Source organism: Eublepharis macularius, chromosome 11, assembly GCF_028583425.1.
Source record: "Eublepharis macularius isolate TG4126 chromosome 11, MPM_Emac_v1.0, whole genome shotgun sequence".
Classification (NCBI taxonomy): domain Eukaryota; kingdom Metazoa; phylum Chordata; class Lepidosauria; order Squamata; family Eublepharidae; genus Eublepharis; species Eublepharis macularius.
The window spans coordinates 78,613,291-78,685,379 of record NC_072800.1 but is presented as its reverse complement, the minus strand read 5'-3'; positions in this window follow the sequence as shown (position 1 = coordinate 78,685,379).

The following is a 72,089-nucleotide window of genomic DNA, read 5'->3' as shown; positions in this document are numbered from 1 at the left end:
CAATCTCTACCCATTTTAAAACAAAAAAATTAGTTTCTCTGTCTCTTGGATGAGTATTCCTCCTGGCCATTGGATAAAAGGAAGAGGTAAACTTTTCTTGAGCTTTTAACCATTCAGAGTGAACATGGAAATAACCTGAATTTCTGAACAAGCCTGAACATTTTTTTTGACTGCCACTGCATATGCTAGCAATAGAGTGAAAAACCACTGAGGCAATCACATTTACTTTAGCTCAAGGATAGCTTTGCGTTGCTGAGCTATATGCAGAATAGGGTTCCCAGGTGCCTGCCAGTGGTGAGCAAACTCCCAGGGGTTTGCATCCTTGCTCGCAGATCTGCCAGTCATTGGCAGGAAGTGGCAAGCCCCCGAGAGGTCGCCTGCCACCAGCAGGCACCCTAAGAGCACACACAGAGTGCTCCCAAAGGGTGCAACAACGTCACCCCAGGAAGTGATGTCATTGTGCTGTCCATGGGCGTGTTCCTGCACTTCATTTGGGGCTGATTTAGGCCCAAAATGGGCCAAATTGGCCCTGCACAGAATGTGGGAATGCTCCCGTGGCCAACATGATGACATCACTTTCAGGAGTGATGTAGGGTTGCCAGGTCCCTCTATCCTCATGGCGACTGAGTGAGCGACTAGAGTGATGTCATCATGCAGGTGCTGGAGGTGCATGAAGAGCTACACGCTGCTAGCACAAGGTAAGTGCCAGCCCCCGCCCCTGGCCAAGAAGGTATAGGGACCTGGCATCAAAAATGCAGAATGTTGTAAAAACCTTGTTTATTCTGTTAAATGAAAACAGTTTATTCTAGAATGAAAAGGTGTGTCATGATCGTAAGTAGGGTTCCCAGACTCCCAGAGATTTGCCCCCTCATCCGCCAATCACTGGGCGATCGGTGGGAGGGGGCAAGCTCTTGGAGCATGCCCACCACCAGCAAGCACCTCAGGAGTGCGTGACGCACACGCGTACTCCCACCTGGCATGGCGACGTCACTTCCGTAAGTGATGTTGTGGTGGCTGTGGGAGAGTTCCCGGGTCGATTTGGGCCCCAAACAGGCTGAATCATCCCCACGCGAAGCATGGGAGCACTCTTGCATCTGGCGCAACAACGTCACTCATGGAAGTGATGTTGCCACATGCCCACCGTGGCAACATCACTTCCAGAAATGACATAATCACACTGGCTCTGGAGCATGTGCACACTTCACGTGCACACGGGGAAAAACTGAGAGCCAGCAGAAGGTAAGAGCCAGGACCCAACCCTCCTGCTGGGAGGATAAAGGGACCTAGCAAACCTAATTGTAAGCCTAAAATTAGGCCTCAAGACAGCCTTTCCATCACACATAGGCCTCAAGCCTGGCAGCCAAACCAATATCCCTGCATGACTACATTTCCCAGGCACCTTTCCATGGGGAAAAATGGAGGGGAAACAGGCACCAATCGCTGTTAAGGAAGCAGAGCTGTAACAGAGAGCAGGTAAGGCCCTGCACAGACAGGGAGGGTGTTTTCTTCCTGAAGCTGAGCTGTCTGCCTTTTCAATAGCTTTGCTCCCAGGTCAACTGGCCACACTGCTTGCCTTTTATTGCCCTTAACTCCGTTCCGGTTGCGTCCGAGCATGCACATGCAATGCACACAAGGGGTGGTGGTAATTTTGACAGGATAATGTTAGTTCATTATAGATGTGTACAGAATTTTGGTTTAGGCCACTTTCAGTTGATTGTATTTGTCAGAATTTTGGATTTTTTCTTTATTAGAGTTATTATATGTTTGTTTCTCTATTTTTATTCATTTCCATTGACCTCAATGGATACAGCAAGAATAGGGGGGCCAATGCTGGGTAGGGAAATTCCTGGAGATTTGGGGGTGGAAACAGGGATCCCATTCCCCTGGTGGGTGCAGAGGATCCCCCATTTTCACCCTCCGCCCCCCGCCTCCACTTACCTGGCCAGAAGGGGAGGAAGGCATAGGGCCAGGCCTCCCAGGCACTCTCCCAGGGCAGAGCGACGACATCACTCCCAGGAGTGATGTCATTGTGCCACCCCAAGAGCGCTCCTGCGCTTCACAGTTGGCCGTTTGAGGCCAAAATTGGCCCCCTGTGAAGCGCAAGCATGCCCCCGCACTTGATGATGTCACTTCCAAGAAGTGATGTCATCACTCAAATGTGGGGGTGCACACGCAAAGCAGATATGCGAGGAGCGTCAGAGGCTCAGCAATAGGTAAGTGCCAGGTCCCCAGCTTCTCACTGGGAGGCTTAAGGGACCTGGTAACCCTAGGTAGAAGAGGGCAGAGTTTGGGAAGAGGAGGGACCCCAGTTGGGCATAATGTCACAGAGTCCACCCACCAAAGCAGCTATTTTCTCCAGGGGAATTGATCTCTGTTGTCTGGAGATCAGGTGTAATTCTGGGAGTTTTCAAGGCCCTTCCTGGAGTTGCAATCAGAACTAAATCCTCATGGGTTGTATCACCTAAGTCATACTTTCCACATAGAACAAATAGAACATTTCAAATTATATAGGGAATTTAAAGGGGGAAACCCCCACCTTGGAATGAAATTCTCAGGGGCTGAGAATCACTCAAGAGAGATCCTCCACACCATATTTCAGGAAGATAGGATGAAGGAGCCAAGATGTACACACAATTGATTTTTTTGCCTTCAGAGCAGGCAAAGGCAAATATCAGGCTGTTGCTCACTATGCAGTGGTTTGGATTTGGCACTCAAAGGGTGGCAGGCAAAAGTGTGTATGAGTGTCATCCCAAGAAAGGCAGACGGCATGGCAGAACTGGCACGAAGAATGGCGTTTTGAGAACCCCAATAATTTATGACACTGAGTATTTGACTCTCTGGGTATCCATGGTCTTCTCATTCAAGTGCTCTGTTTGTCCCTAAGGGCCAAGCTACAAGTGACAAATGACACTTGAACGGCAAGTGGATCGAGTGGAGAGCAAGTGGAGGGCAAGTGAACAGGGAGGAATACACTTGCCATTCAAGTGTCATTCGTCACTTGTATTTTGGCCCTAAGAAAGCAAAATTACCAAGGAGAGACTGCCATGGTGCAGAGGAAATGCTAGGCAGAGTGGCACAGTGGGCATAGAGAAAGATATCCCAGAGCAAAAAGAGTTATAGAATGAAATACATTTCCCTTGAAACCTGTGAGAAATAAAAATGAATAAATGCAAAACAAATCAGAATGCCCCAATGTAATGCCACTCAAATGCCACTTTTAGGCTGTGTGTACCATTTATTTATTAATTAATGAAACACAAGGATGAAAAATCTGTTAATTTTACTCGAGAGTTTAGTTCTTACAAAGGAGGAACAAAATCAAATGGGGGATATGTGAATCGAACCAGACCGGTTTCGAAATTCAGTCTCATCTCCAAAGAACTTGTAGGAATGAGCCTCTCGTCTGGGATGGCTATCTTTGTTACACAAACTTTATGATTTAACTTTCAGATTTCAGCCAGTTGGACTTGTAATTAATGCTTCTGAAGGGATGGAATTTTGAAGCTTTTGATAACATTTAGAAATAACATTCCAAATTGCGTGAAGTTTGGGGTGCTAACCCCTCCCCAACACATTTCTGTTCTATTGCAAGCCCTAACCAAAAAAAGAAAAAAAATAGCATTCATTAATGATACACTTTTTTTTGTACTGACGTGTCAAGATTTTGTAGTTATGCTCTCCTTTGCAAAAATATAATATTGCTTAAATTTCAGGAGGTTAATAGCCTTCTTTCATGATTAGGACTCTATTCACTGCTGTAGCAGGTATGGTAATTATAGGCTGCAAGCTGAGGGCATGCGATAATCGCTACCTGCAAATGTTTACAAGCTGAGAGAAATGGTGAAATATGGCACTCTCTCTTTCTTCTTCTCTCCAGAGATAGCAAAATGTCTTTCAAAATTTACTTTATACTCAAGAAGCTATCTTAAGCTATGTGGAACAATGCCAGGCCTGGCCAGATCGGTAACCCACTTAATGAACCAGGTATTGCCCACTTCCCCCACTGGGGGGGCGTCAGTTCCAGTTCTGGTTCCATGTCAACCGTGGCCAAAGGGGACGCACAAGTCACATGTGGCCCTAAGATCACCAACCCTCACATGATTTGGTACTATTTCGGTCTTGGATTAAGCATTAGGGGTTTTGTTGAGTAAACCATTTTGTGCTGGGAGGTTTAATGTTCTTCCTGTTGGTCCTGTATTGTGATCAATCATGTTGTGGAGCACCACCATCAGCCCTATTCCATCAAAGCATATTCCTGCCTTTGCCCCTTGTCCTAAAATCTCCAGTTGGAAACTCTGTATGGCTTCCAGGGTGTATCAGGCCTGCCAAAGTCTTTCTCTACAGCTCTGGCTGGTTTCGTGTAACACTTGGCTCCTGAATTAGCCAGTGCAAGGAAAAAGAGCGAAGTGCTTAATGGGTTAGATGTCAACCATAGACCATGGCATTGCCTAGCTCCTTGGAACACACACAAAACTGCCTTATACTATGTCGGACAATTGATCTATTCCGTATTGTTTACTCTGACTGGTGACAACTCTCATGGCTCTCATCCCCCCGATCTATTTAACTGGCAATGCTAGTAATTGAACCTGGAACCTCTTGCATGCAAAGCAGAGGCTCTTCCTAAATAATAATACTTAGCATTCATATCGCAATTTCCCAAATTTCTATTAAGTATTTCATGGTTTCGACAATCCTTACAACAGTCCTGGCATGTAGAGTCCACATTAGAAATTGAGAGCCAAAACAGACGAGACGCCTGACGCATGGAGGACAGACACATGTCAGTTTCCCGCAAGGTTCCATGGGAAGCATAGTGAGAAAGAACCTCTGCCAGGGAGAAGAGGGAGAGAATCATTCTTCTCTCTGGAGGAGGTTCTTTCTCTAGGCATCTTGTCTAGTCTGCTTGGTTCCTTCTCGCCGCCACCAGCTTCCCTTGCTCCCCTAAATGCACTCAGCAGCCAGAGGGAGCCAAGCATGTTGGCAGCAGCCAGAGGGACAAGGAGCCTATCACCACTGCCAGCTCCCTCTGACTGCTGCCGGCGCAACCAGCTCCCTCTTGCTGATGCCTGCATGCTCAGCTCCCTTTGGCTGCTGAGTGCTTTTAGGGGAGCTGGTGGCGGCGAGAGGGAGCCGAGTGGACTAGATGAGACCCTTAGAGAAAGAACCTCTGCCAGGGAGAAGAGGGATTCTCTTCCTCTTCTCCCTGACAGAGGTTCTTTCTCACTACATTTCCTGTGGAACCTTGCGAGAAACTGACGTGTGTCCTCCAGTAGGTAGTCTCATCTGTTTTGGCTCACAGTCTGAAGCAGAGAGATAGTGGCTTGCTTGAGGCTACCTACTGAGTTTATGTGAGGTATGGTTTGTAGCAGGAATGGTGTGGCTAGAGATAGGCAGTTATTGTTTTTAAAAAAATGACTTTGTACGTTGTGTTTGTCTTCAGTTTTGCGTCATCACATGTTTGCTGCTTGACCTGAAGATGCTTTTGGTTTTTTTCTGCCATTTGTACCTCATTGAGATACTCACACCACATTTGTCCCACTGATGGGTTATATGCCATTTATATGCAATTGACACATAAAATAACATTGGAAAAGGGGGTCAGTTTTCACAAGAACAAGCGTGACGTGAGGGGAAAAGAAACTGATATCATCATAAAGGCTCAAGGATTCCCTCATAAGGGACAAATAAAATCAAAATGAGGAGATTCAAATCATCCTAGACACCTTTCGAAACGTAACTTCATCCAGAGCTGCCAAGAACCAGCATGGGCACCTCTGGACAAAATACTCCCTCTGTCTCCTCCTCACATATTTAAAGAACACAAAGATAAGGGAGGGAGGGAACTCACCAATCTTTAGTGGAACAGAGGGGAAAACCTCACTAGCAACCAATCATTACTCAATTTAACCCTTTGCTTAACATAGCAAATATTCTCTTACCGCTCGAGAGCAATTGCTATGATTTTCAAACTGAGCAAACTGTTAAAATAAGTACTTATGGATTCCTAGAAAGATTTTTTAGCTGCTGTTGTTGAAGCCCTGTGATTATAGGCATCATGCTGGTTGAGAGCATGAAGCCAATGTTTTTCTGGCTCTCGCCCCCCCCCCCCGCCCTCCCTCCTGATGTGGACCTGATGAATTTTGTGCCCCCGGTCATCTTAGTGGTTCTAGTCTCGACCCTACTTGTGACTTTTGATTCCTTCTTATAAGAACAACACTGCATTAATTACCGGCTGCACTCAATCACTCCCGTTACAGCACAACTAGGCTTACCAACTGCCTGGAGAAAAAAAATGCCACATTCCTTTAAAAGACAACTTAGTGGGATGTTGAGCAAGATTTGGGTCCAGTAGCACGTTAAAGACCAACTAGATTCCCAGGATATGAGCTTTTGAGAGTGAGAGCTCCCTTTGTCTGGCTCTTCATTTTGATTCTGGCTGTCTCCATTGCCCTGCTATTCTTTGATGATGCTGACTATTCCCTGTAAATAGTATGGCAGCACTGTTGAAGCAAAAATCTCATGCACAAAGGGTTTCCAAAACTGCAAGAACAACCTTAAAGCACTTCCTAGATGAAGGCAACGGAAGTGGAACTGAGTTGGGTGGTAAGCAGAGACAGGGCTTTCTCAGTGATGGCACCCTTTCTGTGGAGTGCTCTCCATTTGCCAGCTTGCCTAGTTCCTGCCCTACTGTCTTTTAGGCTGCAGATAATGGCATTTTTATTTGCCCAGCTTTCCTGGCCATGCCACCTGTTTATACCACCTTGTGTTTTTATCTATGAAGTGCCACTGGACTTACTTTGATGCAAGGAGCTGTTTTATTTGGCTGGCCTTGTGTTACAGATGTTATATTGATTTGAGTTATCCTGAGGCATCTGTTATGGTGTTACTCGTTCTTCCTTTGCTGGCGGACAGGTTAGTTTATAATTTTAAGTTTTGGGTTATTTTTAATTATTGTTTTTATTGTTTTTTAATTGGGGGTGATGTTTTCAATGTATTGTAAGCCACCTTGATTAAGAAGCAACTAAACTACATAAAAGTACTGCCCCCTGAATTTTATGGGAAATTGTGGATTTTGGAAATTATAATAACATTAACAGTGGATTTATATACCGCCCTTCAGGACACCTTTATGCCCACTCAGAGCACCTTACAAAGTGTGTTATATAATTATCCTCATGACAATCACCCTGTGAGGTGAGTGGGGCTGAGAGAGCTCTGAGAGTGCTGTGACTGACCCAGGGTCACCTAGCTGGCTTCAAGCAGAGGAGTGGGGAATCAGATTATTCACTTCTAAAAGTAGCCTTCCTATGGCGACTGATTTCCTTTTCTGCTTCCCTTCCCCAGCACTGTGGCTCTGATTCTTATTGCCCATCATCACTTTTTTGTGGCCAAATTGTACATTGAGCAATTCAGTCTAGAGTTGGTGGGAGATTCAGTCTAGGGTTGGAAGGGTTGGAAGCAGAAAAATGGGGAATGGATGATTGGCATTGGCTATGTCGCAACATCATTGCTGAGGAAAAACTGGAAGTGATATAGGGTAGCTGTAGGAATCACCAAAAACTCTTTAGTTAGGTGGGTAGCCATGTTGGTCTGCAGTAGAACAGTAAGAGTGTCAGCTCCCTTTGTCTCTCAAAACCGTACACTGAAAATCTTGTTGGTCTCTAAGGTGCCACTGGACAAAAATCCGAAAACTCTATGGTACTATAGAATTCCTGGCAATTGCTAGAGCTACACTTTGTCTCTTCCAGGTTTTCCCTGGAAGTGACAGTGCAATGTAGCTGATGTTATTTTTTTTTAAAAAAAACCTCCCCGCTTGGAGGCAGGCAAGCAAGATTGCCTGTGGGATACCTAATTCAGTCCCTGATATCCATAGTCACATGTCTCTTAAAGCTCTGGGAAATACTTTAAATGTAGTGTCTCTGCTGGCAAATGACCTATCTGTTTCTTTTTCAAAACCTTCCTGATATAAATGGGTTCTTTCCAAATATAGCTATGGTTTATGTGTCAGAACCTGCTGTTCAACAAGCCCAGCTGTATGCATCTCATTATCCCAATGCTGATTACAAGATCCCATTGACCACAAGCTGCCTGTCTGCCTGTCAAGATGGCCTGATTAGTATATAATCAATCTCTAATCCAATCAGAAGACTCACTGCCTGCAACTGATAAAGGTCTCAGCAGGGGACTGATGAGGCCAAAATCTTGGTATCTCCAACGGGACACCTGCAGAATGCGAGGGGCTGTAACTAAGCAGGCAGATAGTGGGAGAAGGCAATTAAAGTGGTTTTTAAAGAATTCTGATAAATAGCATTTAAACAGAGCTCAGTAGGAGATTCAGACATGAAGGCGACAGCGCTGAAGATTTTTCCCCCATTCCCACTTAACCTTCACCCAAATGTAGAAGTCCTTTCCCCCCCTTGTTCTGAAGGATCAGCCATCATTTAACCTTTACCTGAGGGGGGAAAAGATAGTCAAGTAAAGTTTCACACTCTGTGGCATTTCAGACTCTAGCAGGAACCCCTCCTGCTCCCTTTAGATTTCGTATTCTGCAATTCTAGGACTTTTCCAGACAGAGAAACATAATATGATTATACATTTGCAAATTGCAGGGCTGTGTAATCAATGATCCCCCCCTTCTCTCACCCCTTTTTAACTTCTTGACCCAAATTAAATATCTCTTTTATCTTTTGCATTCTTGTCTAATTCTGAAGTTTGTAACAAAGAGCATACTTAAGCTGTTAGAGGAAAGAAAAGATAGGCAGAGACAATTTAATGTGAATTTAGTAGTTCAGATATTAACCATCCCCTGTTGCCTGCTCCAGGGGATAGCTTATGAGGATCTCTGTTCTTTAATGCTGGCTTTTTTAAAAAAAACTGATTTTGGAAATTAAAGAAAACACATCTGACAAATTGCTTTATGGTTAGAGTAATATGTGTTGCTGTTGACAGCTTGCCCATATATGTCACCCAAACAACTCTTGGTGTGAGTTCTGTTATGGCAGAGTAACTTGGACATCTTTATTGGCTTGCCAGGAGGGTAAGAACGAAAACTTACAGATGTGCAGTAAAATTATTGCCCCTGTAGGCAAAAATGTTGGATAGATGTGAGGATGTGATCTAGAATTAGTGCCTGTTCTTGGGGAACTAAGGTTGCCAGGTCTCGGGCTTTGGCCCCGAGACTCATTTGTGGGGCCTTGGGGCAGCAGGCTGAAATCTTTGGGCCATCAGCTAGCTAGTTAGTCATTTCATGGCTTCTTTTAAGATGCTGATGCATGCCTTTTCATGTATACTGGAGATAACAACAACTGCACTTATATACTGCTCTTCTAGACAAATTAGTGCCTCACTCAGAGTGGTGAACAAAGTCAGTGTTATTATTGTCCCCACGATACAGCTGGGGAGCTGTGGCTGAGAGGGGTGTCTCACCCAAGGCCACCTGATGAGCTCATCATGGCAGTAGTGAGATTCGAACCAACAGAGAGCTGATTTGCAATCGCAACCCAACTACTTAACCACTATGTTACAGCAACTGGGAGGTAATAATCCAGCACTAATAGTTAAACTCAGGGCTCATTTTGAGGGGGAACGCGCGGGAACACAGTTCTGGTAGTTCTCCAAAGAGGTCACATGTCAGGTGGCCCCACCCTCCTGATTTTTGGCCATTTTGGGCCCGTTTTGGCCTGGATTGGGCACAAAATGGCCAGGATCGGGCCTCTGACAGGTGGTGGATCACCCTCCCGCTCAGTAGTGGCCTAATTCTGACCATTTCGGGGCCCTTTTCAGCCATTTCCAGCCCCTTTTTGGCATTTTGGGCCCAATTTTGGCCCTGAATGGCCAGGATTGGGTCCAAAACAGCCAGGATAGGTGAGGTCAGGGGGTGTGGCATATGCAAATCAGTTATGCCAATGACATACTTCCAGTTATGTCAAGGGGTGTGGCATATGCTAATGAGTTATGCTAATGAGTTCCTGCAGCTCTTTTTCTACTAAATGACCCCTGGTTAAACTACCTTTTAAGGTTTAGAGCATGCTTAATTACTACATAATTTTTTTAAAATGTGTGGGGGATAGTCCCTTCTCTTCAAACCTTTGAAATTCCTCATGGTACGATGTCAAGTTGCAAATGACAGCACTACCATCAGTACAGCTGTTCAACATTTTATCACCAGCTTCTTCTCCCTGACCCACCAGGCCCTAAAAAGAAGAGAACCTACACCTTTTAACAACAACACAAATCAAAATCAAGGGAAACTATTTTTTAAAGAACCAAATAGAAAAAAGGCTCCCCCCTGCAACTACAGCACCCTCAGGGAAAAATGGAAAACACAGAAAGACTTGAAATGATAATTTAAAACAAAGTCAGAATTTAGAAGACCAGTCCAAAAGAGTCGAGCAAGCAGGAACAGAACAAGAAGATCTTTCCGGGCAGGCACCACTCAAAGGCAGAGACCAGACCAGAGCAGCAGTGGCAGCAAAGGCGGCGGCAGCAAAAGCAAAAGCAAAAGCAGCAGCAGTGCTCCAAGAGACCTAGTCATGCAATGGAGTTCAGCTGCTGGCCTTTTATCCTCTTTGATCCCCATGATCAGAGAGCCATTGAGAGAGAAGAGAATTACCAAGATTGAGCAGACAGTTCAAGTGGGACCCTAATGTCTGACCCTATTGCCTGGGAGAGCTGCCTGCCTTCCCCCTCCCTCCTATTGCCCTGGATTGCTGTTAAATTGAAGGAAAACCTAAGAAAAATATACCTGGTAGCCATAAAGTGGCACCCCGAATATTCCCAGATATTCCCAATATTTCTGCGATACCTTTTACTGGTATCTCCAAAATTCCTGATTATTATTCAGAATATAGGGATCTCAGGTCCTCTGGTGGGGAATCTCCTGCTCCCACCCACCACCTCTGCCACCACTCTCCTAACCAGTGGAAAGGAAGGATGGGGAACAGGCCTCCTGGGCACACTCCCAGAGTGGTGCGATGTCACTTCTGGGAGTGACATCATTGTGCTGCTCCAGGAACATTCCCACGCTTCACAGTGAGCCAATATGGGGCCCAAACAAGCTGAATCAAGCCTTTTTTGGGGCCCAAATTGGCCCTCTGCGAAGCACAGGAGCGTTCCCAGGCCTTTGTGATGATGTCATTTCATGGAAGTGATGTTATTGCACTGCCCCAGGAGCCCTCCTGCACTTCACATCAGGCCAATTTTGGCCTCAAACAAGCTACCTTGAGCCTGTTTGGGGCCCAAATTGGCCATCTGCAAAGGGTGGGAACACTCATGAGCTTTTACGATGACATCCTTTCCTGGAAGTGATGTCATCGTGCCACACTGGGAGCATGTGCACACAAAGCATGCACACAAACACACCAAGAAAGGTGGGTGCTGGGTCCCCCTCCTCCTGCCAGAGGTTAAGGGGACCTGGTAATCCTATCCAGATATAATAAAATAAAATCAGATAGATATTCAGACCAGAAATATCAAATCTCATATCCTGACTTGAAAGGTTATGTTGACATTCTACAGTCTCAAACTACAGCAATGACCAGGACATCCCAACTGGAAAATACCTTGCTGATGTTGAAAGGTCTTCAGTGGCTTCCAGTCTGTTTCTGGGCACAGTTCAAACACAGGTGCTGAACTTGTCTGATTTTATATGGATCTGCCTAATATCTCCAGTAACCTTCAGAGGTTCTGCCACACACATGGTACCAATTTTGTCTTCTTGTAGGCTTCAGGGTAAGTCCCTTATTTTTACTTTGCTGGTTTATTTTTTCTGTGATTTTGAAAAAATTGAGCTTATGTATTTATCAGCTGTCTTGAAAATTTTAAACTCAAAGTGGGATTTTTAAAAAATATATATATAAATAATCTGTTCAACAACACTGCAGATTATGGTTACCCACTGCCCGGAGAAAAAAAGTCCTGTCCCCTTAATCAAGTTTAATCAGATATTATTTACGAGATGGTACTATTTACACAATGGCATCGTTTATGGAAATGTTCCTGAAGCTGACTGTACTAATCTCATACTGTGTAATCCGCCTTGAGTTTCAGTGAGAAAGGGGGACCATAAATAACATACATACATACATACATACATACATATTTACCTCCCTGCCATGAAAAGCATCTGCTGCCCGTTTCCACATGTTAAGCCTCTAGTAAAGGGACAGGACATTTTTCTCCAGGTCTGTTGGCAACTCTACTGTAAATTAAGCCAGAATTATTATTCACTTTTTTAAAAAGGGAAAAGCTGAAGCATCCCAGCTAAGCCACAAACTGGGAAATGTGACTCATATTCCAAGCTAGTCTTTACCTTATGGACTTTCAATCACTGCATACTTGAACGGCTAAACGTGTCTATCCTGCTTCACAAGCAGCCTCCTGGGTTTGTCCAGAATGCAGACCAGCACCTCAAGGGTTAGCTTTTCTTATTGGGGTTTTTCCTGTGTATACCGGATTCCTGTATGTTGTTGACTAATGAGACTGGGGACCTATACTGAATCAGACCTTTGGTCCACCAAGGTCAGTATGGTCTACTCAGACCAGCAATGACTCTCCAGAGTTGAAGGTAGAGATCTTTCACATCACCTATTGCCTGTTCCTTTTAACTGGAGGTGCCGGGAATTGAACCTGGGACCTTCTGCACACCAAGCAGATGCTCTACTGTGTACTGAGCCTGGAGCTCCAAATGATTTCAGCTCAGAATGATTTCAGCTCAACAACGTGCTTTATTGCCAACCAGAACAGGCAGACTGACAGCAGAACAGAACACCTCAATACATACATACAAACCCCGCCCTTGGCTTAACCATCAACCAATAATAATGAACATTCTAGGATACCATCATTTACATGAACTATATACAGTATAACATATTTACAAGAATGTGATTGGCCTTTATTTAGAAGGGGCCATTGGCTGCTTGCAAACTGAAACCTCCAATGAGAATCGGAGTCAGGGAAGCCTTAACTTTTATTCAAGCTAGGGCCAATACATAACATGCTCTACCTCTGAGCCATGGCCTTTCTCCTAGCTCCTCTTTTCCCATTCTCATCTTGCTCCTGTTTTGGAATTTACTTCCTTTTATGTTCTTGTTTGCATAATCTGCGTGCCTGATTCCTCGGAAAGCTGCTGTCAGTCGGAGTACAAAGTATTGGCTAGATGGACTAATTGTCTTGCTCGGTCTAAGAAGGCGCTCGAAACAGCCATGCTTCATCAAGTGCTTGATAGCCATCTGAGACACCTAAAATTCAGCTTATATTTATCAATGTGTACAATGAGACTTGGAGATCATCATAAATAACATTAATCTTTCTTCTGAGGGTTATATCCCCCCCCCTCAAAAGCATCTGTTTTTTGATCTAATCATTTCTCTGGCTTCAAAGCTTCTAATCAGCAAACCACGGGCAGCATCACAGAGAAATAATCTAATTGTCACAGCTGTGGCATCATGGTAAAAGAAAGCTTTCAAAACAACTTTTTAAAAAACTTGGCGATATAAGGCGGGCTATTGTTGGGGGCTTAGGATGCTTAAAACTAAAAAAGAAAAAGAAGAAATGAATCAAGTACATAGAGGGGTTTTAAAAGCCTCCGCTTCAAAGTCTATATAGACTTCTGAAAATGATCTTTATCCCCCCAACCTGATACATAGGCTTTAAATTCACCATGAACTAAAGTCGTTTCTGTCAAGGAGAGCTGACAATACTTCTTTTTTTGGGGGGGGGGTAGAAATATGGAAAATATCTGTACTTCATAGACTATGACCTTCATAACTCAATTTATGGGTCATTTCCTCATCCATGGGAATATTCAATGTCATAATTGTAAAGAAGAGAAAGAGAAGGAGAAGGATGGGTGGAGGGGGATGTTCGTTTTGCAAGACCCCCATTTTTATTAAAAGCAGAACTAACATTAGATGAAAATCATTCTACTGATAATTTTAATGAAATATGAAGTGCTTTGAATATTTTTTATTGCAGGCAATGTAGGCAGGAAAGGCTCTTGCTTCTAACAGTCTGTTTAATGAATGAATTCTACAGTACTTGGCCATGCTAAATTTGAATATGCGGACCTTGCTATTATAGCAATTCTTTGCTTCAAGATGAGGTTTATTTCTATAAGGAGGAGAGGCCTATGCAGACAACCAAGGTACACCCGCGGGGAAAGCTCTCATTCTGGGGCATATTGGCTGTTAAATAGTAAAGGGGTGTGTTTTTAACCATATAACAATTGCAGATGTGTGGTAAAAATCTACAGTAGAATGTGTGATCAAAAGAACGGAAGTGAGGTAAGATTTGTTGTGGAATATGTGGCAACTGTATATCTACACATAGCCTGCCAACTTAACAAAAGGTTAATTTTACGGAATGGCAAGTTTCCACTTGGTAAATGGTTGTGGGGTGAATTTTTACCACACAGCCTATTCATGTGTGTGGTAACAATGGTTGTCTGTCAAACTTGAGTAGTTGGGGATATTCACTGGATTGGGCCCTGCTGAAAATCTTCCACCAGCAGAGTGAAGCTTTTTTGCCTCCCTTCCTGCTGTAGCCCCGAATACCTGCTAAAATTATGCTCCTGGAGGACAGGAGACACCCAGGAATATCAGGAGGGGAAAACTGGTGAAAATTGCCCTCCTCCTTGTATGTAAAGAAATGATCAGTGGGATCCAACCACTGATCATTAACATCTCACTAAAACCCAAAGCCCTGTTTTCAATTCTGAGTCCATTTTCACAATCACCATTTTCTCACGGTAAACTCTGCTTAGATTGACATCAAACCATGGCTATCACAAATCTAGGCAGCCAGTCATGAGGTGATGGCACGTGCAGAGCGTTAGGTGCCCAAAGTCAGTTGGTTGCAGAGGAGGGTGAAATTGACATTCTATGGGTGCTCCTCACCTGCCCTCTTCCATTCGTGGTGTTAGTGGCTGGCCTTCAGTGTGACAGCAGCTACTGTGCTGGGGTGGTGGTGAAAGCAGAATGGAGTACTAGGATTAAACTGAATTTAATTCCATGGATTTCCTGCACTCATTTTATACAGCCAAGGTTATCGGGGATTTACTGCTCACCATTTTAATTGATAATCCGCACGTGAAATTAGAGGCTGTAACCAGTCCAGAAACTTTCAAGTTATGAAAATAGACAAGAAATACCAACACCCAGGGCTTTTTTACAGGGAGAACGCAGTGGAACGGAGTTCCGGCACCTCTTGAAAGTAATCACATGTTTGGTGGCCTCGCCCCCCTGATCCTGTTTTCTCCCTATGCAGCTGCTTTCAAAGCTGGCAGCTTTTTTCAGCTGACAGGAGGGGGATTCTGCTCCCATCAGCTGAAAAAAGCAGTTTTAAAATGCTGGCAGCTTTTTCAGCTGAGGGGAGAGGGAGGAGAGACGCCCCCCTCTCCTCCTCCCCTCAACTGAAAAAAGCAGTGGGGCATTTGAAAGCAGCAACACTTCTTGCCACAAGAAAAGTGTTGCTGTTTTCAAAGCCAGCAGCTTTTTTCAGCTGACAGGATGGGAAGAAAAGTGCTGCTTTGAGCTTCGGTGTGCTCCATAAAGATTCCCAAATCTTTAAGGAGCATACCAAAGCATTTAAGTATCCAAATCCCAAAGCGGCTTGCCGCTTGAGAGTTCCACCACCTCTTTTCCCAGAAAAAAAGCCCTGCCGACACCAGGACGCTAATTATGTTCTGCAAACCAATGCCTTCTCAGAATGGTATGATTAGCCATGACCCTTGCCTTCTCTTTGGCTACCCCACAATTACAGTATAAGCTCCCCTTGGAAGTGCAAAATAACCCTGCTGCTAGCCTTCAGGTAGGCTATAAAAACTTTTATTTCAGTGAGCATTTGTATGCGTTTACTTGTGTTTGGACTGGGGCTGTATAAATACGCAGCTTTTAACCTGAGTGGTTGTCACCTTGCTAGGATTCATTGAAGAAAAGCATGCTACCAATGTTTAAATTTTTTTTAAAAAAATAACCCGAGCTACATTCAGTCTCTAACTTCCCGTACATCAAGTTCTTGCCCAAATGTGAATGTATATTTCACGGCATTCTAATAAGAACAATTTTTACATTCAGGATGTTCTCTTAGCTGTATGTTTCCAGGGTTTTGTGGGCTTATCATGAAGCTGGGTGTTTTTTCCCCATAGAACATGAGAATATATATTGGTAATACTGACTTTACAAGATGAGCAAAGGTTTTTCTTTTTTCTTTTTAACACTTCTCATTTTAAAGAACGACCAGTTTCCAAATTTAGCAAGGAGAAAACAAAATTAAATCTTGATTCAATTTCACTAGGGGTGGGGGGTGGGGGAGAAGGAACCGATTGGCAGCTTCATTTCAATACATTCCAAGAGCACGGTATGAATTTGTGTATGGGATATATGTGTTGAAATTACTCAGAGAATTGGAAGAACTTTATCTGTGTTATCAGCTAACGTACCTTTATGAAAATATATCTACTCTTGGCACGTAATGCAAATTGATCCGCTCACCTGGGTGATTTGGTTTTGCACATTATTCATGCTTGGTAAAGATATTTCATCTGATAGGATGCTCCATGAAACAACCCTATCAACATGTATGCTTTTAAAAGAAAATTGTATATGGACTAAAAAAAAAAAAGTGGAATAACTAATGAGTACCCCGTGTGCATCTTCTGAACTCCTCTTTCCAGGAAACTCAGGGAGAATTTGAAAGTGGCCTTTCAGAAGGTGGTATTTGGGAAGGGAAGTGGAAGACAAACCTTGGATTTTATGGGTTGGATCAAGCAAGTTTTTTAATTCAGTCTTGCCCAATTCTACTCACGATGAGCTAAGCTACAAGAGACGAATTACACGAGGATGCGCACGTGAAGGGAGTCGCAATGTTAGCCAGGAAGCTGAGTTTTAAAAGAGATTGGGAGGCTTTGTCAGTTTCCCCTCTCTACAGAGCCAGGGAGATCCCTGCTCAGAAGGTTTGTTTATTTCCTCTTCACCTCTTAGAAGGGGAGGTGAAACTGACAGAGCCTTCAGGAGGCGAAGAGAAAATTAACAAACCCTCTGAGCAGCGATCTTTTTTTTTTTTTTTTTTAGAAAAGTTTTTATTGGGTTAGGATCAATTATTTATACATTACAATCAATTTCCCCATTTTCCATTTCTAACCCCCTCCCTTTCCCCCCTTTTTTTTTTGACTTCCAACAGTTTTCCAACCCTTTGTCCCTTTTCCCTTACTCCTTTTAAATTCCTCTATCTAACAAATATATGGTCTCCCATTTTTTCTAAGCAATACATTCTTAACTATTTTTAATACTCTATACCCAAACTATGAGTCATTATTTCCATATTGGATAAACAATTTATCCCAATTTCCATAATTCCAATTTCAAATATTTCTATAAATCATAAACCATATAGATCATACATTCGTTTAAATCAAACAATTTGACTTATGCTCTATATGTTACTCATTCTTTTAGTTATATATAATTACTTTAATATTTCTACTTCCCTTCAATAATAATTCTATATAACTATCATCACATAATCAATCAATTTGACTCATATATATCTTCAAATAAACATATTCAGTTTGTTACATTATACCAGTCTTACCAAAAAGAAAATATTATTAGTTAATCAGTCCTTATAATTAGCCCTTATGATTAATTATTTTCTATCGATATTCTGTTTATTCGTCTATATATATCTGTATATATATCAATCTATTAATCTAACTGCTTAGAAGTTCACAATTATCTCTTCTCCCCCCCGGTAAAGTCACCCCCCTCTACATTTTATTGTACTTCAGTAGTTCTCAAACTGCCACAGTTCTCCTCCCACCTCCCATTTCTTCTCCAAATATTTTTTCAGCTTCTCCCAGTCTCTGTTAAACTGCCCTGAGTCCAGATTTCTCAGTTTTCTTGTCATCTTGTCCATTTCTGCCATGTACAGCAATTTGTAAATCCAATCTTCAATAGTTGGCACTTCTTGTACTTTCCATTTTTGCGCATACAAAAGTCTAGCTGCTGCTGTCATATAAAATATCAACGTCCTATGATGGGCTGGAATTCCCTCCATGCCCAAGTTTAGTAGCAGGAGTTCTGGGTTCTTATTTATTTGAAATTGTAAAATTTCACTCATTTCTCTTATTATTTCCCCCCAGTACTGCCTAGCTACCTCACACGACCACCACATATGATAGAGGGAGCCCTCATGTTTCCTACATTTCCAGCATTTATTAGAAGTGTTCAAATTCCCTAGCGCAATCTTCTTTGGTGTCATGTACCAACGATAGATCATTTTGTAAATGTTCTCTTTAATGCTAGTACATGTTGTTGTCTTCATTGTAGTCTTCCACAAGTATTCCCATGCCTCCATTGTTATTTCTTTATTAAAATTTATAGCCCATTTCACCATTTGTGTTTTTACTGTCTCATCCTCAGTATACCATTTCAACAGTACTTGGTATACCTTGGATATTCTTTTCTTGTCCTCTTTAAAAAGGGTCTGCTCTAGTTCCGAGTTCTCTATTCGTATACCTCCCTTTACAGAGTCCGAATTATATAAGTCTCTGATCTGTCTGTACTGGAACCAGTCATAATAAGGTGATAGTTCCTCCTGCGTCTTCATTCTGAGTTTGGATGCTTCAATTCTAGTTATTTCTTTGTAAGTTAAACATTGTTGCTCATTATCAACAGCTCTCGGATCTATCACCTCATATGGAACTACCCACAAAGGAGTTCCTTCTTGTAGGTAAATTCTGTACTTCTTCCAGATTATATATAAACTTCTCCGTATATAATGGTGCAGGAACATCGAGTTCACCTTTACTTTATCATGCCATAGGTATGCATGCCATCCAAATATTTTTTTATATCCCTCTAGGGCTAGTAATTTCTTGTTCTTTAGCGTCATCCACTCTTTCAGCCACACTAGGCAGATTGCATCATGGTAAAGTCTCAAGTTGGGCAGTTGCATTCCGCCTCTTTCTTTTGCGTCTTGTAAAACTTTCATTTTCACTCGAGGCTTCTTGCCTGCCCACACAAAATCTGATATTTTCCTCTGCCATTTTTCAAATTGTTTAGAGTCTCTGATGATTGGTATTGTCTGTAGCAAAAACATTACTCTTGGTAACACATTCATCTTAACTGCTGCAATCCTACCCAACCATGACAGATTTAACCTATTCCATTTAATCAAGTCTCTCTCTATCTGAGTCCATAGTTTCTCATAATTGTTTTTGAATAGATCTATATTCTTTGCAGTCAGTTCAATTCCCAAATATCTCACCTTACTTGTTACTTCACAGTCCGTTCTTTCCATTAATAATTGTTGTTTCTGCTTAGTCATATTTTTGCAAAGTATCCTTGACTTCTTTTTATTAATATAGAAACCTGCCAAGTCTCCAAACGCCTTAATCTTATCTATCACTTTTGGCATGTTCTCCAATGGGTCCTCTACAATTAACATTATATCATCCGCAAATGCTCTGACCTTGTATGAATAGTCCTTTATTTTTATTCCTCGAATTTCTTCATCTTGTCGTATTTGTATCATCAGGATCTCCAATACTAAAATGAACAACAGTGGAGACAACGGGCAACCTTGTCTTGTTCCTTTACTTATAGTCAATTTCTTGGTCGCTTCGTCATTCACCACAATTGCTGCAGTCTGGTCTCTGTAAATTTCCTTAATTGCTCTGATGAATCTTTCTCCCAATTGTAGCTTTTCCATAGTGGCAAACATAAAGTCCCAGTTTAAATTGTCAAATGCCTTTTCAGCGTCAACAAAGAAGAAACCAACCTCTTTGTCACAACGCTTGTCATAATATTCAATAGCATTAATGACTGTCCTTAAATTGTCTCTTATTTGTCTGTCTGGCAAAAAACCTGCTTGTTCCTCCTCTATAACCTCCGAGAGCCACCCCTTCAGTCTCTCCGCCAATATCTTCGCAAAAATTTTGTAGTCATTATTAAGTAACGATATAGGTCTGTAATTTTTCACATTAGTCAAATCTTGGCCCTCTTTTGGGATCAATGATATATTCGCTTCACTCCAGGTGTCTGGAATTCTTTGATCCCTTAAAACTCCATTAATCACCTCTTTTAGGAATGGTGCCAGTTCATTGGCCATTGTCTTGTAAAATTTAGCCGTAAGTCCATCTGGCCCTGGTGCCTTTCCTAGATTTGCAGATTGTATTGCCTTACTTATTTCCTCGTCCGTTACTTCACTGTTCAATTTATTTCTCCAAGCTTCCGAGATTTCTGGAAGTTTCGTTTTCTCCAAATATGACGCTATTGATTCTTTATTTACTTCTTTCTTATTGTACAACTTAGCGTAGAATTTATAAAAGGCTCTACTAATGGCAGTCTGTTCCAAATACGTTTTATTGTCTTCACAAATTTTATTTATTATTTTCTTTTCCCTTCTCTTCTTCAATTGCCATGCCAGGTATTTCCCAGGTTTATTTGCACCTTCAAATGCTTTCTGATTCAGTCTTTTAAGGTTCCACTCCAATTCTTTATTACTCATTGCTGTTAGCTGTTCTTGGAGTATTTTAATTTCCTGATATATTTTCTTTTTCCCTGGTCTCTTTTTTAACTTTGTTTCTTTGGCTTTTATTTTTTCCTTGATCTCTTGTCTTTTCTCCTCTTTCTTCTTTCTTGCTCTACCATTTAAGTCCATTAGTATGCCCCTTATAACCGCCTTGTAAGCATCCCAGACTTTGTCAGTTGGTACTTCTTTGTTCACGTTATATTGTATGAAGCACTTTGTCTCTCTTCTCAATATCTCCATGTTCTCTCCTTCTTGTAGCAAGTCCTCATTTATTCTCCATGCTTTCCTTTTTCTCCTTTTCCCTAGTTTCCACATAATTGGGTTGTGATCTGAGCCTACCATCGGCATTATTTCTACCTCCTTAGTCCATAACGCTAAGTCTTTTGAGGCCCAGATCATGTCAATTCTTGATAATGTAGAGTGCCTTGCAGAATAAAAAGTAAACTGTCTGCTTTTAGGATATTCTCTCCTCCATACATCTTCGAGAGTCTCTTGTTGAGTCAACTAAAAAAAAAGCTTTGGTAATAATCCTCTTTTCTTTTGTGCCGTTGTTGTCTTTTTGTCTAATTCCAAGTCTGTCACTCCATTGAAGTCTCCAGCAAGAATTATCTGGTCATATGAAAGATCATCTAAATGCTTCCTCAAATCCTCAAAGAAGCTTTCTTTTGCACCGTTAGGTGCATAAACTCCGACTACCAACACTCTCTTTAAATTCCAAGTACATTCCACTGCTACAAATCTGGCTTCCACATCTTTCATTACAAATTTTGGCTGTAGCTCCTCTTTTACATACAACACCACTCCTCTTTTTTTCTTGCTTGAGGCTGCTACAAAGTCCTTGCCCAATTTTCCCAATTTTAAATATTTTACATCCTGCTTTCGAATATGAGTCTCTTGCAAACAAACAATATCACATTTTTGTTTTAATAGCCAGTGGAAAATATTTTTCCTCTTATTCGGTGAGTTTAGTCCATTTACATTCCAAGATAATACTTTACACTCCATACTCATAATCTTGTTGGTAAGTCCTTTTCATTGTCCCTTATAAATCGCTCCATCTCCCGCTCAGATCTAATGCGCTTTTTGGCGCCTCCAAATTCAAAGGACAAACCTTCTGGAAGCTCCCATCTGTACCTGATTTTCATGTCCTTCAACATCTGGATTAGCGCTTTATATTTTTTCCGATCTAGTAACACTGATCTGGGTAATTCCTTCATTATGATAATTGTCTTGCCATCGATCTCCAATGGATCTTGAAACTGTTTAGTCACAATCTTCTCTTTCATGTTTCGTGTTGTAAATTGCACAATCACATCTCTTGGTACTTTCCTCTGGGTTGCAATTCTCAAGTTCACGCGATATGCCACATCAAGGATAGCCACAACTTCCTCCTCCTCCTTCCCCAGGTACTCAGCTAACACCTCAGTCATCTGTTCTTGCGCTGTCTTTCCTTCTATCTCCGGCAAACCGCGAAATCTGAGCTGCTTCTCCATGTGTCTACTTTCCGCAACCGCCATCCTTCCCCTCATCAGTCTCATCTCTGTTTGTTGCGTGTCTGCTAAGTTCTCCATCGCTCCCTCTACTGTTTTAACTCTCTGCTGCGTTCCTTGTAATTCATTTTGTATTGTTTCCATACCTTTCTTCACTTCTGACAGCTCCGATTTTACTTCTGACAGCTCCGATTTTACTGTCTGTTTAACCTCTTTGATCAGCTCCAATTTCATGTCCTTAAATTCTTTAATCACCTCTAAAAGTTTTTTGTCCAGATTTTCTATTGCCGATTGCCACTCTTTTTTCGACATCGTGGGGCTTGCTTTAGCTCGCTCCCACGAGTCCGCTCTCTTCCTTAACTCCGTGGCGTTAAATTTAATACCTTTTTTGTTTCAAATGTCCCGGTCTTCTTGCATAAATTAGTTTTTAAAGAGTCCAAAATGTCGGGCGTCTTTTCTCTATGGTCTCTCTATGGTTTTATAATCCAAAATGGCCTACTTCCTTTTCCGCTGAAGCCGCAACCCTTCCCCTTTCAAAAATGGCGATTCCCTTCTTCCTGCCCTCCAGCAAGGGCCGCTTCTCTCCAGCCACTCTATTGTTATTACGCACTTCCTGTCTCCCGTCTTCCCACAGCAGATCTCGCGATGGTGTCTTTTTCTCACAGCTCCATAACCACAAGTATTCAAAACAATAGTCCAATTTCTTTAATAACTTCTTTAAACTTAGTCTCTTTTCAAATGCAACTCTTGCCGAGTCTTCCCCTCCTTTTCATTAATCTGTTGCAGTTTAAAAGTTTACTTTTTTTCCTCTCTGTTTTTATCAATCTGTCCCGTATTGGAAGATAGTGATCTTTACCTTCTCATTCACTTTTCTCGGGTTGTAATCGCTGTTTCGATTTTCACTTCTCCTCTCCACTTCTTCCCCCCAATCGAAGCTTGGGTATGTAGGTCTTATGCCAGCCGAATTGGCCCCAGAACTGCCGCAGAGATTGTAGCCGACCCGTCGCAGGGTGGGACCTCAAGGATCGGGAGGGGACCCGTTGTGTAGAGCCCCCCCTCGTCCGAGATCTAGCTCACCCTAGGGTCTCGAGCGTTCTTTGCCTGCTCTCCGCCTGAGAGCAGTCGGCCGCGGGCTATTTTCACCCCGCCGGCCGCTTAAAACGGCAGTCCGGTCAGCTCTGCAAATGGAGCTGCTTCAGACCTCCATGGATCCCAAACCGGAAGTCCCCCTGAGCAGCGATCTTTTTTGCTGGCTCTGTAGAGAGGGGAAATTGAGAGAGCCTTCCGCTCTGTTTTAAAACTCAGCTTCCGAGTTAACATTGCAACTCTCTTCACATGCTCATTCTTGTGTAATTCATCTCTTGTAGCTTGGCTCGATGTGCCCCATGACTTTTGTCCATGCAAGTCTCTTGACCGCTCCCAACATAGCAACCCGCCCCCCCCTTTGGTGATCAAAGGGGATCCATTCTCTTTTTTTTCACAAGAAAGAAAAGGTGGTTGGATGCAATCCTAAGGACACTTTCCTGAAAGTAAGCACCATTGAATAACATGAGACTTACTTCTGAGTAAACCTGCTTAGTTTTGCTCCCTGAGCGTGTTCTTTCTGGATCATCTCAAGGAAGCTGCTTGGGGAATTCCTTCATTACTCATGCAAGTTATATTTATATGGGGAGTAGGTAACCTGAGTGGTAGGGAATTGTTTAAGGGGAAATTAAGCATACAGTCCTCACAGTCTCCTGCTTATCCCAGACTGCAACCAGGAAGTTGTCCTTATTTTTATTTTGGAATGGCTGAGCAGCTTTCACACATGATCCAGAAACTTTTTTTAAGCTAAGCAGTCCAGTGTACACCTTGACTGAAGACCTCTAGAATCCTATGTCAACTGCCTTGAATTCTATGATGGAAGAAATAATGGAATTAATAAAACAAATAAACACATCCTATGTAATAGAAATTTAAGAACATAAGAATTCTTTGCTGGTTCAGGCCAGATTTTTTTCCTGCCTCAAAGAGCTGCTTAGGCTCACGTGTAAGATATGTGGCTGCTAAACCAGTGGAATTGTAGTAGGTTGCTGTTCAAGGGGAAATTTTGAAATTCTTCTTGGGTCCTCTGATGAGCCTTTGAGTTTAGTGCCGATCCTCAGGTATGTCAGATAGCTCATAAAAAGAATGTGAATCTGATAACCACACTTTGTTCGCCTCCACAACCTAGTAATGATGGGTGTACCCCCTCTGAGTGTGGAAGTTGCCCTTTAAGCTATCATGGTTAATGGCTATTGACAGAGGAACTTGTCAAGTCCCTGAGAGCCAGTTTGGCGTAGTGGTTAAAATCGTGGGACTCTAATCTGGAGAACTGGGTTTGATTCCTCACTCCTCTGCTTGAAGCCAGCTGGGTGACCTTGGGCCAGTCACAGCTCTCTCAGAGCTCTCTCAGCCCCACCCACCTCACAGGGTGTTTTGTTGCGGGGATAATAATGACATAATTTGTTAACCACTCTGAGTGGGCATTAAGTTGTCCTGAAGGGCGGTATATCAATCTATTATTGTTGTTGTTATTGTTAAAAGATTATTATTTAAACTACGAACTGTCACCACATCTTGGACAGTGAATTGCATAGGCTGATTTTTTACCTGAAGGACCACCCCTCCTGGTATGAACCTGTACCCCAATTTTGCTGCCCTTTCTGTCCCCCTGTTTTTCTCACCTGGCCTGTGTCAGAAACTGGACTTTTTCTTGTGTTTCCTCAGCCCTCTGGGACAGCCAGACTGGAGCCATGTGGCAAAATACATGTTTACTTTCTTTTAGGAAGGCTTGTAAGATGCTTCATCTTTCGAAGGGTCTTCAGGGGCAGGTATGCCAGGCTGCCACCTGACACCCTTATGAACTTTTGGGGAGCTGGGGGTGGAGGACCATGTGGTGGATTGACATTGCACTATATGTTGATGTCATATCTGGGTGGAAACCTAGACTTGACATCAGCGCTTCAGCTGGCATTACCATAGAGTTTCCTGAGTGTTGCCTGATGTGTTGACGTCATGTCTGGGTTTCCCCCCAATGTGACATTCAGATGTAGCACAATGTCATTTCTGGCTCCCCCAGAGACCCCACAGGCAAGGGCAGGTGGGAGGGCCAAGTGGTGGGAGAACCCTACCTAAAATAGGTAAATGGCATTCCTATTCTGGGGAGATAAGGGTAATTAATGTATTTGCTGGAGAATGTTGAGGGTTTTGTATAGTAAAAGAGGTGTGTTTAACTGGTGGAAAACTCCTTGTGCCAAGGAAGACTGCGTGCACTACAGGAAGACTCCACAATTAGTAGAAGAGCCTTTGGATCTTTGGATCTGTGAAACCCTAAAGCTTGCATATTACTAAAACAACCCCCATTTATCCAGAAAAAGATAGATTAAAATAAATGTTTTCCATGATCATCCAGGTGGTACTTCTTAGGGGTTAACTCCTGGTTGCCATTTGCTCATAATAAAACAAAGGTTTCATAAGGTACATCAGCTCCCTCTAACAACCCAAAGAAGTAATACACCTTCTTACCAAAATCTATATACAAGATGCAGCCTGTGTGCAATCAAAATCATTAGGCACAAAGCCTTTTGTGTGTGTTTGTACTAATTTAAAGCTCTCCTTTATCAGGCCAGCAGCTTCATTTTGGCAAAACTCCTGAAAGACACCTTTCTTTTTTCTCCTCTTGCCAGAAAGGTCATTTTTCATTTCATGCTCGCATCTTCCCAGGCAGCTCTTAGGGCATGCAGAATCCTGCTACCCATGCAGTTTTGCTAATCCCAAGCACCAGATTACGAGAGAGTGTTAAATCAAGCAAGAAATGGAGTTTTAGTTTGGAAGTGGTTTTTCTAATGAAAGATTGCTCTGGTGTATGAAGAGGCAATCCCGGGAGGAAGTTTTTAAGTGGGATTCCCAAATCGAATGTGCCAAGATCAGGAGCATGCAAATTAGCACCTGCAGTGAAGAGCAACAAGCTAGACCAGGTTTCCATGAAACTTTTGGCATATAATGATCAGCCTGTTGTTTGTCAAAGGCAAATATGGTCAGCTGGCTGAGCAGAAATTTTAGGGGAAATTGGCACGGTGCATCAGGACCTCAGATTAGATCCCTAGACTAGGGATCTAGTTTGGTAAGATATCTGAGGCAATATTAATCCCGAGAATGGGCAGGCAACGTGGACCCTCTGGATTGCTAGAAATATGTGATATCTGCCCTTCTCCCTGTGCCTGTGCATTCGACGCCAGCTTCCCAGCAGGCATGCCTGAGCACACACTGGTTCAGTGAACAGTTGTTCAAGAAGCTGTTCAGATATGTCTGAATGAATCTGGATGTGTCCATTTGTATCATGACCTTGCTTTTTAACATGATTGCCATGCTTGTTCACAGAGGCCATTCCCCTGCTTCTCCGTCACCAGCTCCGATATTAAAAGATTTATCATTAAAACAAGGGGAATCACTTTGATGTTTTTGAATAGAGACTTACTACTAGTGTGTGTGCGTGCATGTGTTTAGCATCTGCCCATTTCATGAACCCAGCTAATCTTGGGATCATTTCTTAGAGGGAAGTTCAAGCATATACAGCTTCAAGCATAGATAGCTTCAAGAGGGGATTGGATAAACATATGGAGCAGAGGTCCATCAGTGGCTCTTAGCCACAAGGTATAAATGGAACTCTCTGTCTAGGGCAGTGATGCACTGTATTCTTGGTGTTTGGGGGGGAGGCAATCAGTGGGAGGGCTTCTAGTGCCCCTTCCCCACTGGCAGACCTCCTGAGGACACCTGGGTTTTTTGGCCACTGTGTGACACAGAGAGTTGGACTGGATGGGCCATTGGCCTGATCCAACATGGCTTCTCTTATGTTCTTAAGTTTGTCTCAAAGTGGTTTACCATAAAACTGGCAATTTCCTCCCCTTCCCAATATTAGTCCCTGATGATGATCAAATGTTTTAATAACCCTTTCAGGATGACAGGCCTGTACTGTCCTGAGAACCAAGCAAGGAGGAACCAGATGCTCCTAGGGTTGCCAAAAAGGTCCTGTTCCTTTAATGGGGGCTTACTGGGATGTCATTTACCTCCACTGTTACGAAAAGTTTCAGCTGCCCATTTCCACACATTATACCTCTATTAAAAGGAGAAGACTTTTGTTTCCAAGTATGTTGGTAACCCTAGATGCTGTTCTGCTTCTGTTAGTGGAATAGGAGAGCAGTCCTAAGGAGGTCAACTCAGGACAATCAATGGGGCTTACTCACAGGAAAGGGTTCTTAGGGTGGCACTGTAGATTCTCTGACACTTGCTGAATAGATACTGCTAGTGAATACGAGTCGGACTGCTGCCTTCACCGTTTTAGCTTTAGAACAACCCTTTGAGGTTGATTGCTTAGGGAGTAAGCTTCAGCAGGTCTACTCAGAAGTAAGCACCACGTTATTCAAAAAGGCTTACTCCCAGGAAAGTGTCCTTAGGATTGTAGCTTTTGTGGGTGAGTAGAAAGTTGAACCTAAGCCTCCCAGATCCTATTCTGGTGCATGCCAAGGTGTATGTCAGTATCCCTGTTCACATGTTACTGTGAATGCACCTACATCCTGCATGTACATCTGTTTGCAAAAAAGAGCCAATGTGCATTTAGTTTCCAAATGAAACCAGGGACCATTATCTGGATAAATGGGGGGTTTAAACCACACATTCAGATGTGCATGCACTGAATGTAATGTCGGAATTACTCAGCACATATATAAAGAAGAATCTAGTGTACACTGTACAGGAATTGTACATGCATTCTCTGTAACTTGTGAACAGGTCTACTCTTTTCCAGGCACACTTTAGTTCTAGCACTTCTGCTTTTAGAAATGAAGTATAATGTGCACACTTGTGTTTTGCTGCTCCAGGAAACTGGATTAAACTTGTAAATTGGTTCATATTTTTAGCCTGAAATGAACACGGCAAAAATGTCAGGATAAGGCACCTGTAGACTGAAGCAGAGGAAGTGTGCTCAAATAGTAACACACGCACACACAAACAAGTTGCACAAAATCCTGTGAGATTTCCACTTCATCAATAATTCATGCTTTTGTAAATTCTCCATTTGTAATACTTAAAAGCTTCCTTGAAAATGAAGTAGTTGCATGTTTCTAGTTAAATATAGCAAATGCAGGTTATTATGAACGTTTTCTAGGATTTCATACTGACCCTTATTTCTTTATAATTGCTGCCTATTTATAGAAGGACAGCTGAACTGCATCTTTCAATTTGGATTCAAGGCTGTGGAGCCAAATAATAATAATAATAAAACCCTATGGCTTTGGATTTTAAATCCTGAGCTGAGGGCTTCAATGGGCAGGGGTTGAAATGTCAGGACAGGAGGGAAACGAAAATGAAGGAGAAAAAATAAAAATAAAGTGCCTCGTGACAGAAAGACAGATTTGTTAAAACTATTTGAGTGATGTGTATAGTATGTTGAATGTACCCATCCTTATGTACCTGGACAGAATAAATGTGTATCTCCTAAGCTCAAGGTATGAGGGTAAATTTAACAACAATTACAACAACAACAACAACCAGCACTTCTATATCACTCTTCTAGACAGATTAGTGCCCCACTCAGAGCAGTGAACAAAGTCAGTCTTGTTATTATCCCCACAATACAACCAGGGAGCTGGGGCTGAGAAGAGTAGCTTACCCAAGGTCACCTGCAGAGCTCACGGTGGTGGTGGGAATTGAACCATCAGAGTGCTGATTTGTAACCCGACCACTCAATCGCTATGCAACAACAGGGGGGCCTTTAATGAAATCCATAGGTCTCCATCTCCTAACTGCCCTTAATTTTTGCTCCTTCCACTGGTCATCATAAGCCATACCTCCAGCTCTTCCGACAAGGTGCTGCACAATTTTTAATGTGATTTTGTTGTCATTGTAATCCTCTACACACGGCATGACATTTCACACATTGAAATCAACATGTTGAGGGCTGGGAGTAGTCATGCGTTGCATTGGTTCTGCCTCCACCTCTGTGTGATTGGCAGTTCATGTGCGCAAAGTGTATGTACACTAGAAGTATTCAGGTGTAGGCTCTGGCTCTTTTGAACATTCCTGATTGCAGGGAGACAATTGTACACTTTTTGCATGGGTAGAATGTACGCTTATTAACCAGCAATCTCATGTAAGTGCGGGTGGAGATGGAATCAGTGCATGTTTCAGGTCCCTCTCTATGCACATTGATTTCAGTGTATATAATATTGTGTGTACAGAGGGCTAGTGAGTCAGGTTTAGGAAGGAATATGCACAATCACAAAGCTACTTCGGAATCTTAGGGCCAAGCTACAAGTGACGAATGACACTTGAACGGCAAGTGGATTGAGTGGAGCGCAAGTGGAGTGCAAGTGAACAGGGAGAAATACACTTGCCGTTCAAGTGTCATTCGTCACTTGTAGTTTGGCCCTTATGCTCTCCTTTCAGAGGTAATGTGAAAGAGAATAGCTGGAGAATCGCTACCAGTCAGAGTAGACAATGGTGACCAATGGTGTGACTCTCAGACATCTGTGATATGGGAGATGATGCATAACTTTCAAGGGTGTTTTGTAAGGATGGCTAATATGTGCGATTGCAAACTGCTTTGAATACGCTGTTTGTGGCAGTCGTGAGATTTAAATTTCTGACTAGGGAGCAGTGAATGTTCCATGTTTCATTTCTATTTCCTTCCATTCATTTTTTCCCTTACATTTTTGTTATTGCTTTGGTGTAATGGAAAAGGCTGGTTTATTGACACACAAATACTATCCAACCATCTGTACATTTTATGGGGAGAAAGTGGAGCTTTGCACAGAGTCCCAGATTTAATCCTTGGCAACTCCAGTTAAAAGAATTCAGGTTGTAGGTGATATGAAAGGTCATCTCCTCAGTCCCTGAAGAAGTCAGAATAGACAATACCAACCTTGATAGTAAGGCTGGATTACTTTTTTGGAGCAATGGGTGAAATGAGGAGCTCTGCGTCTTACAATGGACACAGAAGAACCCAGGGCTGAAGAGAAAAGCGCCTATCTCCGAAAGCAGCTGCTTAGAGAGGCTTCTTTTCTGCTTTTATATTCAGGAGGGCTGTCACCAGATTCTGAGAAGGGACAAGCAAATGCCCTAAAGAAGTCACAAACAAGAACCTTTTATCTTTTGGTGGGCCTGTAAGATGGAGATGTTCTGCCAGGCATATGGTTGAGGCCATTTCTATGCTATCTGTTGAGTTTCCCTTCCAGTCTCCTGTTGAAATGCTGTCCCCCCCTTTCCCCTCCCTCCTGCCTGTGTAATGGGTGGGACTGTTGTGTTATTGAAGACTGTCATCTTGGGGATTGAGATAGATCCCTGGAGGGACCACCTACTTAGCTTCCGAGATCTAAGATCAGGCTAGCCTGGGTTGTCCTGGTCTGGGCTCAGGTGGTATACTGCCCCAGTTATCTCTTATGGTCTCAAGCCTATGCTTGGTCTCACCTTGCTCATCCCTGATTTAGATTGGGGTTATGCAGGGAGAGGAAGGAGTTCTGGTCCTTAGAGCCCAGTTTGCTTTTGCTAATCGAAGCTGTATTCCCTGTGCTGTGGTAGCATTTTAAAAGAAAAAAGATGCTTCATTTCCCCTTTAAAATGCTTAAAACAATACAAGAAGCCCAGTTACAAGAAGTGTGAATATACCTTTCATCCACACATTTTTCGAATAATTTTTAAAGTCCTTAACATCTTCTAGCAGTTGCCACTTCATGTGGCAGTGAATTCCATATATTACAGATGCACTCTTTAATATCCAGAGGAGTTAGCCGTGTTAGCCTGTAGTTGCAAAATAGTATGAAGAAACTGGCCAGAAATATATAGGTGGTGTGGGAAGGGGGAGTAGATGCAAATCAGTTGCAGAAGTCATGAAAGAGCACTCATCCACTCTCCCTTCCCCTCACCACCTATAGATCTCTGGCCAGTTTCTTCTTACCCTCCATGCATCTGACATAGAGAGCTGTGGCTCTTGAAAGCTTATGTTACAATACAGTTGGTTAGTCTTAAAGGTACTACTGGACTGTATACTATCTTGGGGATTGAAATCTGTATTTTATGATTGTATGTTTTTAGCTGGATTTTAACTTGTATCTTATTTTTGATGTAACCTGCCATGAGCCCACTTGGGGGAGGGTGGGATAAAAATTGAATATGATGATGATGATGATGATAAAGAGGAAGAGCCTGCTCAAATGGGGCAACACACGAAGAGTTACAGCTCACCCCAACACCAGCAGCCCCCAGCTTGGCTAGGCTCGCCTTCGTCTTGGACATGGCCCAGGAGACCTTTGCAGCAGTAGCCAGCAGCAGCAAGAAGCTGCACTGCTGTGGGAGCCCAGGGAAGGAGGGCAGAAAGGAGAAGATGGTCTGAGCATGTAGCCGTGTGAAGCTGTGGGGATTCCTGCCCGGGCTTCTCTTGGGCAGGCGCAGCACTCCTGCCATCCCTTGTGCTGAGCCCGCTGCAGCTGGGTGCATAGCTGGCTGGCAGTGGTACAGTGAGTGTGGGCAGCTGCGCTGGGAGCATGGCACAGCCCAAGGCACAGGAGAAGGAGTTCAATGTGGGCTTTTTGGTGCTTCTCAAACTTTGGGCCATTCCTGCTTGATAGACCAACGGTCTGATTTCATGTGGCTCCTTTCTTATACTGCCTTTCCAGGGATATTTAAAAGGCATTAAAGTCATGTAATGCACTATTAAACCATCAATAAAAACATGTCACTAAAAACAGATGGTCATATTTGCAAAGTGCAAGCTACCTTTCAATAATCTTGACTTGCTGCTTACTTACCGTTGCTGCTGAGAGACAGTATCAAGTTGAAGTTGAGATCACATTGATTTGCAGGGAAAGGGTGTCTTTGCCAGCGTACCATCAAAGATAAACTTCACAAAAGCAAGATGTAACAAAAAAATCTGAAGGACATGAAACCTCTGTTGATACTGGCTTATTGAGCAGAGCTGATTGACACTAACTTCCCCTCTGGTTCAGCTGCTGAAGTGTCTTGAAAAGGTCATAAATAGTGAGTAGGAGAATTTGGCATGTAGAGGGGTTGTGTGTGCACAAATAATGTGAATGGGGCTGCGTGTGTATGAATGGTGAACAGAATTTTGAGGCAGTGTAAGAGAAATGGATATAGAAAAGGAATACATCTCTCTCTAACGAATAGTAAACTACATGGCCCGCGTGTGGATGATGAAGGTAGTAAATCAGACCACTCATAAATATGGTAGGGGGTCTCTTCCTGAGTCAATTCCTGAAAAAGCAGAGAAGCATGACTTTCTAAATTAACCAAAAGAACTGTCAATCAAAAGAGAGAATAAAAAGGGGTATGTATGACTAATTGTCTGAAGCCGAGTGTGGAAGTTCTAAATTTATTTGTTTACTTCACGTATACCCTGCTTTTCTTCTCAATGAGGAGGACCCAACGTGGCTTACAACATTCTCCCCTTCCCCATTTTATCCTCACAACAACTCTGTGAAGTAGGTTAGGCTGAGAGTGTGTGACTGGCCCAAGGTTAACTAGCAAGCTTCCACAGCCGAGAGGGGATTTGAACCTGTGTCTCCCAGATCCTCATCTGACACTCTAACCATGCCCCCTTCCTGTGATTCCTTGCTGCTCCTCTGCTTATTTAATTCTAATACAAGCCCAAGTCTCCTATTTACAAACTGGTTTGCTACCTTCAAAAGCATGTGTGTTTATGAAAGCCTGATAGAAATACTCCTCTGAAAGCTTTCAACATTTAATTGTGTGTGTAAAAAAAAAAGAAGAAGGGGGGGTCATTTCTCAAGCTTGCTTCCGTGTTTTTTTTGTCGTCCTTACCTTAAGTGTGTTCCATGCATACTGGGAGTCCGGCAGTTGTGCCCATTGGAATGTACACAATCTGCAAATCTCCCAGTATAAATGGTCACCTTGTTGTCTGAAGAGGGGAATGTACATATTTTGCATGTGTGCCAAGCGTCAGTACTTGCATACTACAACCCTGGAAAATCCAGTGGCCGTTCACAAAATGTGTGTCACTCCACGTCAGACAACATGGCAACCATGCATATTGGGTGGGTCCATGGATAGTTTTCAGGCTTCTGATATGCTTGGACATAATTTCTGAAAAAGGACTCTTAGTGATATTGATGTGAATAAATCCTGTTGGGTGTCATTATTTCATTTTACAGTTTTGACAAGCAGATTCCTGAATCTGACAAGAGACCCCCCCTCCCCCCAAATACCTTTGCTGATATGGAGAGAGGTAGGATGCGTTTTCTGAAACAGAGAGAAATTTCCTGTCACATTTCCATTCTCGTATCATGAAAACAGGCTTCATATTAACTGGTGGGAGATGACTATTTTTAGTTGTTTTCCTGATTTATAAGCTCTTTTCATTCATGCATCAGTATCAGCCTGGGAAAAAATTCTTGTCCTCATTAGAACTACCCTCAGGATTAACTTGTCAAGCAGAGACTTGAGGGAAAATAATGTGCCCTGCAGCCAAACACGTCGAGGTGCTCATGAACCCAATGGGATATAGTAAGACGGAGATGAGCAGCATCCAGCAAGGGTATAGCTGTCCTTTGATACTGTGATATTCTCACCAGATTATGAATGACCATGCGTAAGTGGGTCCCATGCATAGAAAATAAATGAAGGCACCTTAAAGAGAAGAGCTCAGATCTCACAGATGTCCCTAGCCCATTGAAATCAAAGGGACAAATAAAGCATGATTGATTTACATGGGAGTTCAGATAACAAATTGGGGGTTAGTACATCAACTGTAGCCGGATGGCCAGCATCCCAGTCCATCACATATTTATTATAATTATTATTTACATAGGATATATGAACCTTTCCAGCTCAACGAACTGTCCATTCGCTCTGCCGCAGCCAATGTGGTGAGCTGTTATGTCCCAGGGTCCACAGTTCACTCGCTAAACAGTTGGGGGTGGGGTGGGCATTTTCCTAGCAGAGCAGCATTCACTAATGAACTGACACACACACCCCACACCAGCAAGCTAAACAGTGCTGGGGACAAGTGCCATTAAGAACTGTTAAAAGCAGTGGAATGGGAAAGGGAGCCACATTTAGGGAGTCTTTCCGTAGCAGGCAGCTGCCTTTGGCAGTTCTTGGGCACTGCCAGATGGCTCAAATGTAAACATAGGTGAGCTGGCAGTGGTGACATGGGGCTGCCAGCACTGGAAGAGCTGGCCTCCATTGTTCAGCTCTACAAAGCAGGCAGCATTTTAGCCTTCAGGTTGAAAATGTTTGCCTGGCCGCTTTAGAGCTGGGAGTACTGGTACAGAATGGAAGCGGCCCAATGCCAACCCTGCAGGAATAAAAACAGAAGAGGGCATGGTGGGAAGGCAGCAGCCTCCAGAGCACTCCAGAAAAGGATTAAGAAGCCCTTCAAAGCCAAAGCTGGGCTGAAGGAAATAGTGGAAGGGGAGCTCTGCCATTTTTCTCAGGAGCACCGTGCTTTGATCTTGTGGCGCAGTTGTAGCCTCACCCCTATCAGCAGACCTAAAATACGTGGCTGATGGCATGGGTACGACACGTACCAGCAGCAAGGAAATCCTACCATGGCAGGTTGCCCTAATTATTATACTAGCTTGTTTTCCTTTAGTGTGAAATTTGATGTTTTGGAAAGTCTGAGGGTCCCCCCCCCCCGCAACTGTCTAAAACAGCTTTTCTTCATTATGGGATCCTAGGCAACCAGGGATCACATAGAGGACGTGACGATGCCATGTAGCCAGTCAGAGACAGCAATGAGGTAGTGTCACTGAGAGCCAAAGAACCATTCCATTTCCCTTCCTGCAGAGGCAGAGAGGAAATACATCTCTACAGCCACTGCAGCTAGGCTGATGCCACCTTCCGTTCTGGTTTGTAATGATGGTCTTTTGTCCATCAATATTGCGCTGCAAGAGTGTTGTCCAGCTCTAGTCATGCATACGTTGCACACCTGGTTGCAGCGGAACAATTGATTCCAAGCGTCCCTCCTATTGAAAGCAGAGTCCTGCGGATGCATATTTCCTGACCCCAGTAAGTCTTTTCTGCACGACTCGATCAGAGCCAGGGAGTGCTGATCAGGGCCCTTTTCTCACCACTTACCTGCCCCCGGAATGTTGCGAAACAGCGTGCAAAAAACGTGGAAGATAGCGTCTTCTTGCGAGAGTTTTGTGCAACATCGCGCAAAGCCCTCACGAGAAGACACTATCTTCCGTGTTTTTTGCGTGATGTTTCGCAACGTTCCGGGAGCAGGTAAGTAGTATCAAAAGGGCCCTGGTTGCTGCAGTAATAAGGATGTTTTTCCTGCTCCTTGATCTCAGTTTTGCACTCTTTTGGACAGGAGTGCAGAAATCACCAAAATGGGAGGACACACTATATGTAGGTGTGTGTGTGGAAGGAATGCTTGTGAATTCTACGTCTCCCTGTTTGGCTCTGCAACAGATTCTGTTTCTAATACATGGATGAAAATGAGTTGATATGAGTTGGTAGGACTTTTAACAAAATTGTGGAAGTGATTTCTATCTTCTGCTCCCCCAGTCACAGCTCTCTCAGAACTCTCTCTGCCTCACCCACCTCACAGGGTGATTGTGGTGAGGATAATAATAACACACTTGTAAACCGCTCTGAATGGGCATTCAATTGTCCCAAAGGGAGGTATATAAACCGAATGTTACTATTATTACTTCACATTCCACCACTGCTCCACTAGTAATGAGCAAGGTTCTGAGAGGTCCTCAGCTCTTCAGTGTTGTCTGTCCTAGTATCATGTATTCATGTATTCATAGGTACGCTACCTCTGTATATGATGTAGAGACTTCACTTAACTCTCATGGGTAGCTGCTATTCTATTGATAAACGCTCTAGAAATTTCACTAATTGCTTCCCCCCACCCTAAAATTGCTAAGCTGGGGGCCATAACCGCATTTTGTGCTGTTGAATTCTATGTTTTAATTCTGAGTTGTGTAAAGAAGTACATTTTTAAATTTGCTCTGAATGTACTGCCAATCACTTGCATTGGGTAAATGCTCAAACATTAATATTATCATTCTGTGAACTCCATTCATAATTTTTAAAAACACTGATTATTAAAGTCCTTTTTGATTCTAAACTGAAAAGCCACCAGTGAACTTACCTTCTTCAAGCAAAAGGCTGCAAAACCCTCCAACTGAGACTTGAGACTGTTACGTAATTTTTAAAAAGCGAATTATTCCCAGCATTCTCTGTCGACACTGTGCATTGAAATACATGACATTTTCATTTAAAAATAATTTTCAGGAACATCAAACGTTATGTACAGATTCTCCTATCATCTCCCCCCCCTCACATCCCTCTATAAAAAGGGTTCAGAGACAAAAGATGTGAAAAATAATCTGGGGGCTATAAAACTCTTAAATGCGCTAAGGGTCTATGTAATGTAATTACCAATTTTATTGAGCATAGCCACGTTGTAGAAAAATGAAGGAGGTTGCTGTGGAGAACTTAATAAAACTCCCCAAAGATCTCTTCCATCATGCATTGCAGTCTACTGCGTCTCAGTTTTTCTTAAGATTTGAAGGGGATATGTTGGAACAAGGAAAGAGGGATTTCTAGATGTATGCAGACAACCATTTACCTAGTCGTGGCAAGTGATAAGAAGTTTTGCAGCTCGTCTGTTTCACTGAGTTTAGAAGCAAGTGCTTGAGGTAAGATTTGGCCAGATGATACAGAAGGGTAAGAGGTCATCAGTATGGGCTCTGAGTTTGTATGATAGACCATGAATTATCTAGATAATCATATTATCCAGATTATCTCTCATAGTTACAATTCATATTTGTATCCATTTTGTGTAAGATGTAAAGAGGCCCTGAATGACTGAGTGGGGATTTGAAAGTAGGTCTCTGAAGTCCTAGTACAGCACGCTGGTACACCACGCTGGCTCACAGAACTGGCTCTCCGTGATGGCACACTTTAAGGGGGGTTTGGTTTTCCAGAGAAATAGAAATAGCACCAGGGCTTTTTTTCAGCTGGACTGCGGTGGAATGGAGTTCCAGAACCTCTTGAAAATGGTCACATGGCTGGTGGCCCCGCCCCCTGATCTCCAGACAGAGGGGAGTTTAGATTGCCCTCCGCGGTGCTCAGCGCTGCAGAGGGCAATCTAAACTCCCCTCTGTCTGGAGTTCAGGGAGCGGGGCCACCAGCCATGTGACCATTTTCTCTGAGGGCAACCCACTGAGTTCCACCACCTCCTTTCCCAGAAAAAAGCCCTAAATAGCACCATTTCTCCAGTGAGTAGAAAAAGCATCAAGTGTCTTCCAGAAACTGAGGGCATCTTCATGCTTTTGTGGCTGTAGCTAACAGTTTCTTCTGATGGCTGATAGCAAGAAGATATGGGAGCTTGCTTGTTTGCTTCCACATACTGTCTTGATCCTAATTCTTTTACAGGACAGGTACCAATCTTACTTGGTAGGACTCACCATTGATTTTGGCATTGGCTGAACTGCTCAGATATCTGAGTTATGAAATGCAGATGCAACTTTTCCCCCGGCATCCCACCCCACCCCTGCTTTGAAAGCAAATTCCATTGTGCATCAGATTCAGGGGTTCTTTACGTGGTACATGGAAGAAACAAACCTACAAAGTTGGCAGATTGTGGCTTTTTTCATGGGAGCTAACACTGAGAAAGATGCTACTGTAGAAATGTATTCATTTGCTTCACTTATGGTCTGCCTTTCTTGATGAGAGTCAATGCGGATTGCAAAGAAAAACAGTGCAGTAAGAACAATCCAATACATACAACCAACAGACTTACAGAACAATAGTCCAGTAAAGACAATGAAGCAGCATTACAAGACAGGAGAGCAATGCACTGATACACTGGACAAAATTGGACCAAGGCGGAGAAAAGCTTCTTTTAATGATGCCCCAGGATTTTCCATTGACTCCAGGTAAGCCAACTAGGATTGTAGGAATTCAGGAAAAGGGGAGGAGGAATGTCTCCCCACTAACCTAAGTTACTCTTGGCATCTTGTGGACTAGAACTTTGACAAATCATTTCATTGCTAATATCTCTGTTGCTTCTGAAAACACCCAGTTTTTATCTATATCACCTTCTATTGTTTTGAATATGCATTTCTTCTTTCTGCTGATGACCAAACTAGACGTGACGGCATCCTCGGGGCTGCCATGAGGATTCCACCAAAATTTTAAATTCATTTAAAATACCAGAAGGGCCCAAATTGGGCCCAAAGTGTGGCAGGCTGAGGTACTTCCCCCACCCTGAGCCTTATCAAGTGCCAAAATAGCTGTACTGTCACTGCTGTTTCAGCACTTGAAAAGGCTTGGGGTGGTGGCAGCATTTTTTAAAATGGTGGCAGTGACCTCATGATGGCTGCAAGGGCACTGGCATGTCTAGCTGGTCCTGAGAATCAAATGCAAGTTGCAAGCGATAATATTCTCTCGGAAGGCTCCTGAGTTATACTCCCAGCAGCTGCCAAAATTCCTCGCATCACAAACAGACTCACTAACCTCCTTTTCATCCTTGCTTGTCTTCTCAAAACGCGTTCTCCTTTTACAGTAATCCTCCCCTGCCTAGCCATTTCCTATCTAAGGTCTGGCTAGGCCCATAATACCATCCTCCATTCCAAATGTTTGTGTGCCGTCAGCTCTCTTAGCTTTCCCACTAAGCTTCTTCCATTTGTATATAAGCACTTTAATAACCCACTCTCTTTTATCTCCCCCCTTTCATATTAGTATTTCTAAATCCGAAAGTTAATCTGTCCTTTCTTTAACTCATTTTCACTGGAAGTGTCAGCTTTTCTGATGATCCATTCTCCATTTCTATTTTTTTTAATGTTCTTTGTTTCAATTGCTCTGCTTTCTGGAATCCTAGTTTTATTCCCCACCTCTGAATACAAGTTTGTCCATTACAATGATAAATTCTGCAATGATGTGATTGGCTGGAACAATGTTTCTGTTCTCATTTCATTTGTTTCCCCGTCAGAATCATTCCGGTTTGATATCTTCTCCAAGGTCTTCGTCACTCTGTAACACCTGATAACTTACAAGAAATGTGCTACAGGTCCTCTAAAACCAGCTTCGAATGTATATATAAGAAGGTGAACCTATGATGCAGCTTTATGGTCCGTGTAACTTTTGGTGCATGGAACTCAATGTGTCTGCTGTGATTGACTGGCAGTAGCTCTCCAAGGTCTCAGGCTGACTCCACGCCTCAGATTAACTGGAGACAAACAGGAACTGAACATGGAATATTGTAAATGAGGTGTAGATGGTCTCTTACTGATCTTGGAAAGCTGCTGTAGCAGCTTAAGTGGTTGCACTGTGAGTCAGCACTCTGCTGGTTCATCTCCCACTACTGCCATGAGCTCAGTAGGCAGCCTTGGGCAAGTCACTCCTCTCAGCTTCAGTTCTGTAGCTGTATTATGGGGATAATAATAACACTGACTTTGTTCACTGCTCTGATTGGGGACCTAATCTATCTAGAAGAGCGGTATATAAGCACACTGTTGTTGTTGTTGTTGTTATATACAGCCCCCTCAGACAATGGGGTTATGGTTCTGTGGTAGAACATCTGTTTGGCATGTACAAGTTCCCAGGTTCTGTCCCTCACATTTTCATTTAATCAGTTAGTGGATGATGCAAAAGAATTCTCCCCAAGACTCTGGAGAGCTGCTGCTTGTAGACGATACTGACCTTGGCCTCTTCCACATGGTGAACTTTGCATCATGTTTTCTGCCTATTCAATCCATGAGGACCTGATCCACTTCATTCATCTGTTCTGGCCCTGTACTCTTTAATTCTACACTTTATGCACTACATGCAAAGAATCAGGGAGTTTCTATGCGCGTCACCTTGGTCTGTTAGTCCAAAGAGTGCTGACTAGGGATCCTCAAATATCAGTCAGTTTGTCTTGTGTTCTGTTTGCTGTTTTTTTGATTATCTGTTTCTTATTTGACCTGTTTGTGACTGTTCGGCAGGTTGCATCACAGTATTCCTTTCTAACTGTGCAACTGGCTTTTTGCACATGCGCATTGACATACTGTGCTGTTGCGTTCTACTACCCCCTGTCCTTGCTTTGCTAACTGCTCCTCAGCAGGCAATTGTTTAAACAGACAATTGCATCAGTCACAAATCATATATAGCAATCATAAATAAATGCTGCATTTTAATAAAATCCTACCCTTCGTGTTCATCTAAGTAGGTCTTTGTGATGCTAATGGCTGCTGATTGGTGTCAACCAGCGGTATAATTACACATGCACAGTTGTGCAAAAACCTGACGCAAACCTGTTCTGCAGGCATTTGTAGCTTTTTGGCACAAACTGAACAGACTGGATGATCAGCTCTTGCCTGATCAACACTTTCAAACACGGCAATATTGAATGTCCAATAAGTTTGCAGCAGAACTCACAGCATCTTCAGTACTGTCCAGCAGTTCAACAGGGAGAAAGAAGTGGTGGATGGAGTAATAGATCGATATGGTAACTTTCTGCCCTGAATACTTAATAAATTATATTCAATGTATCCGACTGGGGCTATGTCTTCTCAGTTCTGGCTGGTAGGTTGTGCTGGGGAATCTTTTGTGCAGCAGTTGATTACTTATACAGTTTTCCAACCAGTTAGGGATCGTTGCTTTGACCCCTGCATAGGACCCCCACATTTGGGTTTTGTTTAATCATTGCACTGCTACAAATCAGCTGGTGTTTTCTTGTAGCTGTTTTGTTTCATGGAAATTATACATTTTCCCAGCATGTGAACATTATTCTGTCACAGAGAAAAATACGGTGTTTGATTTATTTCTCAGTTAGAACCAAACTGCTTGCTTTGTTGGGGATCTATCACAGGATCCCCAAATATAGTGTAGCCTTAAAACAGCAAGTTTTTCTGCATGAGTCGCTTTGCAATGAATGAGATCAGTATCGGAGCATTTTGACCGAGGTGTCTTGAACTGACCTACAACAGAGCACAAGGCCCTTGTGCAGAGCATAGCTCACATCCTGATGTGAATTTAAGACTTATACTGTATTTTGTGTTTCAAGAACCTTTTTAGAAATCAAGTGACCTGTACAGCTCAAATTCAGAAGCCTTTAAAAAGAAGTTAGGTGAATCAATGGAGTCAAGGAAAAAAGTGGTGAATAATACCATTGTGTTTTATTGTATTACCCAGCAGTCTGTTTTACAGCAGCTTTACAAGTGTTGTTGTACTGTGAGTCACCCAGACAGACACTTTCCCAGTGAGCTTCTAGTTGTTGTTTTAATCGAAAGGGACACAGGAGGAGCTTGGCCTGAAAAGAGCAAGCCAAAAGCGACATGGTATCTTTTCATATTTTTTTTACCCTGGATTTTCCAGACAGATTTTGTAAATAAAAAGTTTCTAGTTATACAGACATATCTAATACTGGCAGGGCTTCTTTTCAGGGGGAACGCGGGGGAACGGAGTTCCGGAACCGCTTGAAAATGGTCACATGGCTGGTGGCCCCGCCCCCTGATCTCCAGACAGAGGGGAGTTTAGATTGACCTTCGCGCCGTTTAGAGGGCAATCTAAACTCCCCTCTGTCTGGAGATCAGGGGGCGGGGCCACCAGCCATGTGATCATTTTCTCTGAGGACAACCCACTGCATTCCACCACCTCTTTTCCCAGAAAAAAAGCCCTGAATACTGTTGTGGTGTTTTCACAACACTGAACATCAGCAAAGCCCCTCTCCCATTCTTTCTTTCTTTCTTTCTTTCTTTCTTTCTTTCTTTCTTTCTTTCTTTCTTTCTTTCTTTCTTTCTTTCTTTCTTTCTTTCTTTCTTTCTTTCTAGTTTACTCTTAAAGCAGTGCTGGGGCCATGTAGCCCCTTCACTGCAAAGCTATTTTTCACTCAACACAAAGGGCAAAATCCTACCCTGCTGCAGTGGGATTGTGGTTCTTTTAAGGTTTGGTGGGTGGGTGGGGGGAGTGGTTCTTTTTCATTATCTGGAAAGGCCAGACAATTAAAAGCCCAAAGTCTAAACTCGTGTGGAAATTTCTCCTCAACTCATTATCATACATCTATTGCAGCAGTTCGAAGAACGGCAAGAGTTTGTGAAAAATTATTGCAGTTTAAGACAATTTTTCTTCTCTATAAGGGCAAGGGTAGGAACAGCTCTTTTACATAAATATAATGCTGCAGGCCTAACTTGTTCCATTTCTTTCTTCCCATTTTACATTATTGATGGCATAATTTTTCATTAGGCATTTTTCTATACTTAATAGGAATTCAGAAACATACACTTTATTTAGAAGAAACAGCGTGTTCGTCTCAAGAGTCCCACAACTCCCTGCAGTTCGGTAACTCAGAAACCATACAATTCCCATACGCTATATTGCCCCTTTCCCACCCACAGCCTGAAAATCTATAATAATAACAGCAACAACAACAACATTCAATGTATATACAACCCTTCAGGACAACTTAATGCCCACTCAGAGCGGTTTACAAAGTATGTCATTATTATCTCCACAACAAAACACCCTGTGGGTGGGTGGGGCTGAGAGCTCCAGAGAGTGGTGACTAGCCCAAGGTCACCCAGCTGGCTTCAAGTGGAGGAGTGGGAATCAAATCCGGCTCTCTAGATTAGATTCCCGTGCTCTTAACCACTACACCAAACTGGTCCTTCAATGGTTGCTGGAGGCAGAGGTCCCCTCCTTACACCTCTAGTGTCAGCTATAGGGGAAATACAAAACAGTTATTGAGTCTACAGTGGTCCTTCTGTCTCAGTATTTTCTGTTGTAGCACAAGTTCTTTGGGCCTCAGGTAGAAAAGGACTGTATTCTGACATCATGAACAAACCAGCGTGTGTTTGGGATGAGAATGAGCTTGCTTTTTTGCCTGCTTTCTGTTTAGGCATTTGAACTTCCTTCCCCTCCACCCTCCCCATGGAGAGGAGGATCAGAAGTAGAGATGGGCACGAACCGGAAAAAGAGCAAACCATGTGGTTTGTGGTTTGTTGTGTCTCACAAACCAAACGAACCATGAACTTCCACGAACCTGCCTTGGTTTATGAACCAGTTAATTTGGTTTGTGAAAATGTCACTTCCGGGTCAGCAGAAGGTCTGCAGAAAACCCATCCCCCATTGCCTAGGAAACTGATTGATTGGTGCCAGGCTGTCTGCAATGATGAACTGAAAAATGAACCAAACGAACCGGTCTAAAGTTTGTGATGGTTCGTCAGAAATGGGCTCTGAGGAACCATCAGTTCACAAAACCACGAACCGACTGCTTTGTGATGAATTTTGGTTCGTATTTCGGTTCGTGCCCATCTCTAATCAGAAGTAATGCAGCACAGCAATTGATGGTGGTGGGAGACTCTTATCCCCAGCCAGGTGTATAGAAAATGGCCACAAACAATGGTTGTGGCCTCAGTTACAGCAACGGAGCCATAGGTAAAGTTTGATTGGATCTCCCAGAGTAGTGTCGCAACCTTTGGGTTGCAAAGCCTATGAAAGTGAGTTACAGACTAGCCAACCCTATTGGCAGCTCCTGCCTTTTGCGCTCTTCTCTTTCTCTCCTTTTCTTTCTTTCCAGCTTCCCTTATTATTCCCTCCCCCCTTGCAACCATTATGGGGGGGGGGGGGAAAGCTGCCTCGCAACTAGTAACTTTATGATAGTATGTGGAAGAAGGGGAGGGGAGGCTGTGTGTGTGCATAGACTCTGTCTTGGCACTGCTCCTTCAACAGCCCTACCTCTTGCCCAGCTCCCTGAAGTGCCTCACTGCCTTCTACCTGCTGTGGGAGATGTACTGCACTGAGTTATTTGCCATCCACTTTTTAAACAAAATCTGCCATCTTCCTGCATCTCCTCAACCCTGCCCACCCCCCCCGCCCGCTCCTTCTCAGTCTCTTAGGCCAGCCTGTGATGATCACCATACAAGTAAATTTGGACTTGAGGGTCACCGTATCAAAAAGGCTGGGAACTGCAATTCTAGAGGTTTTCCTGTCAATTGCAGAAAGGGAAGGGAGGCCGTCAGGACTAGAGACAACGAGGAACTAAAGAAGCCTGCCTCGAGTGGTGTACGTATTTATTTAACTTTATTTATAGTTTGCTTTTCTCACAGAGACTCAAAGTGAGTTACAAGAAGTTAAAAACCACTAATATAATAAATGACAATAATTCCAATTAAAACTATTTAGAAAAGTTCCAAGTCATTAAAATGATAACAAAGGCCCCCTTATAAAAATGCCCTCCTAAACAATTCTACTTTGCACATTCTGCAGAACCAAAGTAGTTTGGAAGCCTTCCTGACTTGATCAGACAGGCCATTCCACCAGGTGGGAGCCACAACAGAGAAAGTTGTGGTGCGAACAGCTTTTAAACATACCAGTTTGCAGGGTGGTCCCTTGGGAAGGCTTTGCTCAGATGAACAAAGCTGTCACAGCAGAGCACTGGGTGCTTCACCCACTTCCTGGGATGGAGAAAAGAGGCTCCAGAGATACTTATAAAGAAAAGGGAGACACAAATTATATTGCCCAATTATTTTGAAAGACATCCATCAATTGAGCCTATGAGTGGGTAGCCTCACTGTATGCTAGGTCATCAACAACAGGAGAGTCATCTGACATTCCACCTAGTTTGTGGGCAATGAACAAACCTCAGTTTGTTACAAAGCCCAGATTTGGACATCATGACAAACACTGTACTGGAAAGTTTTGAAGCTAGGTGAAATAATAAAGATGGCAAGTGTGCACTGTGAAAAATTTTGGTCCACCATGAGGAATGAATAGTATGAATTTGAGTGTGTTGCATAATTAGAAACAAGCAACAGCTCAAATTTACTTTCATTGTATAAAAAGAAAACTCAGCATTAGAATTAAAGCAATGTTATCCTTTCCTTAAAAACTATTTATGAATGAATGCCTTATTAAAACACTCTGATGAAAATAAAACTATGCCTTGCTTTCATAGTGCTCATTCCTTTGCTAGATGTTTTTTTTCTTAACTTATATATCCATTCATTAACATTAAAAGTAGTATGTTCCTTACTTAATTTTTAGTGCTGTGAACCTCCTCAAAGGAGCTGAAAAGGGAAAGGAAGGGGAAACGGGAAAGCAAGCAAGCAAGCAAGCAAGCTGCCCCAGTGGGGAAAGGATTATACCTCATCTGTTAACAAAAACACAACTGGTATTTACTTGTATGAGAGAAATCTGTGGGAAGAAAAAATAGGCATTTTGAAATAAACACATATTTCCATAATTTAATTTAAATAGAGAGCCAGCATGGTGTAGTGGTTAGAGTGTTGGACTAATGGTTGTTGTGGGTTTTCCGGGCTGTATAGCCGTGGTCTTCGCATTGTAGTTCCTAAAGTTTCGCCAGCAGCTGTGACTGGCATCTTCAGAGGTGTAGCACCAAAAGACAGAGATCTCTCAGTGTCACAGTGTGGAGAAGATGTTGGCAGGTAATTTATATCTAGAATGGAGCAAACTAGGGTTGCCAGCCAACGAGTGGGAGGATTGTGGGGAAGGGTGACATGCCTGGAGAAGAATAAAAAATAAAAATAAAGCCTCATCTACTTTCAGGAAGTTCTTATTATATAGTTCTAGATCTACTTGGAAACTATGGTAAGAACTTCTGGCTTTAGCACACCACCTTTCCTAGAGCTACCATTTGTTACTTCCAGGTAGCTCTAGGAATTGCCAGAACTCTGTGGTAAGAACTTCATGTAAGTGGATGAGACCTTATTTTTCTTTTAAAAAATTTCTCCCACTGCCATTTCCAACAACAGCAGGCAATAAGACCCATAGGTGGGGGATTGGCAGCCCTAGTTCCATCTCTTCCTTTGACTTTCACCTCCAAATAAATTAATTTTACATACATGCAGCTGCATTTGTTCACATTCACTTCCCATTACGCTTTTCCTTTTCTTGGCTATCTTGTCTTTCCTTGGCTGAAATTCAGACTGTAAGCCCTTTGGTGCCAGCATTTCTCTTTTTACTTTTGTGCCTCTACAGTAATGCACATAGAGGCTGCTATTAAAAATAACCCAGCTGGATATGGGTCTTTTCCTCTCTGCATTGCCCTGGGGGAAGAACAGACCTGGAAGCAAAACCTGCTCCTATTCACAGATCCGTCATACTACTTCATAGCAAATCTGTTTATTTTGAACATGTGTTAAATGTGTTTGATTAACATCATAAGCACTGAATCAGTCTGGATAACCTGATTGGTGCATTACTGGACAAACGTCCCCCTCCCGCATCAAGCACTTTTTCTACCCATGTCGATGTCTCCACTATTCTCTTGTAGGAAAAGATGGCTCTGCGAACCTCACACTTATTCTATTAGCATGATTATTCCACATTTTAGTAAGCTTGAGCATAATGGAGTTGGGCTGTTCATGGGCTGATAAGTGTATATTAATCCATTACAACTTACAGTAATATAAATTATAAATGTCTCCTAATATAAATACCATTTTATAAAAACGCAATTATACAATTAACAAACCCTTTCCTCTTTTCACCCTCATGCTAAAAGCTCTGAGTGCAGCTCTGTTCAGATTTTTATATCAGTAAGGGTTTTTTATTTTTTTTTCAACTGCAGCATATGGTACCATTGAGTACTGAAGGGCCTTTTTAAAAAGAAATGTCTATTGATTAAGGTCACCTTGACAAAAAAATGTGACTCCTAAGAGCTCCTTTACTCACACCTCTGAAGAATGCTGGCATTCAACATTTCTTTATTTTTCAGGGACTCAGCTTTCTTCCAAGGAACTTGGTTAGGATCGTGAGTTTGGGTTTCTCCAGTGTTATACTCATTCATGTGAAGGCTGAGCCAAGCTGACTTCTTCAATTCTCAGTGAATTAAAGGCGGAAGTGAGAATTTGAACCCAGGTCATTCTGGTAAAAATCCAAAAATAACCTCCCCACCACACTCTCTCTCATCATACGTTCATCTGAAGGAGACAGAAGTTACAAAGATGGCAATTCATTGTGGCTTACGGGAAGATCGAGATTGAATCCCTGGCCTGTTCTGTCAAAGGACCTCAGGAAGGTGTTGGAAAAGACTTTCTCTGCTGGAAAACCATAAGCCAATCAAAAAAGACCATTCTGAGCGATGTAGACCAAATATCTAGATCAAGATATGAGAGTTCCATAAGCTTTCCTATCCATTGGTTTCTTGGTACAAGATAAGGCCTAATGTTAACTAGGGTTGCCAGGTCCCTTGAGTCCCCCGGTGGGGGACTGGGAACCTGGCACTTGCCCTCTGTGTTCTCTGCAGTCTTGTGTGTGCATGTAGCATGCGTGCACTCCCAGTGTGCGTGATGACATCATTTCCCAGAAGTGACATCATCACACTTGTCAAAGGGCAGCCTGGCGTGCACTCCACAGGGCTGAACCACCCCTCGTGGGCCCGATTTGGCCCGAAATGGGCCCATTATGGGGCGCGGGAGCACGCTGCGGCAGGGTTCGGGGGTTTGCCGTGCAGCCCAGGGGTGCACCACGCCACTGGGGGGGGCACCCCCCACTGGCCAGGTAAGTGGGGTTGGGGGGAGGATGTAGGAACAGGGGATCTCCCGCTCCAGGCAGGGGACTGGCAGCCCTAATGTTAACATATTTAATCTACAGGAGATCCTGTCTCCTTTTGTTGTGTATCAGTGTTGGATATTACTAGGAGAAGTATTTATTTATTTTCTCATGAGTAGACCTGTCATCAGATTAAAGACTTTTAAGGTTAGTAATCATCTGCTAGGTCCTGGATCACACGTGTTTTTGTTAAGTACTCCAACATTTCAAAAATAACATTAAAGAATGAACGTGTAATATAATACCAAGGTTCACTGCCCAAGGCCTTTTCAATACATATTGATGAAGAGTCTGCACCATTTTCTGAACACGTTAACATGCAAGAACTTGTTTCCTCTGCTGAGAACTTTCTTCAAGAATATCTTTGGGTTCAGGATAATGCTGTCCTCTCTGAATGTAGGCACCTTGGTGAATTGGAGTTTCTCTCCCCACCCCAGCCAGGATTCTAAACTTCTCCAAGGGTTTGTGGGGGGAAACAAACTCCAGTCTGTACATGTGCATCATGGCAGATGGGAGATTGATTAAACTGAGAAAAGTTCAATCAAACTCCGAATGCAGGAGGAGGGAGGGAAGACTGGAGATGTAGTTAAACATCAACACACAGTTTGGATTTGCTTCATACACATGGACACAAATGGAGGTAACTGCAGGGGGAAAATGATATGACTCTTCAGAGCCCCAAATTCTCTAGCAATGCCACAGCCCCCCCCCCCACCAAGAATCCGCAAGTTGGCCATCTTTGAACTTCTCCAGTGTTTTTAGCAGTGGCTTTCAAATGCCTCCCATCTCCATCTCCGTCAGCAATCCTAAAACCAAATTTGCATATGCATTGTAAAGCACAAGAAGCTGAAATGCAATTGCAAACCAGCCTTACTGCATGGTCGTTAATTGACTCATAAACTTAATATGAGCTTGTTTAGATATGTCTTTCTCTTTTCACCCCAACAGTGAGAAAAGGGCTGAAACGGGCTCTAAATAGTATATGTGAATTAGGCACAAGTCATGTCTGTTGGAGCTTTCTGCTCTTTGAAATTTTGAGTGATATCATGAACTTGGCAGAAGGTCTCTCTGAGGCATTTTTCAGTGCCCAACTGTAGACTACTGTGTGCTTCAGAGAGCACAAAACAGGGCTCATGTTTCATTCTAATGGATCTCCCAGCCTTTCAAGTGCTTAATGCTGGTGTTTTTTTCCTGAGCTGGGCTATGATTGGACTGGCAAGAGTAAGAGGTGATTTTGGTCCTGAGACTCTGGGGCTATAATACTCCATAAAATGTGATGTTCTTTTGTGTATGTCTGATACAAAGATTCGCAACCTTGTGTACTGAGCAATTTAGCAATCCTAGCTCCTTTCCAGTGAGGGTTGGCTAAAGGCTGTGTTTGATTTCGTTTGAAATTACAGGGTCATTTTTCTGAAGTTGTGTCAAACAAATTCCAAAATCATGAAAATGGACCCAAATACCTGCCAGAAGCCTTTGTTCAAGGCATTCTGGCCATTAGGGAAATATTCCAATTTGGTTTCTTGTCCTGTCAAGGTACTGCCACGAGAAGTCATCTTTTATGTAACAGGCACTGAGCAGGAACAATATGCATAATATTCAGGTATAGTCTTTCTCTGTGTGAGGAACAATGTCTCCACGTGATTTAACGGAGCCCCGTACCTGTGTCCTGTGCTTTCCTTTCCCTCCCTTGGCATGTGGAGGGTATATGAAAGGCTATTTATTTATTCAACTTTTATTCTGCCCTCCCCGCACAAGCAGGCTCAGGGCAGATTACATTTATGAAACAGTCATAACAAAACTTACACCTTAGAACAGATTAAAATTAAAACCAGCCAGAACACAATAGTAAAATGTCATTGTTAAAAATACAGATAGTGGCACTGAGCCGCTAGTTTGGAAAGCCTGATAATGTCCCATACCTGCCATTTAATCTCCTTTACTTGGTCAATATATAATATTTACTTATATTTTATATTTACATTTAATACATTTTTACCCCTGCACTTCTTCCAAGGAGCTAAGAGCAGCATACCTCCTCCATTTATCCACACGTCTACCCTGTGAGGTAGGCTAGGCTGAATGAAAATGACTGAAAACTAAGCCTGAAAAACCGGGGGCTTTAAACATACATGGTCCATGCCTGGCCGGCTGTGGATGGAATCAGAATCAGGGGTCTGATAGGCTTGCTTTAATAGAACGTTTGCACAATGCCACAGTGATGAAAGCTGTGCCTGATTCCATTACTGATGTTCAAAGCAAAACATAGATGTTGCAATTTGCTAGCGGCAGTTTTTACACTTCTCCTTATTTCAGCATCTGTCTGTTGTTGGGATGACAGAGATCCACAGCAGATGGGCACACTTTTCCAGAGCTTAGGGATCTGTTTAGCATTTGCAACTAGAGTGTGAGAAAAAAACGGCCTGTTTGAATGCAACACATCTGCTGCCGGCGAAGAGGGATGTTGCTTGGTGGGTGCTCTCCAGCCAGGCACATTCCAGAGAAACGGACATGGTAACAATGAATGAGACATGTGATTCGAATACGTAGTACAGAGATGCCTTAAATGCATGTATTCTGGTGATCCCAAATGAGATGACTGGAAATGTATACATTAATCAGCCCTTTTAAGTTATATTTTTCAAGCAAATATGAAACTCAGGTAGGGGTGATCATTTCCAGGTGGGACCGTGGTCTTTCCAGATTTACAACTGATCTCCAGAGTACAGAGATCACTTTCACTGGAGGAAATGGCAGCTTCAGAGGTATCACATCACTGCCGAGTCCCCTCCCATCCCAAAATTCAGCCCTCCCCAGCCACTGCCCCCAAATCTCCAGGAATTTCCCAAGTCAGAGTTGGCAACTCTAAATTCAGATTTAAGTACAACTGTTACAAATAATGAGCATGTGACTTAAATCATTCATTACCACTCAATCTAATAGTGATCTAACTGCCCCCTGTGAAGATGATGTAAATAACAACAACAACATTCAATTTGTATATCACCCTTCAGAACAACTTAATACCCACTCAAGAGTGGTTTACAAAGTGCGTTATTATTATCCCCACAACAATCACCCTGTGAAGTGGGTGGGGCTGAGAGAACTCCTAGAAGCTGTGACTGGCCCAAGGTCACCCAGCTGGTTTCAAGTGGACAAGTGGGGAATCAAACCCGGTTCTCCAGATTAGAGTCCCGCGCTCTTAACTACTACACCATACCGGCTCTCTAAGGACCTTTATATACTCAGGTGACTCATCAGGTATACAGAAAAAATGACATTGTAAATCAACTAAAAACATCAACATCATCAACAACAATAGTATGCCACTCTTCTGAACAGATTAATGCCCACTCAGAGCAGTAAACAAAGTCAGAGTTATTATTATCCTCACATACAGCTGGGGATCTGGGGCTGAGAAGAGTGTCTCACCCAAGGCCACCTGCTGAGCTCATGGAAGTAATGGGAGTCTAACCAGCAGAGTGCTGGTTCACAACCCAACCACTTAACTGCTATGCTATGATATCAACATTTACACAATGCAAACATACACACAATTATGGGAAGGATGTAAATATGATGTAAAGCATTGCAGCTCAATTAGTTAACCACTACACTATACCAGCTCAAGAAAGGCAAAAGAAAGACAAAAGCATTTGAACACCAGTGTGATGAATATGATACAGCAGGGATGGGAGTTTTAGAGGACCTGAGTGTGAGATAAAGGTAAAAGGGGAAGAATCATTCTGCTCAAGCTCAGAGAATGCTTGAGAGGGGAAGGTTTGGAGAATCGAGAGGGATTTACAACTTGTTCCTTTCCTAGGTTTTCTCAAGGATCCCCAGCTTGTAGGAAATAAACTGTGGCTTTCCTCTTGTTACTATAACTGTTAATTAGAATCAGTTAAATAAATAAACTATAACGGTGGACACCTGAGGGGGCTCTATAGACACATACAGGTCAAATTTACCACGTGGTCTTCCATGCTAAGCAAAGACCCATTAGTTTCTAAGTCTCTCCTCCCCCTAAATCACAACTACCTGGAAGAGTCAGTGGAAAACAGAGATGGTACAAAGAAATAACAACACACTGATCTTTCCCCAGAATTGACTTTGGGCCTAGCTTGTTTATGAATCCTTAAGTTGGACAAAGTGACTGACTATTGGAGTGCAGCAAAATTTCTATAAAGTTGCCATAAAATACACTGTTGAAAAATGCAATAACTTACAAGACAGTGAATTATCCTACCAACTTGTCTGTGGACACAAAAGAGATGAAGGTCACCCTTTGACACTCCCACCCCTAAAGGGCATGGCAGGAATCAAAGGATGAAGGATAGGGCTGCAACAAGGAATGGAATTGGGCAGGTTCGTATCTTGACCCCATTACACTGGTGGATAAACTGATAGGATCCAACTCAACCGAATTAAACAATTCCCTTCTATAAATGGGAATACTCCCCTTGGACCCAAAGATATATACGTGGAGAAAAACTTGTTTCCAATAAGGCAAAACGAATATTTGCACTCTGTCACACATCTTGATACAGCTAAAGTTGGTAAGGTTCATAAAGCAGGGATGCGCTGAAAATTAGTTTTAAACGTCTTCACCAAAAAAGCAGTTTGGGGTGGGTGGGTGGAAATGTATACAAATTAGGTTGCTGGTGTCTTGAACTTCTGCCATATTGTCACTATTGGTTTTTAAAAATCTGTTTCCTCTTCCTGGAATCAGTGATGTTATCACGATTTGCTCCTGCCTTATCATTGATGAGAAATGAAGCCGATGAACTGTGTGGTAGCTTGGTTTCGTGCTGTCCCAGATTCTAAACTGACTGCGCAAGTGCAGTGGAAACCTATGCAGAGGTATTCCAGTGTAAAGTCATTGAATTCAACAAACAGGACTAACTCTGTAGAATTGTATTCTTAAGGAAAATGGTACTAGTGCAATAGACAATTGAATGAGATGCCCGTTCTGTGGACTATGAATCAGACCTATTCCGTTCATCCTTTGTTCAATGGATTTACCAGGCCCTGCATTTCATTCCTCCTGAATTTTAGAATTTCTAAAATTAATTCCATGTGCATGATCAGTGCAGGACCCAGATCTTGCTGTTCGATTGCAGACCAACATGGCTACCCATCGGAAACTATCAGTTTCCTTTTGTTCATTTGCATCCCCCCTTCCTGTACACATTTGTGCAGTGTGCACCTGTGCATTGCTAAGGTAGTGTAAAAAAGTACCTACGAGTGCATTAAAACTGTTTTTCATGTAGTGTGCTGTTATGGTGTTATGGTTTACATGCTGGGAAATCTGATCTTAATTACACCGGCCATAAACCTCACTAAATGATATTGAGTGGGGTCTCTCTCATCCTAACCCGCTGTGCAGAACTACATGGACAAAACAGTGGGGAGAACCATGTTCTGATTTTCTTGGAGGAATGACAGGATAAAAATATAGAGATGTACATGTGTGCTCCTGCAGACTGGCAAACCCCCTCAACACACAGAGTCTTTATACAGCCTATGTACAATCACATCAACATTGTTTTGTTGCAGAATTTTATCAATGGACACATGTGCATCCTCTTACAGAGTATGGGGAACCCCGGAGCTGGGAGTTGTGGCAAACTGAACAAACACAGACTCTATACTTGGGACAACATGTTTTCAAAATTCCCACTTGCAAAGCACTTCCATATAAGAATATGCAATCTGCAAGTCATATATCATGCATAATGATAGCATGCAAAGGGTTTCCTCTGCATGTGCATACATTGCGAAGCTGACATTGGCTACAGTCCATCTATATGAACATGAAGACACGTGTGTATATGATATAGCATAAATTCAAAATATACATTATTTCTAGAGATGTCACAATTTAACACTGCCAAGCTTCAGCTTGGCCACCCCATAATTTTAGAATGTATGGCCAGGAAAACTAATTACCTCCAAACTCTTTTGATCATAATTTTAACAGCATCACCTTCCAAACACTCTCTGTGTGAGCAGCCTTGCATGATATACAACATTCCTTGGATTAGACTCTGAAAACCACAGCTGCTGCTCTCCTCAGATTGAATGTGTCACCCATGCCTCCTCCAGATAATTTATAAATCTTTAATTTGCAGAATAATGCCCTAACTCCATGTGACCTCATGTTGGTCGTGTACATGGACTCCTCTTCCAAAATTCTAGTCTGAAGAGGAGATGATGGACATGTTGGTGCTTCTCCAGGTGCTTCCTTCATTGCCTCTGGGATCCATGTTTTGTTTTGTTTACTCACAAACCCATGCCTAGTCACTGCACTAAGTACCATTATGCAGAGAATACTCTGAGAGGGAGGGTGAGCACCACACAGCTGATTAGGCCATGCGCTACCTCTTGCTGTTTCTCTTTGCCTGAGCAGCCTAAGGGAAGAATTATGCGTGTGCAAAGAACAAAGTGATCAATCTGTACCCAAGTTAGAGTGCATGGACTGCAAAAGATTTTTAATAAACCCTCTCCAGTAGTGCTCATCACTAGGTCGTCTTCCTGATTCTGCACAGACAAGTTTGCCTAGCTTGAAATATCTTCATAAATGGAAGTGCTGGACTTTTGTGATATGGAAAAGATGCCCTAAGTGACAGAAAGCTCTATGTGCAAGAGAAGTCAGTCACTTGTGGATAAAGTGGAGCCCAGATAAGCCAGTTGTGCCTAGTGTTCTGCACACAATTAATCTGGCCTATAGAAACGGCAGAAGAGCATTGTTGGAAGATAATGGAATGTATCAGATTGAAAGATGTGCAAGAGAACATGCCTTTGATGCTAGATGACGCTGTTGGGAGCATTGCCCAAATAGATATGGCAATGAAGTTGGCATCGGCACCTGTGTTAGGGGTGTGTTCCTGGGTACCACTGGTACTGACAAATTGGTGCTTCAGAATTCAGATTGAGAGAGGCTGCAAGTGAAGACAGGCCTTCCAGCTAAGGCTAGTAAGAGGGAAGAATAATTTTCCGAGATGGTCTGCAATTCATTGATGATGCTCTGGAGAGGTTTCACCTGAGAACTCATCTTGCTCTGCTAATCTTCCCTTCCCCAGGTGATTATTAAATACTGCAAATGTTTCTCCCCATGGGAAAGACTAGAGTGGTTACAGTGTATGGCTTGGCTACAGACGATGGGTCATGTGTTAAGCTTTGAGTGGCAGCTGGCCACATGCATCCATGTTTGATGGTTTCTGTTATAAGATGGCTTTTATACGCAGCTCGCTCAGTGCACGCTGTAGTTTCAGGTGGGCAGCCGTGTTGGCCTGTAGTAAAAGAGCAAGATTTGGGTCCAGTAGGACCTTAAAGACCAACTAGATTTCCAAGGTATGAGCTTTTGCTAGTAAGAGCTCCCTTAGTCCCTGTAGTGTCCAGAAACTTTCTGCGTGGAGGGTTCTATGCTTAAATTAAGTATGGGGTGGAAATAATTCAAAATCTAGTGGAATTTCACAGTGGCCCTCTTCCTGCAGATCTAGATGATGAAGTTGTCACTGATGCATATCAGGCAGAAGAGAGGCACTTATGAGTGGGAACTGAGGTATCAGACATAAATGTTTTGTATACTGTGGAACAACATACATATCTCCACCAATGCTGTTGAATGGAGTATACAAGCTGTCTTCAAATCCAAAGCAGTTGTGGGGAAGGACAAATGGGAAAAGTTTAGCAGCTAGGTGTCTTAATGGTTTATAGTCCCCTCGATGTGCGAGGTATAGAGCTTTTACATCATTGGCTTCTAGAATCGTCACTTCTGAGAGATCACTGACACATCTGTGATGTCCCAGAAATAACTAAACAGTAAAGAGTCCGGTAGCACCTTTAAGACTAACCAACTTTGTGCATGCATGTATCTGACTAAGAGAGCTGTGTGGTTCTCGAAAGCTTATGCTACAATAATGTTGGATAGTCTTAAAGGTGCTACTGGAATCTTTACTATTTTGCAATTACAGACGAGCATGGCTAACTCCTCCAGAAATGACTAGAAATGCTGATGGGTGTAAAGCTTGGCTCCCCTGGTACAGCTTGGTCAAGACCAGAAGCATTTACACGAGTGTATATTAACAGCATTTATTAGGGCTTTGGTGTTTGATTTTGGTAGTACCATCTGTGTATGCCATGAATTTGATCACCTTCACTGTAATTTTTGTATTGAAGCAATTTTGCTTCTAGTGCTTGAAGAGGCTATTTTAAGTGGGCACTAATTCTGGAGTGAGCACTTCAGAGCTGGCAGCCGCAAGACAACTGATGCTGGCAATGAGTCCTTATTCTGTCAAGTCTCAGGAGCGTTAGCTCATCAAACAGCTGCTGAACGAAATGCAGAGCACACTTATATGGTCTCAGCTGCATTAGGAGGGACAGGTTCATGCACGATTCAGGCCATATTGTGGTGGTGATCACTTTGAGGACTCAAGATGCCATCTGCCAACTCAAGGCTATTTTGAATATTCTAAAGTTTAGCCGTTTCACATTCTAGAAATGGTTGGAGGGTATATAAGCCTGAAGGTCTAAGTGTGGTCATTGCTGTGATGGGAGACATCCTAGAAATCCTATGCACATCAAACTGAGGGAAGAAAGCCAGGCCATAAATCAATAAATACACAATAAATAAAAAACTGTAGGCCAAACAGCCATATCAAATTAATTTGCAAAGCGTGCAATAGGAGACCAAGAAACCGGAAGGAGACTGACAATGCAGTCCTAAGAAGAGTTACTCGAATCCCACTGATTTCAATGGGCTTAGACTGGAGTAACTCTTCTTAGGATTGCACTGCAAGACTTGGAAGGGCAGCGATGAAAGAACTGGAAAAGGTCCGTAAGGGCAAGGAAGTGTTGCTGGAGACCAACATCAAGATAATTCACACTATGGTATTTCCCTTTAGCAGGGCTTTTTTTCAGCTGGAACACGGTGGAATGGAGTTCTGGAACCTCTTGAAAATGGTCACATGGCTGGTGGCCCCGCCCCCTGATCTCCAGACAGAGGGGAGTTTGGATTGCCTTCCGCGCCGCTGAGCGGCACGGAGGGCAATCTAAACTCCCCTCTATCTGGAGATCAGGGGGTGGGACCGCCAGCCATGTGACCATTTTCTCCAAGGGCAACCCACTGAGTTCCACCACCTCTTTTCCCAGAAAAAAAGCCCTGCCCTTTAGTATGTATGGATGTGAAAGTTGGACAGTGAAGAAAGCTGAGAGGGAGAAAATGGATACATTCGAAATGTAATGTTGGAGGAGAGTTTTACGGATAACAAGCATGGACTGTCAAGAAGACAAATAAGTGGGTTTTACATCAGATCAAGCCTGACTTCTCCTTAAAAGCTCAAATGATGATACTGAGGCTATCGCACATTGGTCACATCACGAGAAGACAAGACTCACTGGAAAAGACAATGCTAGGAAAAGCTGAAAGGAGTACGAAAAGAGGACGATCCAGCTTGAGATGGATTGATACAGTAGAGGAAGCCACAGCCTTCAATTTGTAAGGCTTGAGTGAGGCTGTCAATCATAGGACTTTTTGGAGGTGATTAATTCATTGAATCACCATAATTTGGAAATAACTTGACAGCACATAACACGCACACAGTAGGCTGGGTCCAGCCATCTTTTTTACTTGATGACCAGGGGCCCTTCTTATTACAGCCCCAGTTCCACATAGCAGGTTCCAAGATCCCCAGCATAGAGATTTTGGTGGCCAAAGGGTACTCCTCCCTTTTTCAGCAGTGAAAAGGATGATTGGCTCCAACCCTATGGACATAACTACCAACTGTTTTAGCATAAATCATCTATTTTTGTGAACTGCTCTGCATTTACTGTTTGTGTTTTGGGCTATTGAGATGTTTGTCTGCACGTATTGTGTAGGTTTTTGTAGAGTTCAAGAGCATTGCTGGATGCTTTTTGGTTTGGTTTGGTGAAGAGAGGTTGCTGCACGGTGTGGATGTATTTTGCTGCTTGCATGACGTGATGGCAAGCTGTGTTGTGCTGCTCTATGTGTTGCTGCTCTATTGTGCAATATGGTGGCCGCTGCTTTTTCTAGGGAGGCAAGTGTTACCCGATGTAATATTGTTCTGTGTCTCGGAATCTTTAGGTTACAATTTAATGTTTGCTGAGCTGATAGGGTCCATAATTTAGTCTACTGTCCTGTGTATTTTTGCAATGTATGTGTTGATTTTGCTGTATTTTAAAAGGCAAAAAATGTGAGCAAATACTAGGTGTTGGAACAAAAGGAGAAAGTTATTTAGCTCCTCAGTTCTTGTTCTTCACAGTCCAATCACATATAATCAGAAAGGGAAAACAATTTATATGTTGGTATATGAACTAAATGCACAACAGGAATAAAGGATGGGGAGATTATTGATTGGACATAAGCTCTTTGCAATCTCAGAATCTCATTTTGCAAAGTCTTTTATGACATTTCTGGATTAATTTCCAACAATTCTTAGAAAAACAAACATCTGGATTGGGGGAGAGAGTAGCATCCCACCATGTGAACCATCGCCGTCTTTTCCTTGTGATGGAAAGGAGAAGGGTTTGTTGAAATTAGGGTTGCCAGATATCCTGAGGATCATAAAAACGGCCATTTTGGCTCTTAAAAGTGCTGCAGGGGAGGGAGACAAGAGACTCCCATCTCTCCGTGCCACAGTCCTCAGCAGGATTCAGGACCCCATGATATTTTGAAAAGTAAAATCCAGGCTCTAAAATGGTGCTACGTCCCTACAGAGTTCTCAGGGATGTGACAGCATCTGGTTTGGCCCTATGACATAGAGGTACAAGCGACACCTGGAATATCAGAGGTGGAAATGGTGGAATGAGCAGAACCTAGGGGTGGAGAAGAGGAAGGCATCTGTCTGATCATTGAAAGTGTCTAGTTGTGAAAAGTGCCTTCAGCTGCAGCTGAATAGACACTGGGAAAACTTCTCAAGCTAAGCAGGAAATAAGAGGCTTCTTTGATACCAGCCTCTCATCTTGAGGTTTTACTCCACCCCTTAGAGTTCAAGTGAAGAGGAAAGCCAAAACTGTGGTTTTTCTCAAAATCTGAGAGATATCTACCAACACTAATGGTGATGTGGGAGATCTCATTTGAAGAAGCTCTCATCCTGGCTGATTGTCTGGCAAGGATTTTAGCAAATGTTGAGATCTTTGGTCATTGTCAGCATATGCCATGTTGGGATTCAGACACATCTATGTGAAAAAGTTGCTTGAAACACTAGAGGATTTATTTATTTATTTATTTATCTATCACATTTGTATTCCACCCGCCCCGCGAGCAGGCTCAGGGCGGATAACAGCATTGGAAACATTCCATATAAAACATTTAAAAGCATCATACAAAAATATAAAAAATAGCAGCACTCTTTTTCCTGATGGCGGCAATACAGTTAATAATAAATAATGCAACAGTACAATTGAACATAGCAGCAGCTTAAGAACAGTGGTGGGCAGCTCTCATGGGGGGAGGGTAGAAGTTGTATCCTCCAGCCAGTGGAGGCCCAGCCTCAATCATAAGCCTGGCGGAACAACTCTGTCTTACAGGCCCGGCGGAAAGATAGTAGATCCTTCCAGGCCCTGGTCTCGGTAGACAGAGTGTTCCACCAGGTAGGAGCAAGGACTGAGAAAGCTCTGGCTCTAGTTGAGGCCAGGTGGGCCTCCTTGGAGCCAGGGACTGATAACAATTTCTTTCCTCCCGATCGGAGGGTCCTCTGGGGAATATACGGGAAGAGACGGTCCCTCAGGTACGCTGGCCCCAGTCCGCACAGGGCCTTATAGGTCAATACCAAGACCTTGAACCTGATCCGATACTCCACTGGCAACCAATGCAGCTCGCGCAATATTGGTGTAATATGCACCCTATTTGGTGCTTTCAAAATGATGTGCGCCGCTGCATTTTGCACCAGCTGTAATCTTCGGGTCAGGCTCAAGGGTAGGCCCGCATAGAGTGAGTTACAGTAATCTAACCTAGAGATAACCGTTGCCTGGATCACTGTAGTTAAATCACAGGTAGACAGGTAAGGGACAAGTTGCCTGGTCTGCCGCAGGTGGAAAAAAGAAGACCTGACAACCGCTGTGACCTGTGCCTCAGGGAGGCATCTAGGATCACCCCCAGGCTCTTAACCCTTGGAACTGGCACAAGCTGTGCCCCATTGAGGGCCGGGAGCTGGAGTCCCAAATCCAGTCCTCCATGGCTCAAGTACAGGGCCTCCGTCTTTGTTGGGTTCAGTTTCAGTTGACTCTGTTTCAACCAATCAGTCACGGCTGCAAACGCATGTTCCAGGACATCCGGGGCTGAGCCGGGCCAGCCGTCCATCATCAGATACAGCTGGGTGTCATCTGCATATTGATGACACCCAAGCCCGAAACTTTGCACCAACTGGGCAAGGGGGCACATGTAGATGTTAAACAGTAAAGGGGAGAGTATTGCCCCCTGCGAGACCCCGCACACCAATGGGTGACGGGGTGACAACTTCTCCCCAAGTGCCACCCTCTGTCCCTGACTGTGGAGAAAAGAGACAAGATACTGTAAAGCAGTCCCTCGTATCCCCACATCAGTGAGGCGGTGAGTCAGAAGATCGTAATCCATCGTGTCAAACGCTGCTGACAAATCCAATAATATCAGCAGCACTGAACCACCTCAGTCCAGATGTCTGCAAAGGTCGGCCATGAGGGTGACCAGCAGCGTCTCCGTCCCATGTCCTGACTGGAACCCGGACTGAAAGCGATCTAGGGCCAAGACGTCATTCAGAAAACCCTGTAACTGTCCCACTGCCTCCTGTTCAATCACCTTTCCCAGAAATGGGAGGTTTGAGACTGTGAGATAATTGACCAGGTCAGTGGGGTCCAGTGATGGTCTCTTCAGGAGAGGTCTCACCACGGCTTCCTTTAGTGGCCCAGGAAAACCCCAGTGCCCAAGGATGTGTTAACAATGGCCTCCAATGAGGACCGCAGACCATCGGCACTGGCCTTTACCAGCCACGATGGGCATGGGTCCAGGGGGCACATGGTGGGCCTAACTGATTGCAGGGTCCTGTCAATCTCTTCCCCAGAGAGTGGACTGAACTGATCAAATATTGACCCTAAAGATGGCCAAGGGGTCTCTAGTTCCTTCACTGTATCAACTGTGACTGGCAAGTCACGGCAGAGAGACAAATTTTTTTCAGCAAAAAAGCTACCAAAAGCCTCACAGCTGATGTCCGAATTCTGAATTTGGCGGCCTCCCCCTGGGAGGGAGACTAGTGACCGAACCACATTGAACATAGATTAGACTGGCATAGGCTATTTTGATCAACTATCACTCCATTATTTCAGCACTCCCCCCTTAACAGTTCACTAAATGAATAAACTCACCAAACATTTACCTAGTTAACTTAAGACGGCCAGCTAGGATTGCCAGCTGACCCAGAACAAAATGTCCTGGTCTGTTCTTGTATCAGATTGACAAGCAGAAATCAGCAGGTGAAGTTTTCTAGGGCACAGAGACAAGCATTCTCATCTGCTATTACCTACAGATGAAGCTACTGCACAGGTTGTAGGGGCAGGAGGTAGTAAAAAAAAATGGCAATCCTACCAGAACTTAAGAAGCAACGAAGTCTTGCATGCTAGCATTCAGCACAAAATTGTCATTCAAACTCTACTTAGAACACAAGTTTTTGAAAAGCTTCCTTTACCAGGCCTTGCTAAATAGGAAACAAATATATCCAATTTGAATTAACTTGTTGAAGGTTCACTGAGCTGTAGCGATTATTTTGACAGTCATAGAGAAATTTCTGTTTACTGAATCAGAAGCGACATTGGACAATGTTCTGATTTTACCAAGAAAAATGTTGCCTTAAGCCTTAAAGTGACAGGATAGTGACAATTTCATTTCTTTCCCCCAGGTGCTGCTGTGTTTCATTGCAACTGCACACTCCAATTCCTTCTTTTGCATTTGTCATCGAGGGAAAAGCAAATATTTTGCAGTGTGTGTGTGTGTTGCTGTGTTGACAAATCAGAACATGTTCAGAGGAGGTCAGTGAAGATGATCGGGGCTATGGAAAACAAGTTCCATGAAGAAAGTTTGAACAAACTGGGTATGTTTAGTCTGGAAAAGGGAAGGGAGTGAAGGGAGATGTGAGTCTATAAAGGCCTGTCACATAGAAGAGGGTAATGATTTGTCCACTGCTGCTCTAGAGAGCAAGTCCAGATCTAATGAGTTTAAGTTCCAGGACGGCTGACTTCCACTGAACATTAGGAGAAACTTCTTAACAGTAAGAATACTTGGACAACAGAACTGGTTATTTAGGGGGTCAGTGAACTCTTGCCCCTGGAGATTTTCAAGCAGTCGCTGGACAGTCTATTGTTGGGATGCTTTTCTTTGGATTTCCTAACTAGAGATGGGCACAAACCGAAATACGAACCAAAATTAAGCACAAACCAGGCCACGAACTTTAGGCTAGTTCGTTTGGTTCATTTTTTGGTTCATCACTGCAGACAGCCTGGTGCCAATCAATCAGTTTCCTAGGCAACAGGGGAAGGACTTCCTGCAGACCTTCTGCTGACCCGGAAGTGAACTTCTGCTGGCCTGGAAGTGACCTTCTGCTGACCCAGAAGTGATGATTTTCTGACCTGGATGTGACGTTTTCATGAACCAAACAAACTGGTTCGCGAACCAGGGGCAGGTTCATGAAAGTTCGTGGTTCATGCTTTGTGAAATTTGACAAACCACGAACCACATGATTCGGTTTTTGGTTCGTGCCCATCTCTATTCCTAACTGGGCAGGAGGCTGGACTACATGGCCTATTCTGAGTCTGTCATTCTAATTCACATGCACGCTTGCTGATGCAAACACACACACACACATACAATTTGGTGAATATCAAACACCAGCATAATCCCACATGAATATGGTGAATGCCCAAAGACAAGTGAATGGCAATAATCTCATTCATTTAGATAACTGTCAATAGTGAGTTTTTTTAATGTTCCCCAAAGTAGCTGGAGATATTCAGCATCCATATTACACGTCACCATTCATTACTGTGGATATTAACTATTGCAGCCAGATTGGTCCAATAACTCCGTAAGAGCAAGAGAGATCTTGGAGGGATCTTGGAGGGAGAATTCCAACCTGAACCAGTTGTGGGAGAAGATTGTGCCTATTCCCTTATCTGATGGCTGTCCAGAACCAGTGGTGGTGATTAGTGTGATGGGCTATTGGTGGGAACTGCCAGCTGCCATCGTGAAGTGGTTAAGGATGGAGAGAGCAGCACACTTTTACTAGAAACATTTGGAAGGCAGATGTGGAGGCAGGGGATATCTGAGCCTCAAACAAGATGAGATGGAGATTGCAGTTCTCCCCACAATTTTTAAAGCTACATTTTAGTGGTACAGCCTAATTTGAATCAGGGTCATGCAGGGTTTGGAGGGGGGATTTAATGCTTCTACCCTTGTAAATCCCCCCACCTCCCAGTTTTTCCTTCCAAGGATAGTAGAAGTACAGTTTGCGTGTGTGTGTGCGTGCATGCAGTTTGATACATGAACCATGCACCATTTAGCAAATTAAACCCCCTGGTACTGCTGTGTTCTGAATAGAGATGGGCACGAACAGCAATACGAACAAAAAAAAAGCCACGAACAGCCCAATCTGCTGTTCGAGAACAAGCTGTTTATGAGGCCTCATTCTAAACGAACAGGTGGTCGTTGTAAGCCTTGTTCGTTGCTGTTTGTCAAGCCAAACAGTCTGGCACCTGCAATCAATTCCCTTGGCAACGTAGGCAGGGACTGCCTGAACTCTGTCTGAACTCCTGGTGTTGCCCTGGAAACCCCAATCTATGCCCAATTTAGCTTGATAGGCAGGTCTTCCTTCCAAGTGTGGAGCTCCAAATTTGTTACAAGAGAGCAAAGACCATTGCGGGGGGGGGGGGGGGCTCCTAGCTCTAGCTAGTCTTTGAAGACAGTGGAGAGGGAGAGACAGCTGCTGTAGGCATTTTGATAGAGAGACAGGGAGAGTGCATTGGAGCTTGAATTTTCTTTGTGTGTGGTGGGATAGGGATCTACCCCTTCAAGTTCCAGGGCTGCTGCCAGGCTCTGGGCTAAGCTATTATTTATTATTAGTACCTTTCCTGCTTCCTGCTCAGGTAAGGTTTCTGGGAGTGGTGCGGTAGGGATCTTCACCAAACTTAGATGATGGCTGGAGGAGAGCCTGCTGGCCCCTACAAACAGCCAACCATGAACATGTTTGTGAACAGAGCCATGTGAGTCTCTGTTCGTGGATGGCAATGAACAATGAATATCATGTTCATTTTTTTTTCTGTTTGTGCCCATCTCTAGTTCTGAAGCAGGTTCCTATAGGCATAAAAATTAGCTTTAAAAGATACCGAGCCCGCTGATCCATCTTGTCTACTTTTTCTACTGAGCCCGCTGATGCGGGGAGGGTGGAATATAAATGTAATAAATTAAATTAAATTAAAATTAAATTTAAAACTCAGTGCTCTTGTGTACATATGTGGTTGCTAATTGTCTAGCATCCCAAAACGGAACTTTGCACTTGTGCAGTGCCATCTGAAGCAAGCCCAGTCTCCATGGCTGTCTTTTGAGGGTTATTGGGAAGGTGATCTTTCCCCCTTCCTCCTCAGTCACACTAAAATGGCAGCAGGTGGGGCCTCTTGGACCGAAGAGGCAAAGGCAGGGTTGGACATCTGCAGGAAAAGGCAGCAACCCATCTCCCTTCTTTACCATGAATCACCTCCTCAAGTTTTCATCCTAATTTTCAGGCTTTCGTTTAATAAATAAAGCACAGATGGATCCAGCATCTGTGTTTTTCACATCCTCTTAGATTGTTATTGCTAGTCAGTACCTCATTACTGGGAGCCAAAACCTTACTACATCCATGCAGCCTGTTAGAAGACAAGCGCTCTCTAGGTCACATCATTAGAGAAGCTTTAATCCTTTCGAACAATTTTTCAATACTCTTTACACCGGGGACTTACTCGTACAAATCCTCTTTACACAAGACAAGAATAACACAGGAAGAAACTATTTGTCTCTGATCTCTGCAAAGGAGGAGAGCAAACCTAAGTCCTCAGGGGGCTTTCTCTCACTTAAACTAACCAGGAGGGGATTAATCAAAGAGATCTCAACGCCATGGTATACAGAGCTACCATCATCCTGATCAATGGATAGTATAACAACAGAATCACAACCTCTAGTGTCTTACAGGGAAGGGAAAATGCACTGTTCCCGTCATTTCTGCATTGAGCCAACAAAATAAATGGGCTTAAACTGGAATAACTCTACATAGGATAGCACTGTTAAACTGCTTAGAGTATTCCAGTTTAAGCCCATTAATTTCAATGTGTTTGGAGGGGTATAACTCTGTTTAGGATTGTACTGGCAGTGGCTCCTAGAAGGTAGTGGCTTTATTGTTTTCTGTTGTGTAGTGATGTAAGCCAAGAGAGTCCTGGGATCAAAGCTGCAAAGCTTATCAGGTTAGTCATTCACACTCAGCCTAATCTACTTTATAGGGTTGTTGTTTAGAGAAACGAGAAGGAGGGTCATGTCTCCCCCCCACCCGAGTTCCTTAGGGGGAGGATGGGATAAAGAGGTAACTAATCTGCAGTGTCATGATTTTAAAGGATGAATAACTGCAACTATGGGGACTGCACTGGTATGATCTGGTAGGACTCTTTTTATGTTCACTTAGACAGCATGATTCTGCTAGAGCTATCAGTTGCACATCAATTAACACTTCCAAGGAGACTTTGAAAAATACTAAAGGAGTCAGAACTTTGTATAAACAGGAATGCTATTTTGATAAAAACCTGGCACAGCAATGGCCTGAAAGCCATGCAGCAAGGACTGGAAACCTCTGGAAAGCATCAGTGCCCATGGCCAGGAAGGTCCTCCGCCCGCTCCTGTCCGTCCACAAACTGCATAAAGCAAAATTGTTCCGGAGGCTATTTTATAAAGAAAAGAAGGCTGTAGTATAATAGACTGGAGGGCACTTTTATAAAGGGAACAGTTGTAGTCTATTCTGCTGTTTGTATTATCTTGCTCTTCCTGCATCGTTTCTACTTTTGTAATTCCATTTGTGCTCTCTCTGTTTTTGACCTATCATGTCTGTCTGATACTTTTCTTTTGCATATTTCGCATGTTTTATTATCCTAGTCCAATTTCATTATTTGTTGGCTGTCTCATGCTCTTTAATTGCACTGCCTTACACTGTGTATTCCGCCTTGAGTCTCAGTGAGAAAAGTGGGCTATAAAGTAAGTAAATAAAATAAAATAAATAGAGCCAATATTTTGAATGTAACTTTCCAGTTCAAAGTGATTTCTTTTGGAGTGCCAGGGGTGGGGAGCACAAGCATTTCACTAACCTCTGCAGTGAGGTTAGTCCATTTATGGTCCTTTTAAGTCCATTAATATTTTCATTTTAAAGAACGTAACTCTGTTTGAGACTGTAGTGTAAGTCTTCTCCATAATGTAATGCAGTGGGCTGAGATCTGAAGTGGAGTTGTGACTCTCTCATCAGTGGAATATGAGACCAGAAGGAAGGAGGTGGAATAGGGTAGAAGCTCAGGGTGCTCGGAGGCAAATTTGGGTTTGCCTCCACACCTGTTTCTGAGTAATGCTATGAACTTATAAATGCTAAATATAAATGGTTCAGTGCTAAGTGGTCAGAACCTTGTGTTTTGTGATGGGGAAGTAGTATAGGATTACTTTGGATCTCAAAAAGTAGTGCAGATTTAGAACAGGACTCCATTCCAAAAATTTTGCATTCAAAGTTTTGTATTGTCAGTGTACAATACAATGGATGTGTATTGACAGCATCCTTCCTATGGTGGGGCCATTGCTTGATGTAGGCCCTGTAAAGACAGCAGCAGCAACACTGGGGTTTTAGCATCACTCATGGAATCTCTCTTAGCTGCTTAGATGAGCCAGGAGTCACGTACCATTTGCAGTTTTGTAATCTGGCACAGCATCCTGTATAAGTTTAGAGAGTTCTATTGGTGCTTGGTGTTTATCTAAAGGTGCCCCACCATGGCGAGGCATAATGAAAAATCCAGTGCTTTGTATGTTCAATTTCATTACTGGAAGGGGAAGGGTAGATTGATACATTGCTTGGCTAATACAATTTTGGGGATTATTTTCTTAATTTTTTAAATACTGATGCAATGTCTTTTAAAGGCACTAACATCATAATGAATAAAATGCAGTCTCTTCATTTACTCATTAAAATCTTCATATGAGATAGACTAGGATTTTCCTTGACTTGGAAAGAAAGGATTACATAGGTTGATTGTCATGCTTCCCCAACCAGAAGAAAAACCCAAACAAACACATATTTAAGACAATAATTATCTGAGCAATTACTATAATTTAGTCCATGAGAACTACGGGATAGTGGATTCAGAGGCCTTTATTGAGCGAACCATTTTCTTGGAAGAATTCATTTTTAAACATGTTGGATCAAAAGGCCAATGGGGGAATCTCAGCACTTCCTCCTTTTTGGTTTCCAGGTAACTTTAGGAAGAAGTCTTTTTTCTTTGGAGTGCTTATTGAGTCTAAGTAATTCCTTACTATTGCCACACCTCAGTTTTTTTAAGTTAAGAGCATTCGTGAAGATTATAATTACTTGTCCACACAAGCAAATACATTGAAAGAATGTTAAAAAACCTTTTTATTGTAGTTTGACTTCTGTGTATAAAACTTTCACTCTGATCCAGCTTGAGAGCACAGACATCTGTGGAGCTGGTTTCTGACATGTACCTGGGCGCCTTGCACTTGATTACACAGCATGATCCAGTAATGGGGTTTCATACAGGAAGCCTTTTCAGACAACTAGTAATGGTGACAATTACCTATTCAGGAAAACAGAGGAGAGCTAGATTTAATTGATCTTTCATCCCCTTCTCTATCAAACAGGTGATTAATAAGACTGCCACTTAGAGACCCAGTATGGCATAATCCAGAGGAGTTAGCCGTGTTAGTCTGTAGTAGCATCTGATGAAGAGAACTTGATTCTCGAAAGCTTATGCTATAATAAAATTGGTTAGTCTTAAAGGTGCTACTGGACTCTTTTTGAGTATGGCATAATGTTTCCGCTTATGATCTAGGACTAGATCCCAACCCTTTTGAGCCTCTGCAATTCTAGCACTAGGTGGTGGGCACAACTACAAAATGGCTGCTGCAGGAGGTGGAGCCACGCAAAGAGAGGAAGCCCAGTTGCACAAGAGAAGTGGGGTAATTTAAAAAAATACACTGGGAAAGAGGAGCCAGAGAGAATAAAAGCAACAGTGTGGTGGCAACTGAAACTGGACTAGATGAACCTGGAGATCCCTTCCAGTGGGGTTGGACTAGATGACCCTGGAGGTATCTTCCAACCCTACGATTCTATGAACTACATTATTTTAATGTATTGTTGAAGGCTTTCACGGCCGGAGAACGATGGTTGTTGTGGGTTTTCCGGGCTGTATCGCCGTGGTCTTGGCATTGTAGTTCCTGACGTCTCGCCAGCAGCTGTGGCTGGCATCTTCAGAGGTGTAGCACCAAAAGACAGAGGTCTCTCAGTGTCACAGTGTGGAAAATATTATTTTATTATTATTATTTTACATTATTTTATTAATTATTATTTTACATTATTTTAATCTGTACAGCCAGTCGCATCTCCAATGGCAAATCAGAAGCCCTGCTGTGCAAGAGCTCCACCTAGCCACATCCACGGCATCAGGAATGAGGACAGCTGGTGCCATGGTGCTCATACGGGCACCAAGTTGGGGACCCTGATCTAGGAGATCTAGCTCCAAATCCCCATTCTGCCATGATGCTCACTGTGACTTTGAGCCACTCATGCTCTCTGTGCAGGTATTGTGAGAATTATAATGAAGGAGAAGCGTACCATATATGGCTGATTCCACACACATTGGATAATGCACTTTCAATGCACATTATCAATCGTTTGAGGTGGATTTTTTGTTCCGCACGCAAAAAAATCCATTCCAAATGATCTATAAAGAGGATTGGAAGTGCATTATCCAACGTGTGTGGAATCACTCCATGTATGCTTCCCTGAGCTCCTTGGAGGAAGGGTGAAACAGAAATGTGATAAGGATATAATCCTGGTTGGCCTCCAGGCATGTTTCAATAGAAGCAGTATGTTGCAAGCCTTCACCTTCTGAAGTTTCCCTGTGTGGCAAGTAAGATGGGTTAAGATTTATAAAAGGGTGAACTGTAGAGAGTATATTCTTCTTCTACTGTGCAAAATGGATGGACTCTTATATATGTTGATAGACCACCCCCAATTAAGGTCATATAAATATAAAATTCTTAAATATACTTATATATATATATTCTGGTTTCTGCTGGGAGGAGAAATTCTTAAATATACTTATATATACTTGTATATATATATAAGTATATTTAAGAATTTCTCCTCCCAGCAGAAACCAGAATATCTGAAAGATACGTTTGCATAGTCTGGTTTGTGGAGGCGAAGTTTCTCCCAAATGATATCTCACTTGTTTCCTAGGCACCCATTTGAGTGAATGCATTTGGATTTAAAATTGTGCAAACTCATTTTATTCATTCCCCCCTCCCTTTAAAGCAGAGGTTTGAAAAAAAAAACAGGATATTATGGAAAATAAAATGCTCATTTTAGAGGTGTTGACTGGATGGCAATTACTGAACACGCCGAGCAGTAAACAGAAATCATGCAATAGAGACTAAAAGAACATACATTCTGATGGACAAAATGATTACAGGAAAACGATGGCCATTTTGATTGTGCTATTGTTTGGCTCTTAAGAAAGAGATGGAGCCAGACACTGTTTACATGGTGCTCCATTTATTCTTCAAGCACACAAAAGCAGACTAAGGACCATTCTCTATTTCCAGTGTCATTCAGTGCCAACAAACAAGTTAACATATCTCCACAAGGAGCCCAGGCCAGCTGATATGATTGACAGATAGATAGACGGTTTTATTAGTTGGTCTGTAGTGGGACAGGCCAGCTCCCACTCTGATATTTGAATGGGGTGGTTTAACAACAACAACAAAAACCATTCAATTTATATATCTTTGATTTTTAATATTTCAGGTGGAACTTTTCTTAGTTTGGTTCTAGGTATGAAATGCATGCTAGTTTGAAGAAGGTTGTCAGAACCCTACAGCTTCGCAATCATGCCCATGCCATGGTAACATCAAGACTAGACTATTGTAATGCTCTCTGCATGGGTCTGCATGGGTCTGCCCTTGAAGTTACCTGAACACTCCAGTTGGTACAGAATGCCAGAGCTCAGTTAGTACCAAGAGCTAGACAAAGCATGCACATTACACCCGCTCTGCAGTTGCTCCATTAGCTACCCATTAGCTACCAGGTTAAATTCAAGGTATTATCACAACCGGAGTCTTGTGTGGCTTCAGGCCCTCACCTGCAGGAGCACCTCTGCCCCCATGTTCTACCACAACAGCTTCACTCATCTGTTCAGCTCCTTTTGCAGGTGCCCCTCTGAAAACAGGCAATATCAACAACTGCCCACATGTGTACATTTTCTGTGGTGGCCCTGACCTTGTAGAATGGCCTACCTGAGGAGATCAGGAGGGTCCTCAAACTCCTGTCATTCTGCAAACTATATATTCAAGAGGGCTTTCCTATAAAGTAATAGGACCATACTGTAACAGAATGATCTTGGAATGTGTGTTATAAAGGGAAAGTTTAGACGTTGGATAATGCACTTTCAATGCACTTTATCAGTCGTTTGAGATGGAGTTTTTGTTCCGCACACAAAAAAATCAGTTCCAAATGATCTATAAAGAGGATTGGAAGTGCATTATCCAACGTATGCAGAATCACTACATCTTAGTTGTCCTCTTCTGTACTTTTTCCAGCTCTGCAATGTCCTTTTTGAGATATGGTGGTGACCAGAACTGCACACAGTATTCCAAATGAGGCCTCACCACAGGGCTATACAGGGGTTTATAATATTGGCTGTTTTATTTTCAGTCCCTTCCCTAATGATCTGCAGTGGAGTTTGCTTTTTTCACTGCTGCAGTACACTGGGTCAGCACTTTCACTGAGCTGTGCGCTATGCCCCAAGATCTTTTTCCATCTCAGTCTCAGCAAATTCTCTCAAAGCTTCTGCCTAAGAAACTGCGGTACTCTAAGAGAATCCAGCTCAATGTTTTCTGCTCTGACTGGCATCAACTCTCCAGCAGGCTTACCATTCCCCATTTGAGGCAGGGTTTTGCCCAAATACCGGAGTATCCCAGGTGTCCCCCAGTGATGTGCTGATGTCACTTCCGGTTGCACAGGGAGTCATCACATTGCAGGTGAAGACATTGCTAGTGTCCCCCCCCCCATGACCTGATAAGTCTCCCCCACCTATGCCAGTTGCCTACTGCCCAGGAACTCAGACAGCGAAAAGTCTCAGAGCCAAGCTACAAGTGTCACACAGGTTGGACACTTGTCAGCTTACTTCAAGTTTTGATGGGAAATGTAGGTGTCCTGGTTTTACAGCTTGGGTCTCCATTACAGCTGCAAGACCAGGATGCCTACATTTCCCATCAAAACTTGAGGGAAGCTGACAAGTGTCCAACCTGTGTCAGGCGTCACTTGTAGCTTGGCTCTCAGTATCAGCTACTTTACACCCTGTAACTAGAGATGGCAAGAACTGAATCTGGGACCTCTTGCAATCAACACATGTACTAAATCATTGCCCTCTATCCTCAGTGCAACTATTGATACTTCCATGTCATCTATCTTGGCCTTACGTGTGGCTAATACCTTGGAGGAAGGAGTAGACTCACCATTTAACTTACAGGAATATTTCATGGTGGGCTGATACTCCATAAACCCTCCGTTGGCCAGGAACAAGCAACGCTAAGCCTCAACTCTGCCAACACCTCCAGGCTGTTTGGATCAGACCCTTCAGCAGTAATGATGATCAGTGACAGCTCGTCAGTTGCCAGTTTTGCAGGAGGAGGCAATGGGTAAGTGAATGCCCACTGCTGGTGCCATTTTGCTGAGTGCCCTGAAGTGCTGGTTTGTAGCACTGCAGGGGTCCATCAGCTTGGCTTGCTCCAGGGCCGTTTTTACTTTCCAGACCACCCTTGACTGGTTTCATACCAACGATCTAATATTTTACGTTTCAGTTTATAAGGATCTATCCCTATCTATCTACACATGTGCTGCTTTGTATAATTTTGCAGTATAGCTATGCATGTGTAACACGTATACTTTCTTCCAATGCCAAATATTCCTGGCGGTGTATATTTTTATGAGTTAGAAATTATTTGGCATTTCCTTAAGTTTCTGCATTGTTTTACTGCCTTCCTCCAGTTCCCAAAGTTGGTAAAGTTCTCTTCGAGCCTGAAATTTGCTTCTGCAGCTCCTTACAAGCTAAAGTAACCTAGCCTACTCAGGTCATTACAGAACTTTTTCTGTAATGGCTAATAAAGCAGGTTCTGTATAACTGAAAGCAAAGGGAGTCAGAGTTCAGGAACAGCTGATA